We start from the raw sequence: 72,089 nt of genomic DNA, 5'->3' as shown, positions 1-72,089 counted from the left end.
TTATGTACCAAATAAGTTAGTTGGTTAGAAGCCCATAAAACAGCAGCCATCCCCTCCGGCGCCATTATTAATCAAATAGAGTAATGTTTCGGTTTGTTCAAATAGAGTAATGTTTAGATCGTTACAAATGTACTGATACAAGTGGACGCACGTGGCACTCGGCAACTTTAAGAAAAACTACTTAGTTGTGCCTGTTGTTCACCCGCGTATCTGCCCTCTCATTGGCTAGAATGGTTCCACCCGCGTATCTGCCCTCTCATTGGCTAGAATGGTTCCACCCGCGTATCTGCCCTCTCATTGGCTAGAATGGTTCCACCCGCGTATCTGCCCTCTCATTGGCTAGAATGGTTCCACCCGCGTATCTGCCCTCTCATTGACTAGAATGGTTCCACCCGCGTATCTGCCCTCTCATTGGCTAGAATGGTTCCAACTGATCTTGCCTGCCTTCCATCTTTGAGGACATGTACAGAGCCTTCAGAAAGTATTCATACCCCTTGACTTATTCCACATTTTGTTGTGTTACAGCCTGAATGGATTACATACAAACATTTCACCAATCTACACACAATACCCCATAATGACAAAGTGAAAACATGTTTTTGGAAACATTTGCAAAATGTATTGAAAATTAAATACAGAAATATCTCATTTACATAAGTATTCACACCCCTGAATCATTACTTTGTATAAGCAACTTTGGCAGCGATTACAGCTGTGAGTCTTTCTGGGTAAGTCTTTAAGAGCTTTCTACACCTGGATTGAACATTTGCCCATTATTATTGTCACACCTTGATCTGCTTCACCGTGACCCTGAGCCCGTCTGCCGTCCTGTACCTGTCGGACTCTGACCTGGTTACAAAACCCCTGCCTGTCCTCGACCTGCCCTTTGCCTACCCCCGTGTTATAATAAATTATCTGAGAACTGAACAATCTGCCTCCTGTGTCTGCATCTCAAATCAAATCAAATGAAATTGTATTGGTCACATACACGCGTTTAGCAGATGTTATAACGGGTGTAGCGAAATGCTTGTGCTTCTAGCTCCAACAGTGCAGTAATATCTAACAAGTAATATCTAACAATTTCACAACATATACCCAATACACACACATCTAAGTAAAGCAATGGAATTAAGAACATATAAATAAATATATGGACGAGCAATGACAGAGCAGCATGGACTAAGATACAGTAGAATATTATAGAATAGAATGCAGTATATATATATGAGATGAGTAGTGCAAGATATGGAAACATTATTAAAGGGACTAGTGTTCCATTTCTTAAAGTGGCCAGTGATTTCTAATCTATGTATATAGGCAGCAGCCTCTAATGTGCTAGTGATGGCTATTTAACATTCTGATGGCCTTGAGATAGAAGCTGGTTTTCAGTCTCTCGGTCCCAGCTTTGATGCACCTGTACTGACCTTGCCTTCTGGATGATAGCGAGGTGAACAGGCAGTGGTTGTTGTCCTTGATTATCTTTTTGGCCTTCCTGTGACATCGGGTGCTGTAGGTGTCCTGGAGGGCGGGTAGTTTGCCCCCGGTGATGCGTTGGGCAGACCGCACCACCCTCTGGAGAGCCCTGCGGTTGCGGGCGGTGCCGTTGCCGTACCAGGCGGTGATACAGCCCGACAGGATGCTCTTAATTGTGCATCTGTAAAAGTTTGTGAGGGTTTTAGGTGCCAAGCCAAATCCTGAGGTTGAAGAGGTGCTGTTGCGCCTTCTTCACCACACTGTCTGTGTGGGTGGACCATTTCAGTTTGTCAGTGATGTGTACGCCGAGGAACTTGAAGCTTTCCACCTCCATTGTGGTCCTGTCGATGTGGATAGGGGGGTGTTCCCTCTGCTGTTTCCTGAAGTCCACGATCCTCTCCTTTGTTATGTCATATCCTGAGTCGTGATAGTACGAACTGGCCATGACTGACCCAGCAGACTCGGACCAGCTCCGCAACGCTGTCTCCGTCCAAGGAGTCGCCATTGGTAGACACGAGGAAGTATTTCAAGACCTTATGGAAAGACTCCAGACCTTGGCGGAATGCAATGACCACGCTTTCACTGTGTTGCTGGAGCAGTTCTGCGGGTTATCTACTAAGCAGGAAGTCACAACAGTAACCCCCCAGACTGTCAGTTACCCCGCTACCAGCGGCGCTTCTCCCCAATCTACCCCGGCTCCCCGAGAACCCTGCTTACCTCCTCCGGAGCGCTACGCTGGAGATCCAGGATCCTGCCGGGCGTTCCTCTCCCAGTGTTCTCTCATCTTTGAGCTGCAGCCCTCTTAGTTTCCCTCGGATCGCTTGAGGATAGTGTGGTATCTAAATAACGATGCTAATTATGCTGTGAGGACAAGAAATCCGCTGACACTGTCCTTGATTATAATAGTTTATTATACCAAAGATTTCAGCGCCAATTTACAGACTCCTGCAGACATCTGGAGAACAACTGACCCAATCTCTAATATGTTGTTCCTCCCTGTCCTTTGTCCCAACCATAGTATTTATAATCTGTAACATAATATGGGTGTTTTCCCATAAACCAATCCCAGGAGGCCACATAACAGACATCCTCTAACACACCATTTGCAAACATCAGCAAAGTCATAAACTGTTTACACTACATATTTCCCCCCTTCGAGACTAATTAAGTCTCGAAAACAAAAAGAATAGGATTATGACAAATAACAATTTATCTTATTGAGTAACTTTAGCAATAAACCAAAATGTATGGAGAGTAAACACATTTTTCTATGGAGTGTAAATACATTTCTATGAAATATGAACAAATCTTTATGGAGTGTGAGAGCGAAAAACTTGTCTGGCAGCTTTCTTTCCAAATATCCATCAATCAATCAAGACAGTAAAATTCTCTCACGGCCCCTCTGCCCCAGGCGACCACCTATGTACTCCAGATCAATTCATAAATCTTTATCAATGCATTTTAAACTATGATGCAATTGAATACACATGAAAGCCTCAGAAAACAAAATACAATCAAAAATGTCCACATTCAGGCTGGTCGACCCATCGGACCCTCCTGTGGATTCTCTCTGTCCCTGCCTAGACCCAATATCCCTAAGCATCCACGAAATAAACAAAAACATCTGAGATCCCCACATGTACCCAACAACAGAAAACATCATTCTTTAATATGGAAAGAATATGACACAAATTATGTATTACACATGCAAATATGTCTATATATCATTGCAGACACTGGAATGTAGTCCACTACACTGCATCTCCTCAGCAGTGTCGACTTCCAATGACACGTCGATGATGAAATCGGAACATTTCCACACCTTCCTTGTTCCACTTCCTCCAGTCCATTCATATTGTCCATGTTTGAGTATTTGAATCCCCTCTACACATTCCCCCATATGCTTCTGGAAGAAAAGAAAACACCAACCAGTATCTTTTGCAAAACAACACATGCAAATTAAAAAATCAATATCAACAATAATATAAAAATGATATATAAAATGAATCACATTCCATTTCCCCCCTTTGATTCATAAAAAATACTAAATATCACAATAATATGTAAAGACGTGAAAAATTATCGGATATTCAAAATGGATATCTATCCATCAATACTCCATCCAGTCCCACTTGTTTATCTCCATCTAGATCAGTAACAGTTAACAACGGCATCTGAGTGTTTTCTCCAGGCATCACAACTCCAACCCATCTCAATATCATAGCCTTCGCAAAAGTCAATAACAAAGTACAAAAGCAAAACATCACACACAGCGCTATAAGAGCGGCCACTAAAATCTGAACCATCACTGCTCCCACTGGGCCTAACTGATCTTGCAACCAAGCCTTCGCTGACCATCCAGCTCCTTCAGATCTACCAAATGCATCCCTTATATTCTTCAATGCATCTATAACACTAGTGATATTATCGGAACTATCGGGGATCAAAGTATAACAATCATCCCCCGTCAAGTTCATAGCCAAACATAAGCCACCTTGTTTTGCTAAAATATAGTCACGAGCCATGTCATGTTTCAACAGCGTCAGTCTGTGACTTCTTTGAGTATTTGACAGAAGGTTAAACCCTCTTATCGTTTCATTTGCAAAACCCTGCAAAGTATAGGTAATATTATCAATGTGATCTGCCAAAAATGTTACACCATACCATGGAAAAAGTCCAAGTCTCCACTTCTCTCCTAGACTTATCCTCCAATGGTAGGCTTCCAGACTATGAAATTTCGCCATGTCCCTTTTCACCCTATTTCCAAACCTAGAATCAGATGTATCTGTATCCGGTGCTTCCCCTCTTTGAATGGTAAAAACCTCATATGGAAGCTTCAACGTCGACATGTAACAACATCCTGTCCATCCATAGGGTAAGAATATATAGGCTTTATCACCACAAACCCACCAAATATCTCTAAAATTCCCAATAGTCACATTGCCAGGCAAACGCTGATCTTTCACCATCAAAGTCCTGCTCTTCTTACTAAATGGAACATAAAAAGTTACATTATATTTCTCATTACTAACCTTACGTTCATGCTTACCCAAAGTCATCATATAATCATCACAATCTGATATTCCCCTAAACATCCCCTTTCCATCATATGTTTTATTTGAACAAAAACAGCTTTTAGCCCTCACGGGTTTCACCTCCAATACTTCAGGAATTGCTGTTAACTGATTTTCCTTCCGATCTAACAAATTCACATAGGGTAATTCATTTAACCAAGAACAGTTAAACCTAGGCCTAAACAAATGCTTCGACAACGACATTATTATATCTGTTAATGATTGTTGCTGATACAACAGCCATGATAAAGCATAAGATTGACACGTACTTGATAGAGGTTGAGCCACCGTCTCTAAGATTGAACCCCATGTGCCTGGTGCTGGAATTCTCAACAGACATGGACCCTCAAGATTCCTCACTGATCTTACAGAATGAGTTAACTCCTGGAACCAAAGATTCCTACCTGCCCATCCATCTTTAATTTGCAAAACAGAAGAATCAAATCCATATGCCTTCCATTTAGTTTCTCTCTTCCCTAAAGAGCGGTATTGATCAGATATATCTTCTGGTGTTCCATCAAAATTAAAGAACTCATCCTTTACCTCCAGGATAGTATTCTGCACTTTTTCAGATGAATCTACATCATTCTCTACTACCATCTGCTCTCCTATTTCAACACTATCCTTACTACCATTGACAGCACTCTCCATCCGTATCATAAACTCCTGAGTCACTCTTACTACATCCTTTAGTTTCAGAAAAGTTGTTTTTGGTGTCTGTGTCACATTTCCGAAATGTGTTATTGCCATCGTAACATTAATCTCTTTCAAAGTTACTGTTAAAATAGTTGCTTTAGTTTATGTATTAACACTCTTAACTATTTCCAGTGGGAAAGTTACAGATGTCCTCTGTGTAGTATTTACTGTTGGAGTGGCTACTGTAATATACTTCTCCTGAACTCCTTTGGTGACTGTGGAAACTTCAACAGACTTTAAATCTTCCATCATAAGCGTCACCTTACGAGTTACATAGCCTTTTAACCAATAATTCTTAACCTGAACAAATTTTAACGCTGGCTCTAAATAAGTACACATATATTCTCCCTGATCTTCCCATGTACTAAATAAGTACACATATACTCTCCCTGATCTTCCCATGTAACATTACGCAAAATAAATGAGCAATCACTCATAACCCTCTTCCACTTCATATCGTTGTACAAAATATGCTTCCTTTTACTAGATGAAACAGCTTCTACTTCTGGTCCTGATAACAACACTTCTTCTCCATAATTATCTCTCCATGTGGGAGGAATGTCACCACCCCCACTCCGTCTCTCACATCTACAAGGAAGATGAGCTGTACCACCCATCCTAACCCTAATAACAGTCTTTTCTTCTAAAATTGGTGTTGGAGCGATTGTCTGAGGCGCCATTGTAATCAAATGTGATACATTTATAGCTTTAATAACTGTCAATGTTGAAAGAGTTGAATTGCTTCTCACTGTTGTTGTATTAGGCTGAAGTGTTGATGTCATTGTTGTTGATTCATCTATTTTCCCTACAGCTTGGAGCTCTTTACTTGTATTTCCATCTATCACCACTAGTGTCACTACATTAACTCTCAGTCCCAACTCTAATCCCTCACTTTCAAACTGTGGATTATAAAAAATACATTTATAATCACCTTAATCCTCCTGCTGGGAATTGTACACATAGAGACTGCAATCACCCTCAATCTTCAGTCTTCTCTTATCATTCAACACATACTTTCTCAATGCAACTGCTCCTAACAGATCTAAACTCCTACCATATCTATCTTCCCACTGAACTCTAAATTTCCCTTCACCACTGTTCTCTCTCGTGCACTGACATGGAAGCTGAGCTGACTTTCCTAGAGTTACTTCAACCCTAGTTTTCGTAACGTTTTGGTCTGACTTTTCAAAAACCATTTCACTGATTTATCCACAAAACTCCTTCCCACTAATTTGAGGATATTTCAATCGGGAAGTCCCCACCTGCTTATGACTTGGCAACCGATTGAGCATCTTTTCGTGAAAATCTATCTACAACCACCAACATGTATCTTTTCCCATTAACTGGTTTTATCATATCAACAAAGTCGATAACCAACTCACGCATAGGACCTCTCGGTGTAGGAATGTAACCAGGAAGAACAGTCACACCCCTGCGAACATTATTTTTCAGACAGATTGTGCACCTGCCTATGACATAGTCAACCTGTTCAAGCAAATATGGTGCCCAAAAACCATACTCCTTTGTGATCTTTTTCCTGACCTCCCCCCTTGCAACATGAGCTAACCCATGTGCTTCCTGAATCATCAGACCTAATAGGTCTAGAGGCGCTACTATCAACCCCTCATGGTTTCTCCAAAGACAACAAAGGATTGTTACTCTGAGGATTTTTTTTATTGTCTTCAAAACACCTGCTTTCGAAAGTCCTTCAATTTGTGGTTCAATCCCTTGGATTGCTTAATCTTTCAATGGATACTGATTCTTCCAAGGAGGTCTGGCTCCTGGTCGAAGTTCAACTTTCACCGGTTGGGCTGATTTCACAAGTCCAATATCGGTACTGTGTTGAGACCACAAACATTCTTGAACTTGTTGCAACATCTCCTCTTTCATAGGGTCTGAATCCATCTTCACACTGCAAATAGATTAATGTTTCATCCGTACAGCTTGTGGCTCTCCTTGTCCTTGAGCCGAAATTATTGTTTTGAGAAATCGCTGATCTTCACTCCTCCAAATCCCCAATTTCTCTTTCATCGGTACAAAAACAGCTTTCTCTGCTTCTGTCATCATTTCTCCTATTTGCTTCTGCTCATAGCCTTCAGAAACCAACAAGGTCACATGTGGCACACTCTTCTCAATCTCCAATTCTTTATCCAGATAATCGTCTGTGTTTATCTTCATAGCTGCTCCTTGTGGTGCTAAAATTATGCAACATGAGCTGAGTTGAACTTTCTTTGGTTGATGACTCAACCATTCCTCTGAGTCTGATTGGGCAGCATTCTTGAAATACTTGAGCGTACAATGAAATGGATATCCTGGAAGCCTCGCATCTGGCATACAGTGAGGGAAAAAAGTGTTTGATCCCGTGCTGATTTTGTACGTTTGCCCACTGACAAAGACATGATCAGTCTATAATTTTAATGGTAGGTTTATTTGAACAGTGAGAGACAGAATAACAACAAAAAAATCCAGAAAAACGCATGTCATAAATGTTATAAATTGATTTGCATTTTAATGAGGGAAATAAGTATTTGACATATCGGTATTCTGCAAAGGCTTATACTCTAGGTTCTGTCCTCGAATTATCACTGGCATCATCTTCTTACTTGTGCTCTCTTTCCTTGGCCTCAATGTATACTTCTTCTCCAATTCTTGGGATCCTTTTCTCAGCAGTTTTTTCTTCTGTATCTTCAGCTTCTTTAGTTGTTCTTCCAGTTCTCTTACTTCTTCTAAATTATTCGCCTTATCCAGGCATGATACGCATCGGTCTATATCTATTTCTATTTTTCCTGTGCTAATCATTGTAGGATAAAATCCTCTTGAATATGAAGCACCTTTAATCTCCAAATCTTTATCGCTGTCTTCATCTTCACTTTCATCAGAACTCGATTATCTTGTATTCTTCTCCTTCAAACATCCATCACCCCTTCTTTCCGTTCTGGACAACCTCCATCTGATCACAGGGTCATATCCACCCATGATCTCTTCTGATCATCATCATCTTCAAGTTCCATCCTCCTGAACCTCACTCCACCCTTAGTTTCCAGACATCTCGTTTTCTTCTTACTTTTGGAGTTTGGATTCATCTTTATGGTCGTTTCTGCTTGTCCTCTCTCTATTATTCGTTCATCTTCATCTCTGATGCAATAATCACCCTCCTGAATGATAATTGGAAGCTGAGGATAGACGTCCTTAAACTCTACTTCTTTCTCGTAAGGTGGGGGTCTTTTTGCTGAATCCGTATGTGAGAAAGGTGTATTGACTTCTGCCATTAGTTTTTCTGTCACCTTCACCTCTTTTACCATTTTCTCTGTACCTCTGTTTCTTTTATCGTTGGTATCTTTCATCAGTTTTTGTCCTTAATTTTCAAACAGCTTAAGAACACCCAGCTCTCTTTGTCTCTTTTCTTTACGTTGTTCCCTTTTTCCCCCTTCTTTTGATCTGCCTTATAAATCGACAGAAGCACTTTCATTATGTTGATGATGTCAGGGTTAAGAGTCCCTTCCACTGACCATGGTTGTTCAATGTCAGGCCAACGTTTATTCCATTTTCCAGATAACCTTGCAATACCATTAACTAGAGGATTACTATTTTCTACTACATCAACAGGAGTAATTACACTGCCCTACCCTATGCTTTGACTTCTTTCTCCCCTCTCCCTCCAGATAAAATCCTGCGACTTGTGACTGCAGGCCGCCCAACAACCTGCCCGCTTGACCCCATCCCCTCCTCTCTTCTCCAGACCATCTCCGGTGACCTTCTCCCCTACCTCACCTCGCTGATCAACTCATCCTTGACCGCTGGCCATGTCCCTTCCGTCTTCAAGAGAGCGAGAGTTGCACCCCTTCTCAAAAAACCAACACTCGATCCCACTGATGTCAACAACTACAGACCAGTATCCCTTCTTTCTTTTCTTTCCAAAACTATTGAGCGTGCCGTCTTTAGCCAACTCTCTTGCTATCTCTCTCAGAATGACCTTCTTGATCCAAACCAGTCAGGTTTCAGGACTGGTCATTCAACTGAGACTGCTCTTCTCTGTGTCACGGAGGCTCTCCGCACTGCTAAAGCTAACTCTCTCTCCTCTGCTCTTGTCCTTCTAGACCTGTCTGCTGCCTTTGATACTGTGAACCATCAGATCCTCCTCTCCACCCTCTCCGAGCTGGGCATCTCCGGCGCGGCTCACTCCTGGATTGCGTCCTACCTGACCGGTCGCTCCTACCAAGTGGCGTGGCGAGAAGCTGTCTCCGCACCACGTGCTCTCACCACTGGTGTCCCCCAGGGCTCAGTTCTAGGCCCTCTCCTATTCTCCCTATACACCAAGTCACTTGGCTCTGTCATATCCTCACATGGCCTCTCCTATCATTGCTACGCTGACGATACACAACTAATCTTCTCCTTTCCCCCTTCTGATAACCAGGTGGCGAATCGCATCTCTGCATGTCTGGCAGACATATCAGTATGGATGACGGATCACCACCTCAAGCTGAACCCTGGCAAGACGGAGCTGCTCTTCCTCCCGGGGAAGGACTGCCCGTTCCATGATCTCGCCATCACGGTTGACAACTCCGTTGTGTCCTCCTCCCAGAGTGCGAAGAGCCTTGGCGTGACCCTGGACAACACCCTGTCGTTTCTCTGCTAACATCAAGGCGGTGACCCGATCCTGCAGGTTCATGCTCTACAACATTCGGAGAGTACGACCCTGCCTTACACAGGAAGCGGCACAGGTCCTAATCCAGGCACTTGTCATCTCCCCGTCTGGATTACTGCAACTCGCTGTTGGCTGGCCTCCCTGCCTGTGCCATTAAACCCCCTACAACTCATCCAGAATGCCGCAGCCCGTCTGGTGTTCAACCTTCCCAAGTTCTCTCACGTCACCCCCCTCCTCCGCACACTCCACTGGCTTCCAGTTGAAGCTCGCATCCGTTACAAGACCATGGTGCTTGCCTATGGAGCAGTGAGGGGAACGGCACCTCCGTACCTTCGGGCTCTGATCAGTCCCTACACCCAAACGAGGGCATTGCGTTCATCCACCTCTGGCCTGCTGGCTCCCCTTCCTCTGGCACCCCAATGGTGGAACAAGCTCCCTCACGACGCCAGGACAGCGGAGTCACTCACCACCTTCCGGAGACATTTGAAACCCCACCTCTTTAAGGAATACCTGGGATAGGATAAAGTAATCCTTCTACCCCCCACTGGCTATAGGGTGAATGCACCAATTTGAGCTAAGAGCGTCTGCTAAATGACGTAAATGTGCCCTTGAGCAAGGCACTTAACCCTAATTGCTCCTGTAAGTCGCTCTGGATAAGAGCGTCTGCTAAATGACTAAAATGTAAATGTAAAATGTAATTACTTTCATAGTTTTTATGTCCTTTTTCCCCATTGTAACAACTCTTTTATATTCCTTTATTGTGAATTATTTTATTATTTTAGACTATGTAGCTTATGTTTTACTCCCTTTTTTAAAATTAATTAATCAATTAATTAATTAATCAATATATATATTTATTTATTTTTATTTTATTTTATTTTATCAAATTATTGATTAGTGGCAATCTTACCACATCCGATCAGGAAAAGTAAAGGAAAGTAGTCAACTTCAGAGCAATCCAAAAAGAAAGACCTGTAATCCAGCAACACTACAGCACTCACAAACCAATTGCTTAATAAGCACCCAATTACCTTAATTTTACAGAATAATGTCAGTGCTGGATCTCCAACACAACTCTAATCAAACCAACTCATGCACAAAAAACTCCAATGTGCAATTCGTAATTACATCAATTGATCAGTCTGTTGCCAAGTTCCTGTCAAATTGTCACAACATGAAATATGCTAGGCACACAAAATATCCTGTATGGGAAGGTACGTTTTGTGAACAGAACAGTACTGGCCTTAATTGGACTGGATCCGTGGCAGCACACACTGTCGCGTGGCGCACTGGTCAGCACCTCCTCTCTCTCTCTGTCTCCTCCTTCTCGTCTCTCATATGACAGAAGAACAAAGGAACAGACAAGAATTTAGTATTTTATGCACTCACTGGGTTATTTCAACCATGCAATACCCTTTTAGAAATACCTATGTTCACACTCGCGCTAAGAAATAAGCAAACATCTTAACTCAGGAATATTATAAATAGCTCAATAACATTTTATTTTATTTATTTTTAATCCGTCAACATATCTCTCATTTATAAATTCAATAGATCTCAATCAAATAGTTTCATCGTTAAGCAACAGCCGATTTAACAAACAGAATACTTTATTCGTGTGTAAGTCTCCCCCTCCTTCTCTGTCTGCATGTCACAGCAGCTCAGTGCAGGCAGGGGAGTGGCATATTTGCTCTACGTAACTCTAAACTCATAAAATCCCACGCATGCGTAGTTCATTCACCAGTGCGATTTCAGAGTGAGAAGAGCTCCCAAGCAGCTCTCTCCAAGACCAGCTGTCCCTCCGTTATTTCCCCAACACAGACGAACAGTAACACTTAACAGAACTCACAAACCAACACCAAACATAGAACACAAATCCTACTTTGAAGTTTCTTAACTTCACTTATCCTAATCTGCAGATTTATAGTTATTTTCTTATCCATTACAAATAATCGTCCTCCCTGTAGGCTTATAATCTTTTAACAGTCATTAAACGTTCTCTTTTTATAGAGACTCATAAGATTTTAACCTTAACGTCCTCCCAGGGGGCTCATATATAGTTAACAATTATTAACGTTCTCACTAACGGAGACTCATAAGATTTTAACCTTATCTTCCTTCCAGGGGGCTCATATATAGTTAACAATTATTAACGTTCTCACTAACGGAGACTCATAAGATTTTAACCTTAACTTACATATTTCCTTACAAAAAACTAAAACCCCTGTTCTCAACCAAAACATATATATATGTATATATCTCTAACATAAATCTTATCCTAACATGAGTCGACACACAGTTTAAACCCAACAGAGACGTCTTTATTTTATTATTATTATTATATATTTTTTTCTCCCCCACACACACACAATTCAAGAGGAATGCATCCGTTCCTGCGGTCCTCTAAAGCATGCTACCGTCGTTCCTTATTTCTCATAGTTCCTTCCTAAATTTCTGCTACCTCGAGTTTGCAGATATTCAATGAGAGGTTACATCGAACATATACCTCGTCAACTATAAGTCGAGCGGTAACTTGCAACCGAATGTATCTACCACAAACACCAGTTCCCGGAACTGACCTTAAAAATCAACCTAGTGAGTTTTCAGGATTTTCGGCCCATCCTAATGATCGCCTCGTTTGAGGGCTTCCATAGATCAACGACGTCCTAATTAGTATAAATTTTTCCTTAGTTCCTGGCCTTATTCCTTCATTGTATTCTTTTTCAATTTTTATTCAAGCCAAATATCCGATGTTGTCAATTCCTATAGACACTCCCCCCTGTTTTAGAAATTTAGAACGGACTCTTATCCCACAGCAAATAACAGCAAAGTGCACACATAAGTCTTTCAAACGGTACATCTCCCCAGTGCACACACCCACATAAGCAAACGAACCGACCAGCGCACAAGATTGTGAGAAATCTCACCTTATGTGCCGGCGTCTTGAGCGGGAGTCACTTCGTAGCTCATGAATGGAACGCTGGAGAGACGCATCACGTCCCAAAGGTCCTCGTCGCCATTCTGTGGTCCTCTGTAGCTCAGCTGGTAGAGCACGGCGCTTGTAATGCCAAGGTAGTGGGTTCGATCCCCGGGACCACCCATACACAAAAAAAAAATGTATGCACGCATGACTGTAAGTCGCTTTGGATAAAAGCGTCTGCTAAATGGCATAAAATAAAAAAAAAAATAAAAAAAAAAAAATAACGATGCTAATTATGCTGTGAGGACAAGAAATCCGCTGACACTGTCCTTGATTATAATAGTTTATTACATCAAAGATTTCAGCGTCAATTTACAGACTCCTGCAGACATCTGGAGAACAACTGACCCAATCTCTAATATGTTGTTCCTCCCTGTCCTTTGTCCCAACCATAGTATTTATAATCTGTAACATAATATGGGTGTTTTCCCATCCCAGGAGGCCACATAACAGACCATTTGCAAACATCAGCAAAGTCATAAACTGTTTACACTACATATTTCCCCCAATAGCGTACTTGATAACGCTGATGTCCCGGCGGTGTGGGAGCAACAATCCACCATTTCATAGGAGTTTGTGGCGGAGGTTAGAAAGGTGTTCGATTCTCCGTTGTCCAGGAGAGAGGTAAGCTACTGCAACTGCGTCAAGACTCCCATAGTGTGGCAGACTATGCAGTAGATTTTCGCACTTTGGCCGCCGAGAGCCGGAAGCTCTGTCCGACATGTTCCTGCATGGATTATTGGAGGTGGTTAAAGACGAGCTCGCAGCCCGGGAGCTTCCCATGGATCTGGACTCTCTCATAGCCTTGACCACACGGATCGATGGGCGGCTACGGGAACGAGAGGTCTGCTCCCGGTCACACTCGCTCATCCGCGGCACCCACCTCGCCTCAGAGGAATCCCGGAAGTCCCCGAGATAACCGGATGTTTGTCCCGGACACGTTCCCCGGTCCTGGAACTGACTGCCATCCTGGCTCCTGTCGGACCCTTTACCCATTCGCCTCCTGTGTCTGCAAAATCAAATCTGGGTCATATCCTGAGTCGTGATAATTATTCATTTAAAGATTTTTCAAGCTCTGTCACATTGGTTGTTGATCATCGCTAGACAACCATTTTCAGGTCTTGCCTGAAGTAGATTTAAGTCAAAACTGGATTTGGATTTGCCCCAAACATAACACTTTGTATTCAGGACAAAAAGTGAATTGCTCATTAGTATTATCCCAGTTTACCTATTTGCTTATGGTCTTGGCTACGCCTAGCGAACATTTTTTGTAAATTACATGAGAAAAACATTTTTCCATTTTATTTGGAACGGCAAGCCGGACAAAATTAAACGGGCCTATTTATATAATGAATATGAATTCGGAGGACAGAAATTATTAAATATTAAAGCATTAGACATATCACTAAAAGCTTCAGTCATACAAAAGTTATACTTAAATCCGAACTGGTTCTCTAGCAAATTAGTAAGATTGTCTCACCCAATGTTCAAGAATGGGCTTTTTCCCTTTATTCAGATTACAACCTCTCACTTTCAGTTATTTGAAAAGGAAATAATCTCCCAAATATCACTATTTCTAAAAACAAGCCATAGAAAGTTGGTTGCATTTTCAATGTAATCCTCCAGAAACGACAGAACAAATAATGCAACAAATATTGTGGTTAAATTCAAATATACTAATTGATAAAAAATAAAATAAAATTTGACAAAAATGTTTAAAAAAGGTATAATCTTCGTAAATGATATTACCGGTAGGACTGGTGGAGTTATGTCACACATGCAGCTAACAAAAACATATGGAAATGTCTGCTCTACCCAAAATTACAACCAAATAATTGCAGCCTTACCGCAAAAATGGAAAAGGAAAGTGGAAGGGGGAAAAATTAAGGAACTTGTCTGTCGGCCCTGCATTAAACATACTTGGTTAAAGAAAATTGTGATAAATAAAAAAGTATACCAGTTTCATTTAAGGACCAAAGGATTGACAGCCGTCCCATATAGATTGCAAAATAGTTGGGAAGAGATTTTTGACGTACCGATTCCATGGCATAGTGTTTATGAATTGACACGCAAAACGACGCCGGATTCAAAACTTAGAATTTTTCAATTTAAATTATTATATAAAATTCTTGCTACCAATAGAATGTTATTTATATGGGGGATACAATCTTCCCAGCTCTGCAGATTTTGCTGTGAAGAGACAGAATCATTAGATCATTTGTTTTGGTACTGTCCATTTGTAGCTTGTTTTTGGTCACAGGTCCTGGAATGGCTGAAGGATTGCAATATTTACCTGGAGCTAACCTTGCAGATAGCACTACTGGGTGATCTGAAAAGTCATAGTCAATCGATCAATAATATAATAATACTTTTAGCAAAAAATTTTATATTCAATTTACGATCTGTAGAAACAATGAGAATAGAAAGGTTCAGAACTTTTGTAAAACATCACAGTACAGTTGAAAAATATATGGCAAATAGAAATCCAATATGGATGGTGTTAAGAGATAGATGGGAGGTGTTGAATGGAGCTGAAGGATGGGACTAATAACAACAACTAATAACAACAATATAACTAATGTAAAGAATACTGTGTCCACAATAAGTATATAGGTTATAGGTTGAGAGCTTTTGTGAAAGAGCACAGTTAGAAAAATATGGCATATAGAAGCAAACCAGATGGACATCATGAAAATGATCAGAGGAAGTTCAGGAGTAAAAACAAACAAAATATAATTATTGTAGAATTTGACTGTGTCCATAAAATGTATATAGTATCTATGGGCTGGAAGTAGAGGCCTAAGCGTTGTTGTTCACTAGTTTACTCCAATTGGGGAAGGGGTGGTGGGGTTGGAAAGTAATAAAGGGAAATATAATTTTTAAAAAAATATGTGTGTGTGGATGTATACAGTGTATACAGTGAGGGAAAAAAGTATTTGATCCCCTGCTGATTTTGTACGTTTGCCCACTGACAAAGAAATGATCAGTCTATAATTTTAATGGTAGGTTTATTTGAACAGTGAGAGACAGAATAACAACAAAAAAAAATTATAAATTGATTTGCATTTTAATGAGGGAAATAAGTATTTGACCCCTCTGCAAAACATGACTTAGTACTTGGTGGCAAAACCCTTGTAGGCAATCACAGAGGACAGACGTTTCTTGTAGTTGGCCACCAGGTTTGCACACATCTCAGGAGGGATTTTATGTATGTATGACTTGGACAGCGACGGGTGAGGTTGTCTCTCTCTCTGGCGGGAGGTAAGCTTGGCTCATATGGTGTCGAGTAAAGATTAAACCATGCATTTAGATTGTAGGTAGGTATTGTAGTTAGGTATTGTAGGTAGTTTAGCTATGTAGTTATTGTAGGTTATTGTAGGTAATTATTGTAGGTAAGTATTGTATTCGACTGAGCCCGGTGAAGCACGAGGCTAGCTAACTCACTACCTGGACCAATAATGCTAGCTAGCTAGCGGGTAGCTACTGGTAACTATTAGCAACTGTGGATAGTTGTTTCCAATGTTATTCCACGCTTAAGAGTACCTGTAATTATGCCAGCTAGCTACCTACCATTCAGCTGTTTTTCTAAGCTCATTATCTGAAGCGATAAAGTTAGGTAGTTAGTAGCTACTTTATTTCTATTTTATATTTATAAGCCCTTCGTACATCAGCTAATATCTCGAAGTGCTGTACAGAAACCCAGCCTAAAACCCCAAACAGCTAGTAATGCAGGTGTAGAAGCACGGTGGCTAGGAAAAACTCCCTAGAAAGGCCAAAACCTAGGAAGAAACCTAGAGAGGAACCAGGCTATGAGGGGTGGCCAGTCCTCTTCTGGCTGTGCCGGGTGGAGATTATAACAGAACCATACCAAGATGTTCAAAAATGTTCATAAGTGACAAGCATGGTCAAATAATAATCAGGAATAAATCTCAGTTGGCTTTTCATAGCCGATCATTAAGAGTTGAAAACAGCAGGTCTGGGACAGGTAGGGGTTCCATAACCGCAGGCAGAACAGTTGAAACTGGAATAGCAGCAAGGCCAGGCGGACTGGGGACAGCAAGGAGTCACCACGGCCGGTAGTCCCGACGTATGGTCCTAGGGCTCAGGTCTCTCAGTTGGCTTTTCATAGCCGATCATTAAGAGTTGAAAACAGCAGGTCTGGGACAGGTAGGGGTTTCGTAATCGCAGGCAGAACAGTTGAAACTGGAATAGCAGCAAGGCCAGGCGGACTGGGGACAGCAAGGTGTCAGCATGCCCGGTAGTCCTGACGTATGGTCCTAGGGCTCAGGTTCTGTACTCGAAATGTAGCTACCTGGATAGCTAACTAAACAATAGCTGGAACGACCTAGCGTTAATATTTGGAGACGCTTTCTCTCCGTTGGGACAGACGCGAACTGGCTGAATCGATTCAGTGGCTAGCTTTGCACTTAACTGGCTAACAGTAGCTACTAAGGGTAAGTTATAACCTACATTTATTTTTGTTTTGTTTTTACATACTGGTAACCAGAGTCGTTCAAGGGAATTCGGGACATGGGTGACTAGCTAACGTTAGCTTGGCTCTCTGTGTGTTCGTGCCGTGGGAGGAGGGGTTAGTTCGTTGGCAGAGAGCAATGGCTAGCTAGCATGCTAACTATTCTAGCTAACTAACTGGCTGAATAAGTTGACGACATACTCACTCAAACTGTCAAAACTACCCCAAAACTTTACACAACGTTAGACACGGACACGAATGATCTGCTTGGCGTGTTAACACACTGGTGGTTTGTTGTAATCGAGTATTGGTGCTAAACCGTGTTATTGGAGGCTGGCATGTTAGTTGGCTTTGGCGTCATATGATTCGGTGTACCAAGTAAGCTAGCTGAATAAACTAAGTTAGAGTCTATTCCTAGAAACATTGAACCGCTGTAGTTTACAATAATTATAATGTCTAAAGTGGAAGTTGGGAGAGTTATATTTGAGTGTTTCAGTGAAACGTAAGTGAGGGAGGCCCCGCTCTCTCGCTTTCCCAGATGTTTAGTTCATTTCATTCCGATCTCCTTTGCATTATTGTAGCCTTTTCTGTAGCCTGTCAACTATGTGTCTGTCTATCCCTGTTCTCTCCTCTCTGCACAGGCCATACAAATGCTTCACACCACGTGGCTGTTGCCACTCTAATCTGGTGGTCCCTGCGCGCATGACCCACGTGGAGTTCCAGGTCTCAGGCAGCCTCTGGAACTGCTGTTCTGCGGCCAACAAGGCAGAGTTCATCTCAGCCTATGGTACCCTCCAGTCCCTCGACTTCTTGGCGCTGACGGAAACATGGATTACCACAGAAAACACTGCTACTCCTACTGCTCTCTCCTCATCAAACCATGTGTTCTCGCATACCCCGAGAGCATCTGGTCAGCGCAGCGGTGGCACAGGAATCCTCATCTCTCCCAAGTGGACATTCTCTCTTTTTCCCCTGACCCATCTGTCTATCTCCTCATTTGAATTCCATGCTGTCACAGTCACTAGCCCATTCAAGCTTAACATCCTTGCCATTTATCGCCCTCCAGGTTCCCTTGGAGAGTTCATCAATGAGCTTGACACCTTGATAAGTTATTTTCCTGAGGATGGCTCACCCCTCACAGTTCTGGGTGACTTTAACCTCCCTACGTCTGCCTTTGACTAATTTCTCTCTGCCTCCTTCTTTCCACTCCTTTCCTCTTTTGACCTCACCCTCTCACCATCCCCCCCTACTCACAAGGCAGGCAATACGCTTGACCTCATCTTTACTTCCTCTGTTTCCGCTGCTAAAGCCACTTTCTACCACTCTAAATGTCAAGCCTCTGCCTCTAACCCTAGGAAGCTCTTTGCCACCTTCTCCTCCCTGCTGAATCCTCCTCCTCCTCCCCCTCCCTCCTCCCTCTCTGTGGATGACTTCGTCAACCATTTTGAAAAGAAGGTTGATGACATCGAATCCTCATTTATTAAGTCAAATGACACTGCTAGTCCTGCTCACACTGCCCTACCCTATGCTTTGACTTCTTTCTCCCCTCTCTCTCCAGATGAAATCTTGCAACTTGTGACGGCCGGCCGCCCAACAACCTACCCGCTTGACCCAACCCCTCTTCTCTTCTCCAGACCATTTCCGGAGACCTTCTCCCCTACCTCACCTCGCTCATCAACTCATCCTTGACCGGTGGCCATGTCCCTTCCATCTTCAAGAGAGCGAGAGTTGCACCCCTCCTCAAAAAACCTACACTCGATCCCTCCGATGTCAACAACTACAGACCAGTATCCCTTCTTTCTTTTCTCTCCAAAACTCTTGAGCGTGCCGTCTCTAGTCAACTCTCCTGCTATCTCTCTCAGAATGACCTTCTTGATCCAAACCAGTCAGGTTTCAAGACTGGTCATTCAACTGAGACTGCTCTTCTCTGTGTCACGGAGGCTCTCCGCACTGCTAAAGCTAACTCTCTCTCCTCTGCTCTTATCCTTCTAGACCTATCCGCTGCCTTTGATACTCTGAACCATCAGATCCTCCTCTCCACCCTCTCCGAGTTGGGCATCTCCGGCGCTGCTCACTCTTGAGCAGGTGGCGTGGCGAGAATCTGTCTCCGCACCACGTGCTCTCACCACTGGTGTTCCCCAGGGCTCAGTTCTAGGCCCTCTCCTATTCTCTCTATACACCAAGTCACTTGGCTCTGTCATATCCTCACATTGTCTCTCCTATCATTGCTACGCAGACGACACACAATTCATTTTCTCCTTTCCCCCTTCTGATAACCAGGTGGCGAATCACATCTCTGCATGTCTGGCAGACATTTCAGTGTGGATGTCAGATCACCACCTCAAGCTGAACCTCGGCAAGACGGAGCTGCTCTTCCTCCCTGGGAAGGACTGCCCGCTCCATGATCTCGCCATCACGGTTGACAACTCCATTGTGTCCTCCTCCCAGAGTGCAAAGAGCCTTGGCATGACCCTGGACAACACCCTGTCATTCTCTGCTAACATCAAAGCGGTGACCCGATCCTGCAGGTTCATGCTCTACAACATTCGCAGAGTACGACCCTACCTTACACAGAAAGTGGCACAGGTCCTAATCCAGGCACTTGTCATCTCCCGTCTGGATTACTGCAACTCGCTGTTGGCTGGGCTCCCTGCCTGTGCCATTAAACCCCTACAACTTATCCAGAACGCCGCAGCCCGTCTGGTGTTCGACCTTCCCAAGTTCTCTCACGTCACCCCGCTCCTCCGCACACTCCACTGGCTTCCAGTTGAAGCTCGCATCTACTACAAGACCATGGTGCTTGCCTACGGAGCTGTGAGGGGAACGGCACCTCCTTACCTTCAGGCTCTGATCAGACCCTACACCCAAACGAGGGCACTACCGTCATCCACCTCTGGCCTGCTAGCCCCCCTACCTCTGCGGAAGCATAGTTCCCGCTCAGCCCAGTCAAAGCTTTTTGCTGCTCTGGCACCCCAATGGTGGAACAAGCTCCCCCACGACGCCAGGACAGCGGCCACCTTCCGGAGACACTTGAAACCCTACCTCTTTAAGGAATACCTGGAATAGTATAAAGCAATCCTTCTACCCCCCCACCCCCCCATAAAAAATAAGAAGAAAAAAAGTGGTTGTCCCACTTGCTATCATAAATTGAATGCACCAATTTGTAATTCGCTCTGGATAAGACTGTCTGCTAAATGAAATGTAAATGTATGTATATATATGTGTGTGTGTGTGGGTGTATGTATGTGTATATGTGTATGTGTGTGTATATATATATGTATGTATATTTATATTTGCGAGAAAAAAACATATGGGGGATTGGTAGTGATGCAGACAATTACGTTGATGGAAGTTACAATCTGAAATATTAACGCATATCTACCCCCTAAATTTTTTTTGCAAAAATACAAATGAATTGCTTTGCCACATTTCTTTGCAGTATTACTTTAGATCATTGTTGCAAACAGGATGAATGTTTTAGAATATTTGTATTCTGTGCAGGCTTCCTTTTTTTCACTCTGTCATTTAGGTTAGTATTGTTGAGTAACTGCAATGGTGTTGATCCATCCTCAATGTTCTCCTATCACAGCCATTTCTCCTATCACGGCAAACTCTGTAACTGTTTTAAAATCACCATTGGCCTCATGGTGAAATCCCTGAGCGGTTTCCTTCCTCTCTGGCAACTGAGTTAGGAAGGACGCCTGTATCTTTGTAGTGACTGGGTGTATTGATACACCATCCAAACTGTAATTAATAACTTCACCATGCTCAAAGGGATAGTCAATGTCTGTCTACCAATAGGTGCCCTTCTTTACGAGGCTTTGGAAAACCTCTGTGGTCTTTGTGGTTGAATCTGTGTTTGAAATTCACTGCTCGACTGAGGGACCTTACAGATAATTTTGTGTGGGGTACAGAGATGCAGTAGTCATTCAAAAATAATGTTAAACTCTATTATTGTACATAGAGTTTGTCCATGCAACTTATTATGTGACTTGTTAAGCAAATGTTTTAGTCCTGAACTTACACTGAAAAAAATATAAACAATTTCAAAGCTTTTACTGAATAACATTTAATATAAGGAAATCAGTCAATTTAACTAAATTCCTTTGGCCCTAATCTATGGATTTCACATGACTGGGAATACAGATATGCATCCGTTGGTCACAGATACCTTTTAAAAAAAAGTAGGGGTGTGGATCAGAAAACCATTCAGTGTCCTGGTGTGACCATTTGCCTCATGCAACGTGACACATCTCCTTCACATAGAGTTGATCAGGCTGTTGATTGTGGCCTGTGGAATGTTGTCCCACTCCTCTTCAATGGCTGTGCGAAGTTATTGGATATTGGTGGGAACTGGAACACGCTGTCGTACAGGTCGATCCAGAAAGGGAAAGGGGGATACCTAGTCAGTTGTACAACTGAACGCATTCAACTGAAATGTGTCTTCCACATTTAACCCAACCCCTCTGAATCAGAGAGGTGCAGGGGGCTGCATTAATCAACATCCACGTCTTGCTCAGAGGCAGAACGACATCATTTAGCCTTGTCAGCTCAGGGATTCGATCCAGCAACCTTTCCAGCATCCCAAACATGCTCAATGGGTGGCATGTCTGGTGAGTATGCAGGTCATGGATGAACTGGGACATTTTCAGCTTCCAGGAATTGTGTACAGATCCTTGCGACATGGAGCCGTGCATTATCATGCTGAAACATGAGGTGATGGCGGCAGATGGGCCTCAGGATCTCGTCACGGTATTTTATCAAATTGCCATCGATAAAATGCAATTGTGTTCGTTGTCCGTAGCTTATGTCTGCCCATAGCATAACCCCGGTGCCACCATGAGGCACTCTGTTCACAACGTTGACATCAGCAAACCACTCGCCCACACGACACCATACTGCCATCTGCCCGGTACGGTTGAAACCGGGATTCATCTGTGAAGAGCACACTTCTCCAGTGTGCCAGTTGCCATCGAAGATGCGCATTTGCCCACTGAAGTCGGTTACGACGCCGAACTGCAGTCAGGTCAAGACCCTGGTGAGGTTACACATGGTCTGCGGTTGTGAGGCCGGTTGGACATACTGCTAAATTCCTTAAAACGCCTCGGTTTATGGTAGAGAAATTAACATTAAATTCTCTGGCAACAGCTCTGGTGGATATTCCTGATGTCAGCATGCCAATTGCACGCTCCCTCAAAACTTGAGACATCTGTGGTGTTGTGTTGTGTGACAAAACTGCACATTTTAGAGTGGCCTTTTATTGTCCCCAGCACAAGGTGTATCTGTGTAATGATCATGCTGTTTAATCAGCTTCTTGATATGCCACACCTGTCAGGTGGATGGATTATCTTGGCAAAGGAGAAATGCTCACTAACAGGGATGTAAACACATTTCTGCACAAAATTTGAGAGAAATAAGCTTTTTGTGCATATGGAAAATATCGGGCATCTTTTATTTCAGCTCATGAAAACATTGGACCAATGCTTATATATTTAGGTTTGCCATAACGAAGGGGTTGAATACTTATTGACACGCCCTCCTTTAGGCTTTGGTTACCTTCCACGCCTGGGGACACGCCCTCCTTTAGGCTTTGGTTACCTTCCACGCCTGGGGACACGCCCTCCTTTAGGCTTTGGTTAAAGACATAGCAAATAGGGGTGGCAATACAGTCTGCTGCCGTTCTAGATAGTTTCCCATCAAGGTTGTCTGTCCCTGGTGGCTCATCATTATGGATAACAATAGTTTTTCCACCTCTCCCACACTAACATGACCAAATTCAAAACAGCAATCCTTCTCTTTCATTATTAGATCCTTTATACAAAAATATGATGATTCACTGTTCAAAGTTGTCATTTCACTTCTGAGCTTTTCCATTTAACCCTCCCGTTGTCCTAGGGTCATACTTTCTTTAAAGTCTCACAGCCTCCTTCTCACAAATGATCTCCCCAAAATATAAAAATTAAATAAAGTTGGTTCAACACAGTGGTGGGTCATTTTGACCCTAGGACAACGGGAGGGTTAAAAGTGAAATAATCATTGAAATGATTGGTATCAAAAGGTTTAGTTATAAAGTTATCAACTTCAATGAACGATGGAGACGCATTGGGTTTTCTGCCCATGATATCATTTAAGGTACTCCAAAGTCTTTTTCCAATGTGTTTTATTTCATTTATCTTGGTTTGGTAATATAATTTCTTCTTCTTTTGTTAAGTTCAGTCACAAAATGTCTAAATGTACAGTATGTCAACCAATCAGCTGAGCAGCCTGACTTGTTGGCCACCTCTTTTTGCATCATGTCTTTGAACCATACAATTTATCAATTCACCATCGATCCAGAGGGCTCTAACAGTTTTCAGTTAATTTATTAACAGGCGCATTCTTGTCAACAATTGCTTCCAGTGCTGCATCTGGATTCACTTCCTCAAACACATCAGACCAATATAAATGTTTTACACCTTCAACAAAAAGAGTCCTGAGAAAACATTTTGTGTGATCTCTTACGAATTACAGTGAGGGAAAAAAGTATTTGATCCCCTGCTGATTTTGTACGTTTGCCCACTGACAAAGACATGATCAGTCTATAATTTTAATGGTAGGTTTATTTGAACAGTAAGAGACACAATAACAACAAATAAATCCAGAAAAACGCATGTCAAAAATGTTATAAATTGATTTGCATTTTAATGAGCAAAATAAGTATTTGACCCCTCTGCAAAACATGACTTAGTACTTGGTGGCAAAACCCTTGTTGGCAATCACAGAGGTCAGACGTTTCTTGTAGTTGGCCACCAGGTTTGCACACATCTCAGGAGGGATTTTGTCACACTCCTCTTTGCAGATCTTCTCCAAGTCATTAAGGTTTCGAGGCTGACGTTTGGCAACTCGAACCTTCAGCTCCCTCCACAGATTTTCTATGGGATTAAGGTCTGGAGACTGGCTAGGCCACTCCAGGACCTTAATGTTCTTCTTCTTGAGCAACTCCTTCGTTGCCTTGGCCGTGTGTTTTGGGTCATTGTCATGCTGGAATACCCATCCACAACCCATTTTCAATGCCCTGGCTGAGGGAAGGAGGTTCTCACCCAAGATTTGACCGTACATGGCCCCGTCCATCGTCCCTTTGATGCGGTGAAGTTGTCCTGTCCCCTTAGCAGAAAAACACCCCCAAAGCATAATGTTTGACGGTGGGGATGATGTGGTGTTCTTGGGGTCATGACTTAGTACTTGGTGCCAAAACCCTTGTTGGCTCTTAGATTTCCCTCTTATTCTTCTTATTGTCCCGTGTAGCTCAGTTGGTAGAACATGGCGCTTGCAACGCCAGGGTTGTGGGTTCGATTCCCACGGGGGGCCAGTATGAAAAATGTATGCACTCACTAAAAAAACGGTAAGTCGCTCTGGATAAGAGCGTCAGCTAAATGTTAAAAATGTAAAATGTTATTGCCACAATGTTATGGTCACTATGGGAACTGGTATTGAAGATATGATCAATACAAGTGAATGTCACAGATTCAACACTATTGATATACAGTGGGGGAAAAAAGTATTTAGTCAGCCACCAATTGTGCAAGTTCTCCCACTTAAAAAAGATGAGAGTCCCATAATTTGCAAATACATTCATAAAAAATCCTACAATGTGATTTTCTGGATTTTTTTTCTCAATTTGTCTGTCATAGTTGACGTGTACCTATGATGAAAATTATAGGCCTCTCATCTTTTTAAGTGGGAGAACTTGCACAATTGGTGGCTGACTAAATACTTTTTTCCCCCACTGTACACTCTAGTTTGTTGAGTGATAACCTGGGTCATGTTACAGCCATTAGTCACAGTTAGAAGCTTCCTCTTCAGAGGACAGCTAGTTGATAACAAGTCAATGTTCAGGTCACCCAGAAAGTAGACCTCTCTGTTAACATCACACACATATTATCCAGATGCTGACTGTTAGCACTGGGTGGCCCTATAGCAACACCCCAAAAGAAAAGGCTTTACCCTGCAACCACCACACTTCAATAACACTTGGCATGAGATCCTCTCTAAGCTTTATAGGAATATGGCTCTGAATATATACCCCAACACCTCCCCCAATAGTCATTCCTTTCTCTTCTGTAGATGTTATGTTCTTATATTGCTACTGCTGTATCATCAAAGGAATAATCTAAGTGAGTTTCAGAGATGGCCAGTATATGAATGTTATCTGATGTTAGCAAGTTATTGATTTCATGAACCTTATTTCTAAGGTTACCTACACTGGGTGTTCAAAACATTAGGAACACCTGCTCTTTCCATGACATGGACTGACCAGGTGAATTCAAGGGAAAGCTATGATCCCTTATTGATGTAAATTGTTAAATCCACTTCAATCAGTGTAGATGAATCGGAGGAGGCAGGTTAAAGAATGATTTTTAAGCCTTGAGACAATTGAGACATGGATTGTGTATGTGTGTCATTCAGAGGGTGAATGGGCAAGACAAGTGCCTTTGAACGGGGTATGGTAGTAGGTGCCAGACGCACCGGTTTGAGTCAAGAACTGCAACGCTACTGGGTTTTTCACGCAACAGTTTCCTGTGTGTATCAAGAATGGTCCACCACCCAAAGGACATCCAGCCAACTTGACACAACTGTGGGAAGCATTGGAGTCAAAAGGGAACCATTGCAGGGGCGTAAAACCATCCCAGAAGCTTGGCGTAACTAAATTCAGACAAACAAAAAGGTGTTTGTTCGCACTCAAAAATATGTCGCATAAAGCTTACTTCATTATTCAAATTGTTTAATTATTTTCACTGCATCAGGGATAATGTACACAGACGTTTCACTGCATCAGGGATAATGTACACAGACGTTTCACTGCATCAGGGATAATGTATACAGACGTTTCACTGCATCAGGGATAATGTATACAGACGTTTTGGCTTTACAGCCTTCTTCAGTGTGTAGGTAACATTTTATTTTAATTCAAAACAGCATTTGTAAAGAACAACCTATGAGCAGCAGGTGCTTCTAATCAGGGTCATCAGCCAATCGGGGATGTGGCTTCTCTGGTCTGCCTGGATACAAGTTAGTCACAGAGAGAGACAGAATGATAGGGTACGGGAGGGTACGGGAGGGTACGGGAGGGTACCGGAGGGTACGGGAGGGTACGGGAGGGTACCGGAGGGTACGGGAGGGTATCGGAGGTATGGAGGGTACGGGAGGGTACGGGAGGGTACGGGAGGGTATGGGAGGGTAGGGGAGGGTACGGGAGGGTACGGGAGGGTACGGGAGGGTACGGGAGGGTATCGGAGGGTACGGGAGGGTATCGGAGGGTACGGGAGGGTATCGGAGGGTACGGGAGGGTACGGGAGGGTACGGGAGGGTACGGGAGGGTATCGGAGGGTACGGGAGGGTACGGGAGGGTACGGGAGGGTATCGGAGGGTACGGGAGGGTACGGGAGGGTACGGGAGGGTACGGGAGGGTACCGGAGGGTACGGAGGGTACGGGAGGGTACGGGAGGGTATCGGAGGGTACCGGAGGGTGCGGGAGGGTACGGGAGGGTACGGGAGGGTATCGGAGGGTACGGGAGGGTATCGGAGGGTACGGGAGGGTACGGGAGGGTACCGGAGGGTACGGGAGGGTATCGGAGGGTACGGGAGGGTATGGGAGGGTACGGGAGGGTACGGGAGGGTACGGGAGGGTATCGGAGGGTACGGGAGGGTACCGGAGGGTACGGGAGGGTATGGGAGTGGGCACGATGAAATGTCATTTTTTTATGTCATCAAAGATTATACTTTTTCCCCCACCCAATTTCTCCTCTTGTAAGGCAGCTCCAGCTCCATCTCCATCTCCATCTCCATCTCCATCTCCAGCTCCAGCACCAGCTCCAGCACCAGCTCCAGCACCATCTCCATCTCCATCACCTACTCCAGCTCTACACTGTATGTATCTAGCAGCTGATCTCGAGCAACAGTGCACTGACGCCCAGGGAGAGCATGAGGAAGCACCTGCTCCCTGACAGACAGACAGACAGACAGACAGAAGAGAGAGAGAGAGAGAGAGAGAGAGAGAGAGAGAGAGAGAGAGAGAGAGAGAGAGAGAGAGAGAGAGAGAGAGAGAGAGAGAGAGAGAGAGAGAGACAGAGAGAGAGAGACAGACAGACAGAGAGAGAGAGAGAGAGAGAGAGACAGATAGAGAGAGAGAGAGAGAGAGAGAGAGAGAGAGAGAGAGAGAGAGAGAGAGAGAGAGAGAGAGAGAGAGAGAGAGAGAGGGAGAGAGAGAGAGCGAGAGAGAGAGACAGAGAGAGAGAGAAAGAGAGAGAGAGAGAGAGAGAGAGACAGAGAGAGAGAGAGAGACAGAGAGACAGAGAGAGAGAAAGAGACAGACAGAGAGAGAGAGAGAGACAGAGAGAGAGAGAGAGAGAGAGAGAGAGAGAGAGGGGGAGGGGAGGGGAGGGGAAAAGGAGGTGGATAGAAACGCTTTCATCCAAACTTCCCGTTCTAAACCCCAGCGGCTCGAATAACAAACACTCTGACCTGAAGACAGACTGAATGACTGACTGGCTGCACCGTTATTAAACGGATCCGAGTTGAACGGATATTTTCTGTTTGAAATCCGCACAAGACATAAGGACGGGGCTTCTTGACTTTCTTCCGAGGGAAGATAAGAGAAGAACACATGCCGTTTTAGAAGGAAGTGATACAGTGATAAGACTCCAAACTTTGAAGAGTTATTTTAAGAGTTCTATATGGATGGATTGTGAACGCGGCGGGACTCATTGGTAGCCTGATGCAGTGAAACATGTAGATTATCAGCTCTGTGTCAACTTCCATCAGTGTTTTAATGATGATTGCGGCTTTCATTCTGGAATCTGTTCCATATTTCAATGCACCACAAACTATCACCAGAGTTTCCTGCTGTTGGTTCCGTGGTGGTTTTATCAGCAGAAAGCCCCAGAGCGCCGAGTGATGAATAGCTGGCTGGGGTTGTTAGTTCAGAAGACTATTGATCCTACAGCTGCAGCAGGACGAGACAGTGGCAGAGGCTGGATTACGCTTTACACCGGGTAGCATACCTTCGCCGCTTTTTGCGCATGGGATTTTACTTTCTATGTTGCACTGTACACTTCCCTGATTCAACTGGTATTTTAATTGCATTAACAGATCGCGTCAGTTCTGCGCCATGGCGGAGGTTGGGGGCTTTCTAGGGACACTCGACTTGGATTTACAGAGTTTTCCCGCACTAGGAAATATGCCCTTGGCAGAGGCGCCAGCGGGGTTACTGAATGAGAGGCTGGGACAGATCGAGGGGAGGTTACAGCGGGGCTCGCTGACAGATTTCGGGCACCTTAAAGGGATTCTGCGGCGGAGGCAGCTGTACTGTCGAACCGGCTTCCAGCTGGAGATATTCCCCAACGGGACCGTGTACGGGACAAGACAGGACCACAGCAGATTCGGTGAGCGTCCAGCAGTTGCATGTGAACTTGGTGCGCTTTTTTGTACAGAGACCAAGAGCAACATCTTTTGCAATAACTTTTACATTTGAAACCTGGTTATTTATTTGAAGGTTTTCCTTTCCCAAAGCGTTGGGTGAGATGACTGTGATGATAGAGCAGCATTTTTGTTCTGTCTTTCCCAGTAATAGAAGATATGTCATATTTAACCAGTAACAGAAGATGTGTCATATTTAACCAGTAACAGTAACAGAAGGATTTTACTGCAGGGCATTTGACACCTATTATGGCTGGATTCTCAGAATATGATTAGTCATATTGCTGAAGGGTTTCAGGTGTGTGTGTGTGTGTGTGTGTGCATGCCATCCAGTCAGCAGGACAGTCACATGCCTTCCTTCCCCAGGATAACCCACCAAGCCCCTCAGCGGGGTGGGAGCAGCAGGTAGGTGGCTCCCCTCAGAGAGAGGGAGAGCTGGACAGGCAGGGGTCTGTGTCTGGTTCTCTGTTTAACTGGTTCAAAGGGACCCGCCGCCAGCCCACACAGGCTCGCTCTCTCCTAATTCTACTATTAATACAAATCATTGGAGGTGTGGTTCCAATCACAATCATAGACACATGAGGTCACAGAGAAAAAATGCACATTCTCTGCACCTCATGTCCATGCAGTCATTCTGCAGGTGCAGACTCTCTGTTAGGCTCACTGCCTGCCTGAGAGAGAAAGAGAGAGTCGGGGATAGAATGATAGAGAGAGAAAGAGAGAGATGGGGGGAGAGAGCGAGAGTGATGGGGAGAGAGTGATGGGGAAAGAGAGAGACAGAGAGAGAGATAGTGATGGGGAGAGAGAGACAGCAAGGGGGAGAGAGAGTGTAATGTTAACTGTTCATTTTTGATTGTTTATTTCACTTTTGTTTATTATCTATTTCACTTGCTTTGGCAATGTTAACATACGTTTCCCATGACAATAATGCCCTTTGAATTGAATTGAATTGAGAGAGAGAGAGCGAGAGAGATAGAGAGAGAGAGCGAGGGGTAGAGAAAGAGAGAGAGAGAGCGAGAGAGGGAGAGGAGAGAGAGAGGAGAGAAAGGAGAGAGAGAGGAGAGAGAGAGAGAGAGAGAGAGAGAGAGAGGAGAGAGATGGGGAGAGAGAGAGGGAGAGAGGGAGAGAGAGAGCGAGAGAGAGGGAGAGAGAGAGAGAGAGCAAGGGGTAGAGAAAGAGAGAGAGAGAGAGAGAGAGAGAATAGCTGTAAATTAAACCATGACCAGGGAGAATCTAGAGATGGTTTAAAGCTGGCAGACTGCAGCCAAGACAAGACGATGGTGTACAGGGCTGAGGAGGGCTGAGGAGGGCTGAACAGGTCTGAACAGGGCTGAGGATGGCTGAACAGGGCTGAGGATGGCTGAACAGGTCTGAACAGGGCTGAGGATGACTGAACAGGGCTGAGGAGGGCTGAACAGGTCTAAACAGGGCTGAGGATGACTGATCAGGTCTGAGGAGGGCTGAACAGGGCTGAGGAGGGCTGAACAGGTCTAAACAGGGCTGAGGATGGCTGATCAGGGCTGAGGAGGGCTGAACAGGGCTGATGAGGGCTGAACAGGGCTGAGGAAGGCTGAACAGGGCTGAGGATGGCTGAACAGGTCTAAACAGGGCTGAGGATGGCTGAACAGGGGTGAGGAGGGCTGAACAGGGCTGAGGATGGCTGAACAGGTTTAAACAGGGCTGACCAGGGCTGAGAAGGGCTGATGAGGGCTGAACAGGTCTGAGGAGGGCTGACCAGGGCTGAGGAGGGCTGAACAGGGCTGAGAAAGGCTGAACAGGACTGAGGAGGGCTGAGGAGGGCTGAACAGGGGTGAGGAGGGCTGAACAGGGCTGAGGAAGGCTGAACAGGGCTGAGGATGGCTGAACAGGTTTAAACAGGGCTGACCAGGGCTGAGAAGGGCTGATGAGGGCTGAACAGGTCTGAGGAGGGCTGACCAGGGCTGAGGAGGGCTGAACAGGGCTGAGAAAGGCTGAACAGGACTGAGGAGGGCTGAGGAGGGCTGAACAGGGGTGAGGAAGGCTGAACAGGGCTGAGGAAGGCTGAGGAGGGCTGGAGAGGGTTGGGTGGTCGGCCCCAGCCCGGATGGTGTTTGTTTCTGGCTTCACTTTGGGTTAGAATGCAGAGCAGGTGTCAGGGCTGGGAGGCTGGGAGAGAGAAGAGAGAGGGAGGAGATGGATTAAAAGGTCACCAGGATCAGAGAGAGCTGATGTTTCATTCCCTGGCAGCATCATAGTAGAGGATCAGAGAGCAGGAAGAGGCTGAGTCTCAAATGGCACCCTATTCCCTATATAGAGCTATATGTGCCCTGGTCTAAAGTAGTGCACTACATAGGGAATAGGGTGCCATTTGGGACACAAGCCTCCTGAGTGGCGCAGCGGTCTAAGGCACTGCATATCAGGGCTTGAAGTGTCACTACAGCCCCGGGTTCGATCCCAGGCTGTGTCGTAGCAGGCTGCGACTGGGAGACCCATGAGGTGGCGCACAATTGTCCCAGTGTCGTCCGGGTTAGGGGAGGGTTTGGCCGGCCGGGATGTCCTTGTCCCATCGCGCTCTAGCGACTCCTTGTGGCGGGCAGGGTGCATGCACACTGACTTCGGTCACCAGTTGAACGGTGTTTCCTTCGACACATTGATGTGGCTGGCTTTCGGGTTAAGAGAGCAGTGTGTCAAGAAGTGGTGTGGCTTGGCAGGGTCGTGTTTCGGAGGACGCATGGCTCTCGACCTTCGCCTCTCCCGAGTCCATAGGGGAGTTGCAGCAAAAGACTGTAACTACCAAATGGGGAGAAAAAGGGGTAAAAGTAAATCAAATATATACAGTACCAGTCAAACAAATCAAAATATATTTGAGATTCTTCAAATAGCCACCCTTTGCCTTGATGACAGCTTTGCACACTCTTGGCATTCTCTCAACCAGCTTCACCTGGAATGCTTTTCCAACAGTCTTGAAGGAGTTCCCACATACGCTGAGCTCTTGTTGGCTGCTTTTCCTTCACTCTGCCATCCGACTCATCCCAAACCATCTCAATTGGGTTGAGGTCGGGTGATTGTGGAGGCCAGGTCATCTGATGCAGCACTCCATCACTCTCCTTCTTGGTAAAATAGCCCTTACACAGCCTGGAGGTGTGTTGGGTCATTGTCCTGTTGAAAAACAAATGATAGTCCCACTAAACCCAAACCAGATGGGATCATGAAGGCCTGATTCACACAGTCCCCTCTGAACAGTTGATGTTGAGATGTGTCTGTGACTTGAACTTTGTGAAGCATTTATTTGGGCTGCAATTTCTGAGGCTGGTAACTCTAATGAACTTATCCTCTGCAGCAGAGGTAACTCTGGGTCTTCCATTACTGTGGCGGTCCTCATGAGAGCCAGTTTCATCATAGCGCTTGATGGTTTTTGCGACTGCACTTGAAGAAATGTTCAAAGTTCTTGAAATGTTCCGTATTGACTGACCCTCATGTCTTAAAGTAATGATGGACTGTCGTTTCTCTTTTCTTATTTTAGCTGTTTTTGCCATAATATGGACTTGGTCTTTTACCAAATAGTGCTATATTCTTGTAAGGCAAAGGGAGGCTATTTGAAGAACCTCAAACATAAATATATTTTGATTTGTTTAACACTTTTTCGGTTACTACATGATTCCATATGTGTTATTTCATAGTTTTGATGTCGTCACTATTATTCTACAATGTAATAAATAGAAAAACCCTTGAATGAGTAGGTGACATAGTTATACTTCTATAATTTATAAATATACCTACAGTGAAGGAAATAAGTATTTGATCCCCTGCTGATTTTGTACGTTTGCCCACTGACAAAGACATGATCAGTCTATAATTTTAATGGTAGGTTTATTTGAACAGTCAGAGACAGAATAACAACAAAATAATCCAGAAAAACGCATGTCAAAAATGTTATAAATTGATTTGCATTTTAATGAGGGAAATAAGTATTTGACCCCCTCTCAATCAGAAAGATTTCTGGCTCCCAGGTGTCTTTTATACAGGTAACGAGCTGAGATTAGGAGCACACTCTTAAAGGGAGTGCTCCTAATCTCAGCTTGTTACCTGTATAAAAGACACCTGTCCACAGAAGCAATCAATCAATCAGATTCCAAACTCTCCACCATGGCCAAGACCAAAGAGCTCTCCAAGGATGTCAGGGACAAGATTGTAGACCTACACAAGGCTGGAATGGTCTACAAGACCATCGCCAAGCAGCTTGGTGAGAAGGTGACAACAGTTGGTGCGATTATTCGCAAATGGAAGAAACACAAAAGACCTGTCAATCTCCCTCGGCCTGGGGCTCCTTGCAAGATCTCACCTCGTGGAGTTGCAATGATCATGAGAATGGTGAGGAATCAGCCCAGAACTACACGGGAGGATCTTGTTAATGATCTCAAGGCAGCTGGGACCATAGTCACCAAGAAAACAATTGGTAACACACTACGCTGTGAAGGACTGAAATCCTGCAGCGCCCGCAAGGTCCCCCTGCTCAAGAAAGCACATAAACAGGGCAGTCTGAAGTTTGCCAATGAACATCTGAATGTTTCAGAGGAGAACTGGGTGAAAGTGTGGTGGTCAGATGAGACCAAAATGGAGCTCTTTGGCATCAACTCAACTCGCTGTGTTTGGAGGTGGAGGAATGCTGCCTATGACCCCAAGAACACCATCCCCACCGTCAAACATGGAGGTTAAAACATTATGCTTTGGGTGTGTTTTTCTGCTAAGGGGACAGGACAACTTCACCGCATCAAATGGACGATGGACGGGGCCATGTACCTTCAAATCTTGGGTGAGAACCTCCTTCCCTCAGCCAGGGCATTGAAAATGGGTCGTGGATGGGTATTCCAGCATGACAATGACCCAAAACACACGGCCAAGGCAACAAAGAAGTGGCTCAAGAAGAAGAACATTAAGGTCCTGGAGTGGCCTAGCCAGTCTCCAGACCTTAATCCCATAGAAAATCTGTGGAGGGAGCTGAAGGTTCGAGTTGCCAAACGTCAGCCTCAAAACCTTAATGACTTGGAGAAGATCTGCAAAGAGGAGTGGGACAAAATCTCTCCTGAGATGTGTGCAAACCTGGTGGCCAACTACAAGAAACGTCTGACCTTATATTTTTAACTTTAGTTTTTTATTTATTTATTTTTAATTATTTAGTTGTTGTTTTTTTTGGGGGGGGGGATGGATCAGCTTAATATTGCAGATAGATTGTATCTTCTATCAATGTAATTGTCTGCATCACTTCCAATCCCCCATGTTTTTATTTTTTTTATTTTTATATATATACTCCCCTTTATTACTTTTCAACCCCACCATACTTTCCCTACTTGGAGTAAATTAGTGAACAACAATGCCCAGGCCTCTACTTCTGGTCTATACTTACTATCTACACCTTATGGACAGAGTTAATTTTACAATAATTCTATTATATATATATATATATATATATATTTTTTTTTATATATATTTTTTGCTCCTGAACTTCTTCTACGCTCAACCTCTCCGATCATTTTCATGATGTCCATCCGGTTTGCTTCTATATGCCATATCTTTCTAACTGTGCTCTTTCCCAAAAGCTCCCAACATACAACCTATATACTTATTATGGACACAGTATGCTTACATTATTAGTTATCGTGTTATTATTTGTTGTTATTTGTTATTAGTCCCATCCTTCAACTCTATTCAATACCTCCCATCTATATCTTAACACCATCCATATAGGATTTATATTTGCCATATATATTTCAACCGTACTGTGATGTTTTACAAAAGTTCTGAACCTTTTTATTCTCATTGCTTCTACAGATTGTGAATTAAAAAATAAACATTTTTGCTAAAAGTATTATTATATTATTGATTGATTGACTATGACTTTTCAGATCACCCAGTAATGCTATCTGCAAGGTTAGCTCCAGGTAAATATTGCAATCCTTTAGCCATTCCTGGACCTGTGTCCAAAAACAAGCTACAAATGGACAGAACCAAAACAAATGATCTAATGATTCTGTCTCTTCACAGCAAAATCTGCAGAGCTGGGAAGATTGTATCCCCCATATAAATAACATTCTATTGGTAGCAAGAATTTTATATAATAATTTAAATTGAAAGATTCTAATTTTTGAATCCGGTGTCGTTTTGCGTGTCAGTTCATAAACACTATGCCATGGGATCGGTACGTCAAAGATCTCTTCCCAACTATTTTGCAATCTATATGGGACGGCTGTCAATCCTTTGGTCCTTAAGTGAAACTGATATACTTTTTTATTCATCACAGTTTTCCTTAACCAATTATGTTCTTTAATGCAAGGCCGACAGACAAGTTCCTTACTTTCTCCCCCTTCCACTTTCCTCTTCCACTTTTGCGGTAAGGCTGCAATTATTTGGTTGTAATTTTGGGTAGAGCAGACATTTCCATATGTTTTTGTTAGCTGCATGTGCGACATAACTCCACCAGTCCTACCGATGATATCATTTATGAAGATTATACCTTTTTTAAACATTCTGTCAAAAAATAAAGGTTTTTGTCAATTAGTATATTTGAATTTAACCACAATATTTGTTGCATTATTTATTCTGTCATTTCTGGAGGATTAAATTGAAATTGCAACCAACTTTCTATGGCTTGTTTTAGAAATAGTGACATTTGGGAGATTATTTCTTTTTCAAATAACTGAAAGTGAGAGGTTGTAATCTGAATAAAGGGAAAAGGCCTTTCTTGAACATTGGGTGAGACAATCTTACTAATTTGCTTGAGAACCAGTTCGGATTTAAGTATAACTTTTGTATGACTGAAGCTTTTAGTGATAGGTCTAATGTTTTAATATTTAATAATTTCTGTCCTCCGAATTCATATTCATTATATAAATATGCTCTTTTAATTTTGTCTGGCTTGCCGTTCAAAATAAAATTGAATATTTTTTTCTCATATAATTTAAAAACTGTTCGCTAGGCATAGGCAAGACCATAAGCAAATAGGTAAACTGGGATAATACTAAAGAGTTAATCAGGTGATTTTTCCACAAATTGACAGGTATTTTCCTTTCCATGGTAGTAAGATCTTATCTATTTTTGCTAACTTTCTATAAAAATTTATTGAAGTGAGATCATTTATTTCCTTTGGGATATGTATTCCGAGTATATCCACATCACCATCAGACCATTTTATTGGTAAACTACATGGTAATGTAAAAATTGTATTTTTTGTGATCCAATATGTAATATAGTACATTTGTCATAATTTGGTTGTAATCCAGAGAGGTTAGAAAATGTATGTAGATCCTCTATGAGGCTGTGGAGGGATTCTAGTTGTGGATTTAAAAGAAAACATGAATCAAATCAAATCAAATCAAATCAAATCAAATCAAATTTTATTGGTCACATGCGCCGAATACAACAGGTGCAGACATTACAGTGAAATGCTTACTTACAGCCCTTAACCAACAGTGCATTTATTTTAAACAAAAAAGTAAGAATAAAACAACAACAAAAAAGTGTTGAGAAAAAAAGAGCAGAAGTAAAAATAAAGTGACAGTAGGGAGGCTATATATACAATAGAATAAAGTGACAGTAGGGAGGCTATATATACAGGGGGTACCGTTGCATAGTCAATGTACGGGGGCACCCGACTAGTTGAGGTAGTTGAGGTAATATGTACATGTGGGTAGAGTTAAAGTGACTATGCATAAATACTTAACAGAGTAGCAGCAGCGTAAAAAAGTATGGGGTGGGGGGCAGTGCAAATAGTCCGGGTAGCCATGATTAGCTGTTCAGGAGTCTTATGGCTTGGGGGTAGAAGCTGTTGAGAAGTCTTTTGGACCTAGACTTGGCACTCCGGTACCGCTTGCCGTGCGGTAGCAGAGAGAACAGTCTATGACTAGGGTGACTGGAGTCTTTGACAATTTTGAGGGCCTTCCTCTGACACCGCCTGGTATAGAGGTCCTGGATGGCAGGGAGCTTTGCCCCTGTGATGTACTGGGCCGTACGCACTACCCTCTGTAGTGCCTTGCGGTCAGAGGCCAAGCAGTTGCCATACCAGGCGGTGATGCAACCAGTCAGGATGCTCTCGATGGTGCAGCTGTAGAATTTTTTGAGGATCTGAGGACCCATGCCAAATCTTTTTAGTCTCCTGAGGGGGAATAGGCTTTGTCGTGCCCTCTTCACGACTGTCTTGGTGTGTTTGGACCATGATAGTTCGTTGGTGATGTGGACACCAAGGAACTTGAAGCTCTCAACCTGTTCCACTACAGCCCGTCGATGAGAATGGGGCGTGCTCAGTCCTCTTTTTTTTCCTGTAGTCCACAATCATCTCCTTTGTCTTGGTCACGTTGAGGGAGAGGTTGTTGTCCTGGCACCACACGGCCAGATCTCTGACCTCCTCCCTATAGGCTGTCTCATCGTTGTCGGTGATCAGGCCTACCACTGTTGTGTCGTCGGCAAACTTAATGATGGTGTTGAGTCGTGCCTGGCCATGCAGTCATGGGTGAACAGAGAGTACAGGAGGGGACTGAGCACGCACCCTGAGGGGCCCCCGTGTTGAGGATCAGTGTGGCAGATGTGTTGTTACCTACCCTTACCACCTGGGGGCGGCCCGTCAGGAAGTCCAGGATCCAGTTGCAGAGGGAGGTGTTTAGTCCCAGGATCCTTAGCTTAGTGATGAGCTTTGAGGGCACTATGGTGTTGAATGCTGAGCTGTAGTCAATGAATAGCATTCTCACGTAGGTGTTCCTCTTGTCCAGGTGGGAAAGGGCAGTGTGGAGTGCGATAGAGATTGCATCATCTGTGGATCTGTTGGGGCGGTATGCAAATTGGAGTGGGTCTAGGGTTTCTGGGATTATGCTGTTGATGTGAGCCATGACCAGTCTTTCAAAGCACTTCATGGCTACAGACGTCAGTGCCACGGGTCGGTAGTCATTTAGGCAGGTTATCTTAGAGTTCTTGGGCACGGGGACTATGGTGGTCTGCTTGAAACATGTTGGTATTACAGACTCAGTCAGGGACATGTTGAAAATGTCAGTGAAGACACTTGCCAGTTGGTCAGCACATGCTCGGAGTACACGTCCTGGTAATCCGTCTGGCCCTGCGGCCTTGTGAATGTTGACCTGCTTAAAAGTCTTACTCACATCGGCTACGGAGAGCGTGATCACATAGTCGTCCGGAACAGCTGGTGCTCTCATGCCATGCTTCAGTGTTGCTTGCCTCGAGCGAGCATAGAAGTGGTTTAGCTTGCCTGGTAGGCTTGTGTCACTGGGCAGCTCGCGGCTGTGCTTCCCTTTGTAGTCTGTAATAGTTTTCAAGCCCTGCCACATCCGGCGAGCGCCAGAGCCAGTGTAGTATGATTCAATCTTAGACCTGTATTGACTCTTTGCCTGTTTGATGGTTCGTCGGAGGTCATAGCGGGATTTCTTATAAGCGTCCGGGTTAGAGTCCCGTTCCTTGAAAGCGGCAGCTCTACCCTTTAGCTCAGTGCGGATGTTTCCTGTAATCCATGGCTTCTGGTTGGGGTATGTACGTACGGTCACTGTGGGGACGACATCATCGATGCACTTATTGATGAAGCCAGTGACTGATGTGGTGTACTCCTCAATGCTGTCTGAAGAATCCCGAACATGTTCCAGTCTGTGCTAGCAAAACAGTCCTGTAGCTTAGCATCTGCGCCATCTGACCACTTTTTTATTAGCCGAATCACTGGTGCTTCCTGCTTCAGTTTTTGCTTATAAGCAGGAATCAGGAGGATAGAGTTATGGTCAGATTTGCCAAATGGAGGCGAGGGAGAGCTTTGTATGCGTCTCTGTGTGTGGAGTAAAGGTGGTCTAGAGTTTTTTCCCCTCTGGTTGCACATTTAACATGCTGGTAGAAATTAGGTAGAACGGATTTAAGTTTCCCCTGCATTAAAGTCCCCTGCTACTAGGAGCGCTGCATCTGGATGAGCGTTTTCCTGTTGATTAATGGCCTTGTACAACTCATTCAGTGCAATCTTAATGCCAGCATTGGTTTGTGGTGGTAAATAGACAGCTATGAAAAATATAGATGAAAACTCTCTTGGTAAATAGTGTGGTCTGCAGCTTATCATAAGATACTCTACCTCAGGCGAGCAAAACCTTGAGACTTCCTTAGTATTTGATTTGGTGCACCAGCTGTTGTTTACAAATATACAGAGACCGCCACCCCTCGTCTTACCCGAGTCTGCCGTTCTGTCCTGCCGATGTAGCGTATAGCCTGCTAGCTGAATGTTATCATTGTCGCGCTCAGCCACGACTCCGTGAAACATAAGATATTACAGTTTTTAATGTCCCGTTGGTAGGATAACCGTAATCTTAAATCGTCCATTTTATTCTCCAAAGCTTGAACGTTGGCTAATAGGATTGATGGGAGAGGCAGTTTACTCGTTCGCCGTCGGATCCTTACAAGGCACCCCGACCTACGCCCACGATATCTCCGTCTCTTCCTCACGCCAATGACGGGGATCTGGGCCTTGTCGGGAGTCTGTAGAATATCCTTCGCGAACGCCTCGTTGAAGAAAAAAGTGTTCGTCAACGCGAGGTGAGTAATCGCTGTCCTGATATCCAGAAGCTCTCTTTGGTTATAAGAGACGATGGCAGAAACATTATGTACAAAATAAATTACAAATAACGCGGAAAAACACACATAATAGTACAATTGGTTAGAGGGCTGTAAAACGGCAGCCATCTTCTTCCGGCGCTGTTCTATGAAAACCGTACAATGACACCTTTGTTTTTAAGCCCTGTATTTCTAATCCTCTGATATTATTATTGGATCTGATTTTAATAGCTAACATCTCGATGGCCACAATAAATAGATATGCCGATAGTGGACAACCTTGTTTCACTCCTCTTGACAGTTTAAAACTTTCTGAGAAATAGCCATTATTTACTATTTTAACCTAGGGTTACTATACATGATTTTGACCCATTTTATAAGAGATTCTCCAAAATTGAAATGCTCCAGGCATTTATATATAAACCCCAGTCGAACTTTATCAAATGCCTTTTCGAAGTCTGCTATGAATAGCAGGCCTGGTTTCCCATATTTTCCATAGTGTTCTATTGTTTCCAATACTTGCCTTATATTATCTCCAATGTATCTTCCATGTAAAAAACCTGTCTGATTAGAATGAATAATATCCGACAATACCTTTTTAATTCTATGTGCTATACATTTTGCTAGGATTTTTGCATCACAACACTGAAGTGTAAGGGGCCTCCAATTTTGTAAATGGACTGGATCTTTATATTTTCCACTTGTATCCTGTTTCAGTAATAATGAGATCAGACCTTCTTCTTGAGTGTCAGATAATCTACCATTTACATAGGAGTGGTTAAAACATGCTAATAACGGTCCTCTTAGTATATCAAAAAAGGTTTGGTGTACCTCGACTGGTATGCCATCCACCCCTGGAGTTTTCCCAGACTTAAAGTCTTTAATTGCATCCAGAAGTTCCTCCTCTGTAATTTCACCTTCACATGAGTCTCTCTGTGTGGCTGTTAATTTGACATTATCAATAAAAAAAAAATCTCTACAATTATCTTCAGTTAGAGGAGATGGAGGCGACTGAAAAGAAAACATATGCTTAAAGTACTTTGTTTCTTTCTTCAAAATATCATTTGGTGAATTATGGGTGACTCCGTCAATTGTAACCAGTTTCATTAAGTTCTTTTTGGTAGCATTCCTATGTTGAAGATTAAAAAAGAATTTTGTGCATTTTTCCCCATATTCCATCCAGTTTGCTTTATTTTTATAATATATTACACTTGATCTTTCTTGAATAAGTTTCTCCATTTCTTTTTGTTTTTCCTCTAATTTATTCTGAGCCTCTATGTTACAGTTTTTATTGCCATCTATCTGTTCTGTTAGACTTTCTATTTCCTTTCTTAGTATAAACTCTTTTGACCTAAATTGCTTTTGTTTTCGAGATGAGTACTGAATTGCATGGCCTCTAAAGACACATTTAAAGGTGTCCCATACAATAAGGGGATTCGCTGTACCTATGTTATGTTGGAAAAAGTCAGTTATAAATTCCTTTGTTCTAATTATGAATAAATTATCATCCAATAGGCTTTGATTAAATTTCCAATATCCTCGCCCACGTGGAAATTCAGTAAGAGTAATGTATATGGCAATTATATGATGGTCCGACCGCATTCTGTCCCCTATCAACACTTTTTAAGCTTTTGGTGCCAACGAGAATGAGATAAGAAAGAAGTCAAGACGACTAGCTTGATTCAGTCTCCGCCATGTATATCTCACTAGATCAGGAGTGGCTCAAGAAGAAGCACATTAAGGTCCTGGAGTGGCCTAGCCAGTCTCCAGACCTTAATCCCATAGGAAATCTGTGGAGGGAGCTGAAGGTTCGAGTTGCCAAACGTCAGCCTCAAAACCTTAATGACTTGGAGAAGATCTGCAAAGAGGAGTGGGACAAAATCCCTCCTGAAATGTGTGCAAACCTGGTGGCCAACTACAAGAAACGTCTGACCTCTGTGATTGCCAACAAGGGTTTTGCCACCAAGTACTAAGTCACGTTTTGCAGAGGGGTAAAATACTTATTTCCCTCATTAAAATGCAAATCAATTTATAACATTTTTGACATGCATTTTTCTGGATTTTGTTGTTGTTATTCTGTCTCTCACTGTTCAAATAAACCTACCATTAAAATTATAGACTGAACATTTCTTTGTCAGTGGGCAAACGTACAAAATCAGCAGGGGATCAAATACTTTTTTCCCCTCACTGTATATATAGCTGAAGTCAGAAGTTTACATACTTAGGTTGGAGTCATTAAAACTCATTTTTCAACCACTCCACAAATTTCTTTTTAACAAACTATAGTTTTGCCAAGTCGGTTAGGACATCTACTTTGTGCATGACACAAGTCATTTTTCCAACAATTGTTTACAGACAGATTATTTCACTAATAATTTGACTGTGTCTTTAGACAGCTTGGAAAACTCCAGAAAATTATGTCATGGCTTTAGAAGCTTCTGATAGGCTAATTGACATAATTTGAGTCAATTGGAGGTGTACCTGTGGATGTATTTCAAGGCCTACCTTCAAACTCAGTGCCTCTTTGCTTGATATCATGGGAAAATGAAGCCAAGACCTCAGAAAATTTTTTGACTGGTTCATCCTTGGGAGCAATTTCCAAACGCCTGAAGGTACCACGTTCATCTGTACAAACAATAGTACGCAAGTATAAACACCATGGGACCACGCAGCCGTCATACTGCTCAGGAAGGAGACGCGTTCTGTCTCCTAGAGATGAACGTACTTTGGTGCGAAATGTGCAAATCAATCAATCCCAGAACAACAGCCATAATGACCATCGTTATGTTTGGAGGAAAAATGGGTATGCTTGCAAGCCGAAGAACACCATCCCAACCGTGAAGCATGGGGGTGGCAGCATCATGCTGTGGGGGTGCTTTGCTGCAGGAGGGACTGGTGCACAAAATAGATGGCATCATGAGGAAGGAAAATTATGTGGATATATTGAAGCAACATCTCAAGACATCAGTCAGGAAGTTAAAGCTTGGTCGCAAATGGGTCTTCCAAATGGACAATGACCCCAAGCATACTTCCAAAGTTGTGGCAAAATGGCTTAAGGACAACAAAGTCAAGGTATTGGTGTGGCCATTACAAAGCCCTGACCTCAATCCTATAGAAAATGTGTTGGCAGAACTGAAAAAGCGTGTGCGTGCAAGGAGGCATACAAACCTGACTCAGTTACACCAGCTCTGTCAGGAGGAATGGGCCAAACTTCACCCAACTTATTGTGGGAAGCTTGTGGAAGGCTACCCGAAACGTTTGACCCAAGTTAAACAATTTAAAGGCAATGCTACATTGAGTGTATGTAAACTTCTGACCCACTGGGAATGTGATGAAATAAATAAAAGCTGAAATACTCTCTACTATTATTCTGACATTTCACATTCTTAAAATAATGGATTAAATGTCAGGAATTGTGAAAAACTGAGTTGAAATGTATTTGGCTAAGGTGTATGTAAACTTCCGACTTCAACTGTAATTATATATATAACTTGTAGTTATACTTATATAACTTAATAAGTAGTGCCGTGTATTTATTTATATTTATTAACAATATTGAAAATGATACCATCTGTATTTCGAAATACCCTGGTGTACGGTATAAACGGTATATCGCACAAACCTAGAATGTAACGTTTTGTCTGTGTCCTCCCCAGGTATCCTGGAGTTAATCAGTCTGGCCAGTGCTATCTCTGACAGGTGTTGTCTGTCCTCTCCAGGTATCCTAGAGTTCATCAGTCTGGCCAGTGCTATAAGTTAAGCCATATCTCTGACAGGTGTTGTCTGTCCTCTCCAGGTATCCTAGAGTTCATCAGTCTGGCCAGTGCTATAAGTTAAGCCATATCTCTGACAGGTGTTGTCTGTCCTCTCCAGGTATCCTAGAGTTCATCAGTCTGGCCAGTGCTATCTCTGACAGGTGTTGTCTGTCCTCTCCAGGTATCCTAGAGTTCATCAGTCTGGCCAGTGCTATAAGTTAAGCCATATCTCTGACAGGTGTTGTCTGTGTGCTCTCCAGGTATCCTAGAGTTCATCAGTCTGGCCAGTGCTATCTCTGACAGGTGTTGTCTGTCCTCTCCAGGTATCCTAGAGTTCATCAGTCTGGCCAGTGCTATCTCTGACAGGTGTTGTCTGTCCTCTCCAGGTATCCTAGAGTTCATCAGTCTGGCCAGTGCTATCTCTGACAGGTGTTGTCTGTCCTCTCCAGGTATCCTAGAGTTCATCAGTCTGGCTGTAGGGCTGGTCAGCATTAGAGGAGTGGACGCAGGACTCTACCTGGGCATGAACGAGAGAGGAGAGCTCTATGGGTCGGTAAGTTAAACACTCCTCCTCTCCTCTCCCCCCTCTACACATCCTCTCCTCTCCTCTCCTCTCCTCTCCTCTCCTCTCTCCTCTCCTCTCCTCCCTCTCCCTCTCCTCTCCTCTCCTCTCTCTCTCCTCTCCTCTCCCCCACTCTACACATCCTCCTCTCCTCTCCCTCTCCTCTCCTCTCCTCTCCTCTCCCTCTCCTCTCCCTCTCCTCTCCTCTCCTCTCCTCTCCTCTCCCCCACTCTACACATCCTCTCCTCTCCTCTCCTCGCCTCGCCTCGCCTCGCCTCGCCTCGCCTCCTCCTCTCCTCTCCTCTCCTCTCCTCTCCTCTCCCCCACTCTACACATCCTCGCCTCGCCTCGCCTCGCCTCTCCTCTCCTCTCCCTCTCCTCTCCTCTCCTCTCCTCTCCCTCTCCTCTCCCTCTCCTCTCCTCTCCTCTCCTCTCCTCTCTCCCTCTCCTCTCCCCCCACTCTACACATCCTCTCCTCTCCTCTCCTCGCCTCTCCTCTCCTCTCCTCTCCTCTCCTCTCCTCTCCTCTCCTCTCCTCTCCTCTCCTCTCCTCCTCTCCCTCCCTCCCTCCCTCCCTCTGGGACAAGGTAGCACGTCCGGTGAACAGGTCAGGGTTCCCTAGCTGCAGGCAGAACAGTTGAAACTGGAGCAGCAGCACGACCAGGTGGACTGGGGACAGCCAGGAGTCATCAGGCCAGGTGGTCCTTATCCTAGGGCTCAGGTCCTCCGGGATGAAAAGGAGAGAGAATTAGAGGGATCATACTTAAATTCACACAGGACACCGGATAAGACAGGAAAATAACACCAGATATAACAGACTGACCCTAGCCCCCCGGCACATGGACTATTGCAGCATAGATACTGGAGGCTGAGACAGGGGGGGTCGGGGGACACTGTGGCCCCGTCTGACGATACCCCTGGACAGGGCCAACCAGGCAGGATATAACCCCACCCACTTTGCCAAAGCACAGCCCCCACACCACTAGAGGGATATCAACAGACCACCAACCTACTACCCTGAGACAAGGCTGAGTATAGCCCACGAAGATCTCCTCCACCGCACGAGCCTGAGAGGGTTCAAAACCGGACAGGAAGATCACGTCTGATCTCAACCCACTCAAGTGACTCACCCCTCCTAGGGACGGCATGGAAGAGCACCAGTAAGCCAGTGACTCAGCCCCCATAATAGGGTCAGAGGCAGAGAATCCCAGTGGAGAGAGGGGAGCCGGCCAGGCAGAGACAGCAAGGGCGGTTCGTCGCTCCGGTGCCTCTCCTCTCCTCTCTCCTCTCCTCTCCTCTCTCCTCTCCTCTACTCCCTCCTCTCCTTCGATGTGAATATGGCATGTTAACAAACATCATATCCTAAACACAGGACAGGTCAAAGTAAAATGGACAATATGGAATGGACAATCAGGCTACTCAAAACTGCTGTCCAGGAGTTTCCCCCCATGGGCTAAATTGTCATAATAATGAGTGGTTTCAAGTTTGTATCCGTAAATGAGATGATCATAGTGAAAAATAAAATACTTATGCATTTCCCGCTGTGTAAACATATTGATTGTCATTGCAAATCGTCTCTAGCTAACTCTTGATAAAGTTGGGTAGCTGATATTCAGAGCTTAAATAGCCAAAATGATTAGTCACAGGAATCAGAACTAATAACGCCAATGCTAATAACAGATGAGATTCATATTCTGACAATCTCTGAAACTCACTTAGATAATACCTTTGATGATACAGTGGTAGCAATACAAGGTTATAACATTTACAGAAAAGACAGAAATGCCAAAGGTGGAGGTGTTGCTGTTTATATTCAGAACCACATTCCTGTGAAGATTAGAGAGGATCTCATGTTAAATACTGTTGAAGTAATATGGCTACAGGTTCATCTGCCTCACCTAAAGCCCATTCTGGTGGGAAGCTGCTATAGACCACCAAGTGCTAACACTCAGTATCTGGATAATATGTGTGAAATGCTTGATAATATACAGTGGGGAGAACAAGTATTTGATACACTGCCGATTTTGCAGGTTTTCCTACTTACAAAGCATGTAGAGGTCTGTAATTTTTATCATAGGTACACTTCAACTGTGAGAGACGGAATCTAAAACAAAAATCCAGAAAATCACATTGTATGATTTTTAAGTAATGAATTTGCATTTTATTGCATGACATAAGTATTTGATCACCTACCAACCAGTAAGAATTCCGGCTCTAACAGACCTGTTAGTTTTTCTTTAAGAAGCCCTCCTGTTCTCCACTCATTACCTGTATTAACTGCACCTGTTTGAACTCGTTACCTGTATAAAAGACACCTGTCCACACACTCAATCAAACAGACTCCAACCTCTCCACAATGGCCAAGACCAGAGAGCTATGTAAGGACATCAGGGATAAAATTGTAGACCTGCACAAGGCTGGGATGGGCTACAGGACAATAGGCAAGCAGCTTGGTGAGAAGGCAAAAACTGTTGCCGCAATTATTAGAAAATGGAAGAAGTTCAAGATGACGGTCAATCACCCTCGGTCTGGGGCTCCATGCAAGATCTCACCTCGTGGGGCATCAATGATCATGAGGAAGGTGAGGGATCAGCCCAGAACTACACGGCAGGACCTGGTCAATGACCTGAAGAGAGCTGGGACCACAGTCTCAAATAAAACCATTAGTAACACACTACGCTGTCATGGATTAAAATCCTGCAGCGCACGCAAGGTCCCCCTGCTCAAGCCAGCGCATGTCCAGGCCCATCTGAAGTTTGCCAATGACCATCTGGATGATCCAGAGGAGGAATGGGAGAAGGTAATGTGGTCTGATGAGACAAAAATAGAGCTTTTTGGTCTAAACTCCACTCGCCGTGTTTGGAGGAAGAAGAAGGATGAGTACAACCCCAAGAACACCATCCCAACCGTGAAACATGGAGGTGGAAACATCATTCTTTGGGGATGCTTTTCTGCAAAGGGGGACAGGACAACTGCACCGTATTGAGGGGAGGATGGATTGGGCCATGTATCGCGAGATCTTGGCCAACAACCTCCTTCCCTCAGTAAGAGCATTGAAGATGGGTCGTGGCTGGGTCTTCCAGCATGACAACGACCCGAAACACACAGCCAGGGCAATTAAGGAGTGGCTCCGTAAGAAGCATCTCAAGGTCCTGGAGTGCCCTAGCCAGTCTCCAGACCTGAACCCAATAGAAAATCTTTGCAGGGAGCTGAAAGTCTGTATTGCCCAGCGACAGCCCCGAAACCTGAAGGATCTGGAGAAGGTCTGTATGGAGGAGTGGGCCAAAATCCCTGCTGCAGTGTGTGCAAACCTGGTCAGGAAACGTATGATCTCTGTAATTGCAAACAAAGGTTTCTGTACCAAATATTAAGTTCTGCTTTTCTGATGTATCAAATACTTATGGCATGCAATAAAATGCAAATTAATTACTTAAAAATCATACAATGTGATTTTCGGGATTTTTGTTTTAGATTCCGTCTCTCACAGTTGAAGTGTACCTATGATAAAAATTACAGACCTCTACATGCTTTGTAAGTAGGAAAACCTGCAAAATCGGCAGTGTATCAAATATTTGTTCTCCCCACTGTATGTGATATCAACAGAGAGGTATACTTTCTGGGTGATTTAAATATTGACTGGTTTTCATCAGGCTGCCCACTCAAGAGAAAGCTTCAAACTGTAACCAGTGCCTGCAACCTGGTTCAGGTTATCAGTCAACCTACCAGGGTAGTTACAAATAGCACAGGAATGAAATCATCAACATACAGTGGGGAGAACAAGTATTTGATACACTTCCGATTTTTCAGGTTTTCCTACTTACAAAGCATGTAGAGGTCTGTAATTTTTATCATAGGTACACTTCAACTGTGAAATCCAGAAATTCACATTGTATGATTTTTAAGTAATTAATGTGCATTTTATTGCATGACATAAATATTTGATACATCAGAAAAGCAGAACTTAATATTTGGTACAGAAACCTTTATATATGCAGTGCATTCGCAAAGTATTCAGACCCCTTGACTTTTTCCACATTTTATTATGTTACAGCCTTATTCTAAAATTGATTAAATAGTTTTTACCATCATCAATCACAATACCCCATAATGACAAAGCAAAAACAGGTTTTTAGAAATATTTGTTAATTTATTACAAATAAAAAAACATATCACATTTACATAAATATTAAAACCCTTTACTCAATACTTTGTTGAAGCACCTTTGGCAGCGATTACAGCCTCGAGTCTTCTTGGGTATGATGCTACAAGCTTGGCACACCTGTATTTGGGGAGTTTCTCCCATTCTTCTCTGCAGATCCTCTCAAGCTCTGTCAGGTTGGATGGGGAGCGTTGCTGCACAGCTATTTTCAGGTCTCTCCAGAGATGTTCGATCGGGTTCAAGTACTGGCTCTGGCTGGGCCACTCAAGGACATTCAGAGACTTGTCCCGAAGCCACTCTTGCGTTGTCTTGGCCGTATGCTTAGGGTTGTTGTCCTGTTGGAAGGTGAACCTTTGCCCCAGTCTGAGGTCCTGAGCGCTCTGGAGCAGGTTTTCATCAAGGATCTCTCTGTACTTTGCTCCGTTCATCTTTCCCTTGATCCTGACTAGTCTCTCAGTCCCTGCCGCTGAAAAACATCCCCACAGCATGATGCTGCCACCACAATGCTTCACCGTAGGGATGGTGCCAGGTTTCCTCCAGACGTGACGCTTGGCATTCAGGCAAAATAGTTCAATCTTGGTTTCATCAGACCAGAGAATCTTGTTTCTCATGGTCTGAGAGTCCTTTAGGTGCCTTTTGGCAACCTCCAACCGGGCTGTCATGTGCCTTTTACTGAGAAGTGGCTTCCGTCTGGCCACTCTACCATAAAGGCCTGATTGGTGGAGTGCTGCAGAGATGGTTGTCCTTCTGGAAGGTTCTCCCATCTCCACAGAGGAACTCTGGAGCTCTGGCAGAGTGACCATCGGGTTCTTGGTCACCTCCTGACCAAGGCCCTTCTCCCCCCGATTGCTCAGTTTGGCCGGGCAGCCAGCTCTAGGAAGAGTCTTGGTGGTTCCAAACTTCATCCATTTAAGAATGATGGAGGGCACAGAGTTCTTGGGGACCTTCAACGCTTCAGAAATGTTTTGTTACCCTTCCCCAGATCTGTACCTCGACACAATCCTGTCTCAAAGCTCTACGGACAATTCCTTCGACCTCATGGCTTGGTTTTTGCTCTGACATGCACTGTCAACTGTGGGACCTTATATAGATAGGTGTGTGCCTTTCCAAATCATGTCCAATCAATTGAATTTACCGCAGGTGGACTCCAATCAAGTTGTAGAAACATCTCAAGGTTTCTAAAAACCTGTTTTCGCTTTGTCATTATGGGGTAGATTGATGAGCAAAAAATAAATACATTCAATTTTAGAATAAGGCTGTAACATAACAAAATATGGAAAAGTCAAGGGGTCTGAATACTTTCCGAATGCACTGTACACATGATAAGACACGCCCTCTACACACACGTACACATGGATGTTGTATTGTAGATATGTGAAAATACAGTAGTGGCCTGAGGGAACACACTTAATGTGTTGTGAAAAGTGTTATGAAATGTAATGTCGTGTAATATTTTAAATTATATATAACTGCCTTAATGTTGCAGGACCCCAGGAAGAGTACCTGCTGCCTTGTCAGCAGCTAACGGGGATCCTTAATAAATACAAATACAAATACAGGTGTCTCCTCTGGTCCTGAGTTGGTGTCCTTATGCTTGTTTCTCTGTCGGCTCCTGCTTTCCATGAAGAAGGTTAGCTGTGCCGTTAGCGTACCTTTCAGGCTACACTAGCTTTTTTAAAGTGGATCTGACAGCGTTTTAACTACTTTGCAGATATGAAACAGACAGACAATCATAATATCAGTCAAAAATATCAAATTCCCAGTTTATGATACAAAACCAACTTTATAAGAGGTTTTAAAAATAGGTTATATTTGACTCAACGTTCCATGACGTACACTAAGGCATTGTTGGCAGAATAGATGGATGTAGTTCAATGCGTGATTAATATACAGTGGGGGAAAAAAGTATTTAGTCAGCCACCAATTGTGCAAGTTCTCCCACTTAAAAAGATGAGAGAGGCCTGTAATTTTCATCATAGGTACACGTCAACTATGACAGACAAAATGAGAATTTTTTTCCAGAAAATCACATTGTAGGATTTTAATGAATTTATTTGCAAATTATGGTGGAAAATAAGTATTTGGTCAATAACAAAAGTTTCTCAATACTTTGTTATATACCCTTTGTTGGCAATGACACAGGTCAAACATTTTCTGTAAGTCTTCACAAGGTTTTCACACACTGTTGCTGGTATTTTGGCCCATTCCTCCATGCAGATCTCCTCTAGAGCAGTGATGTTTTGGGGCTGTCGCTGGGCAACACGGACTTTCAACTCCCCTCCAAAGATTTTCTATGGGGGTTGAGATCTGGAGACTGGCTAGGCCACTCCAGGACCTTGAAATGCTTCTTACGAAGCCACTCCTTCGTTGCCCGGGCGGTGTGTTTGGGATCATTGTCATGCTGAAAGACCCAGCCACGTTTCATCTTCAATGCCCTTGCTGATGGAAGGAGGTTTTCACTCAAAATCTCACGATACATAGCCCCATTCATTCTTTCCTTTACACAGATCAATCGTCCTGGTCCCTTTGCAGAAAAACAGCCCCAAAGCATGATGTTTCCACCCCCATGCTTCACAGTAGGTATGGTGTTCTTTGGATGCAACTCAGCATTCTTTGTCCTCCAAACACGACGAGTTGAGTTTTTACCAAAAAGTTATATTTTGGTTTCATCTGACCATATGACATTCTCCCAATCCTCTTCTGGATCATCCAAATGCACTCTAGCAAACTTCAGACGGGCCTGGACATGTACTGGCTTAAGCAGGGGGACACGTCTGGCACTGCAGGATTTCAGTCCCTGGCGGCGTAGTGTGTTACTGATGGTAGGCTTTGTTACTTTGGTCCCAGCTCTCTGCAGGTCATTCACTAGGTCCCCCGTGTGGTTCTGGGATTTTTGCTCACTGTTCTTGTGATCATTTTGACCCCACGGGGTGATATCTTGCGTGGAGCCCCAGATCGAGGGAGATTATCAGTGGTCTTGTATGTCTTCCATTTCCTAATAATTGCTCCCACAGTTGATTTCTTCAAACCAAGCTGCTTACCTATTGCAGATTCAGTCTTCCCAGCCTGGTGCAGGTCTACAATTTTGTTTCTGGTGTCCTTTGACAGCTCTTTGGTCTTGGCCATAGTGGAGTTTGGAGTGTGACTGTTTGAGGTTGTGGACAGGTGTCTTTTATACTGATAACAAGTTCAAACAGGTGCCATTAATACAGGTAACGAGTGGAGGACAGAGGAGCCTCTTAAAGAAGAAGTTACAGGTCTGTGAGAGCCAGAAATCTTGCTTGTTTGTAGGTGACCAAATACTTATTTTCCACCATAATTTGCAAATAAATTCATTAAAAATCCTACAATGTGATTTTCTGGATTTTTTTCTTCTCATTTTGTCTGTCATAGTTGACGTGTACCTATGATGAAAATTACAGGCCTCTCTCATCTTTTTTTAAGTGGGAGAACTTGCACAATTGGTGGCTGACTAAATACTTTTTTCCCCCACTGTATATAATTACATATTCACTTTGAGACATTATGACTATATATATATATTTATATAATTACATATTCACTTTGAGACATTATGACTATATATATAGACTGGTAGACTGGTAGACAGTTAGACTGGTAGACTGGTAGACTGGTAGACTGGTAGACAGTTAGACTGGTAGACTGGTAGACTGGTAGACTGGTAGACAGTTATAGTGGTAGACTGGTAGACTGGTAGACTGGTAGACTGGTAGACAGTTAGACTGGTAGACAGGTAGACTGGTAGACTGGTAGACTGGTAGACAGTTAGACTGGTAGACAGGTAGACTGGTAGACTGGTAGACTGGTAGACAGTTATAGTGGTAGACTGGTAGACTGGTAGACAGGTAGACTGGTAGACTGGTAGACTGGTAGACTGGTAGACAGTTAGACTGGTAGACAGTTAGACTGGTAGACTGGGTAGACTGGTAGACTGGTAGACAGTTAGACTGGTAGACTGGTAGACTGGTAGACTGGTAGACAGTTAGACTGGTAGACAGGTAGACTGGTAGACTGGTAGACTGGTAGACTGGTAGACAGGTAGACTGGTAGACAGGTAGACTGGTAGACAGTTATACTGGTAGACTGGTAGACTGGTAGACAGGTAGACTGGTAGACAGTTAGACTGGTAGACTGGTAGACAGTTATACTGGTAGACTGGTAGACTGGTAGACAGTTAGACTGGTAGACTGGTAGACTGGTAGACTGGTAGACTATATTGACCTGTGATATAGTAAAAGTTAGGACATGGAAAAGCCCAGTTCATAAGGGAAGTAGCAAAACACCTTGACATAGGGGGAGGAGCATGCAAGCAGATGAGGACTGAATGGAAGAAATGAAGATCTAGTAAAACCTGAAGAGTCAATGTAAACCAGGGAAAAACACACTACCCTCCCCTGTGACCAATAAAAACACACTACCCTCCCCTGTGACCAATAATAACACACTACCCTCCCCTGTGACCAATAGAAACACACTACCCTCCCCTGTGACCAATAAAAACACACTACCCTCCCCTGTGACCAATTAAAACACACTACCCTCCCCTGTGACCAATAAAAACACACTACCTTCCCCTGTGACCAATTAAAACACACTACCCTCCCCTGTGACCAATAGAAACACACTACCCTCCCGTGACCAATAAAAACAGACTACCCTCCCCTTTGCCCAATAAAAACACACTACCCTCCCCTTTGACCAATAAAAACACACTACCCTCCCCTTTGACCAATAAAAACACACTACCCTCCTCTTTGACCAATAAAAACACACTACCCTCCCCTTTGCCCAATAAAAACACACTACCCTCCCCTTTGCCCAATAAAAACACACTACCCTCCCCTGTGACCAATTAAAACACACTACCCTCCCCTGTGACCAATAGAAACACACTACCCTCCCGTGACCAATAAAAACACACTACCCTCCCCTTTGCCCAATAAAAACACACTACCCTCCCCTTTGACCAATAAAAACACACTACCCTCCCCTTTGACCAATAAAAACACACTACCCTCCCCCTTTGACCAATAAAAACACACTACCCTCCCGTGACCAATTAAAACACACTACCTTCCGCTGTGACCAATAAAAACACACTACTCTCCCCTGTGACCAATAGAAACACACTACCCTCCCGTGACCAATTAAAACACACTACCCTCCCCTGTGACCAATAGAAACACACTACTCTCCCCTGTGCCCAATTAATATAATATGCCATTTAGCAGACGCTTTTATCCAAAGCGACTTACAGTCATGCGTGCATACATTTTTTGTGTATGGGTGGTCCCGGGGATCGAACCCACTACCTTGGCGTTACAAGCGCCGTGCTCTACCAGCTGAGCTACAGAGGATCACAATTAAAACACACTACTCTCCCCTTTGCCCAATAAAAACACACTACCCTCCCCTTTGACCAATAAAAACACACTACTCTCCCCTTTGACCAATAAAAACACACTACTCTCCCCTTTGCCCAATTAAAACACAATACCCTCCCCTTTGCCCAATTAAAACACAATACCCTCCCCTTTGACCAATAAAAACACACTACTCTCCCCTTTGCCCAATTAAAACACGATACCCTCCCCTTTGACCAATTAAAACACAATACCCTCCCCTTTGACCAATTAAAACACAATACCCTCCCCTTTGACCAATTAAAACACACTACCCTCCCCCTTTGACCAATTAAAACACACTACCTTCCCCTGTGACCAATTAAAACACAATACCCTCCCCTTGACCAATTAAAACACAATACCCTCCCTTTTGACCAATTAAAACACAATACCCTCCCCCTTTGACCAATTAAAACACACTACCCTCCCCTTTGACCAATTAAAACACACTACCCTCTCCAAAGCAAAGAAAAAGTTTTATAACCCTCCCCTATTTTGGCCCACCCCAGTAAATGTCTAACTGTCCACTAGCTGAGGGATTTCTGGGTGTAAACTCTAAACTAGGGGTGTCAAACCTCATTCCACGTAGGGCCTAGTGTCTGCAGGTTTCAATGAAAGACCTAGACAACCAGGTGAGGGAGTTCCTTACTAAGACCTAGACAACCAGGTGAGGGGAGTTCCTTACTAAGACCTAGACAACCAGGTGAGGGGAGTTCCACTAAGACCTAGACAACCAGGTGAGGGGAGTTCCTTACTAAGACCTAGACAACCAGGTGAGGGGAGTTTCTTACTAAGACCTAGACAACCAGGTGAGGGGAGTTCCTTACTAAGACCTAGACAACCAGGTGAGGGAGTTCCTTACTAAGACCTAGACAACCAGGTGAGGGGAGTTCCTTACTAAGACCTAGACAACCAGGTGAGGGGAGTTCCTTACTAAGACCTAGACAACCAGGTGAGGGGAGTTCCTTACTAAGACCTAGACAACCAGGTGAGGGGAGTTCCTTACTAAGACCTGGACAACCAGGTGAGGGGAGTTCCTTACTAAGACCTAGACAACCAGGTGAGGGGAGTTCCTTACTAAGACCTGGACAACCAGGTGAGGGAGTTCCTTACTAAGACCTAGACAACCAGGTGAGGGGAGTTCCTTACTAAGACCTAGACAACCAGGTGAGGGGAGTTCCTTACTAAGACCTAGACAACCAGGTGAGGGGAGTTCCTTACTAAGACCTAGACAACCAGGTGAGGGGAGTTCCTTACTAAGACCTGGACAACCAGGTGAGGGGAGTTCCATACTAAGACCTAGACAACCAGGTGAGGGGAGTTCCTTACTAAGACCTAGACAACCAGGTGAGGGGAGTTCCTTACTAAGACCTAGACAACCAGGTGAGGGGAGTTCCCTTACTAAGACCTAGACAACCAGGTGAGGGGAGTTCCTTACTAAGACCTAGACAACCAGGTGAGGGGAGTTCCTTACTAAGACCTAGACAACCAGGTGAGGGAGTTCCTTACTAAGACCTGACAACCAGGTGAGGGGAGTACTTTACTAAGACCTAGACAACCAGGTGAGGGGAGTTCCTTACTAAGACCTGGACAACCAGGTGAGGGGAGTTCCTTACTAAGACCTAGACAACCAGGTGAGGGGAGTTCCTTACTAAGACCTAGACAACCAGGTGAGGGGAGTTCCTTTACTAAGACCTAGACAACCAGGTGAGGGAGTTCCTTACAAGACCTAGACAACCAGGTGAGGAGAGTTCCTTACCTATCAGTAACCTATTTCATCAATCAAGTACAAAGGAGGAGTGAAAACCTGCAGCAACCCGGCCCTCCGTGGAATGAGTTTGACACCTGTAACAGTCTGGATGAAATGACTCTCAGGCCGCTCCCCAAATGACACCGTATTCCCTATATGGTGCATTTACTGTTGACCAGAGACCTCTGGGCCGTGGTCAAACGGGGTTTGGTGGCCGGTCCAAAGTATTATAAAGGTGGCCGTGGTCTAAAGTAGTGCACTATAAAGGTGGCCGTGGTCTAAGTAGTGCACTATAAAGGTGGCCGTGGTCTAAAGTAGTGCACTATAAAGGTGGCCGTGGTCTAAAGTAGTGCACTATAAAGGTGGCTGTGGTCTAAAGTAGTGCACTATAAAGGTGACCGTGGTCTAAAGTAGTGCACTATAAAGGTCACCGTGGTCTAAAGTAGTGCACTATAAAGGTGACCGTGGTCTAAAGTAGTGCACTATAAAGGTGGCCGTGGTCTAAAGTAGTGCACTATAAAGGTGGCGTGGTCTAAAGTAGTGCACTATAAAGGTGACCGTGGTCTAAAGTAGTGCACTATAAAGGTGACCGTGGTCTAAAAGTAGTGCACTATAAAGGTGACCGTGGTCTAAAGTAGTGCACTATAAAGGTGACCGTGGTCTAAAGTAGTGCACTATAAAGGCGGCCGTGGTCCAAAGTAGTGCACTATAAAGGTGGCCGTGGTCTAAAGTAGTGCACTATAAAGGTGGCCGTGGTCTAAAAGTAGTGCACTATAAAGGTGGCCGTGGTCTAAAGTAGTGCACTATAAAGGTGACCGTGGTCTAAAGTAGTGCACTATAAAGGTGACAGGGTACCGTTTGGGGACTGCAGCCTCCTGGTCTGTCATAACCAGCACCTGCCTCCCAGACCTGGAACACTTTCCATTGGTTCAGTTCAGCTGATGGTGGACCTAGGCTCCCCACCACAGGGCAGAGGCGTCCTGTCCTTTAGTCCCCCCTTTGATGGTGGACCCTAGGCTCCCCACCGCAGGGCAGCAGGCGGTCCTGTCCTTTAGTCCCCCTTCTGATGGTGGACTAGGCTCCCACCACAGGGCAGCAGGCGTCCTGTCCTTTAGTCCCCCTTCTGATGGTGGACCTAGGCACCCCACCGCAGGGCAGCAGGCGCTCCTGTCCTTCAGTCCCCCTTCTGATGGTGGACCTAGGCTCCCCACCGCAGGGCAGCAGGCGTCCTGTCCTTTAGTCCCCCTTCTGATGGTGGACCTAGGCTCCCCACCACAGGGCAGCAGGCGTCCTGTCCTTTAGTCCCCCCTTCTGATGGTGGACCTAGGCTCCCCACCACAGGGCAGCAGGCGTCCTGTCCTTTAGTCCCCCTTCTGATGGTGGACCTAGGCACCCCACCACAGGGCAGCAGGCGTCCTGTCCTTAGTCCCCCTTCTGATGGTGGACCTAGGCTCCCCACCGCAGGGCAGCAGCGTCCTGTCCTTCATTCCCCCTTCTGATGGTGGACCTAGGCTCCCCACCGCAGGGCAGCAGGCGTCTCTCCTTTAGTCCCCTTCTGATGGTGGACCCTAGGCTCCCCCACCGCAGGGCAGCAGGCGTCCTCTCCTTTAGTCCCCCTTCTGATGGTGGACCTAGGCTCCCCACCGCAGGGCAGCAGGCGTCCTCTCCTTCAGTCCCACGCCTGATGGTGGACCTAGGCTCCCCACCGCAGGGCAGCAGGCGTCCTGTCCTTTAGTCCCCTTCTGATGGTGGACCTAGGGCTCCCCACCGCAGGGCAGCAGGCGTCCTGTCCTTTAGTCCCCCCTTCTGATGGTGGACCTAGGCTCCCCACCCGCAGGGCAGCAGGCGTCCTGTCCTTCAGTCCCCCTTCTGATGGTGGACCCAGGCTCCCCACCGCAGGGCAGCAGGCGTCCTCTCCTTCAGTCCCCCTTCTGATGGTGGACCTAGGCTCCCCACCGCAGGGCAGCAGGCGTCCTCTCCTTCAGTCCCCCCTTCTGATGGTGGACCTAGGCTCCCCACCGCAGGGCAGCAGGCGCTCCTCTCCTTTTAGTCCCCCTTCTGATGGTGGACCTAGGCACCCCACCGCAGGGCAGCAGGGGCGTCCTCTCCTTCAGTCCCCCTCTGATGGTGGACCTAGGCTCCCCACCGCAGGGCAGCAGGCGTCCTCTCCCTTCAGTCCCCCTTCTGATGGTGGACCCAGGCTCCCCACCGCAGGGCAGCAGGCGTCCCTGTCCTTTAGTCCCCCTTCTGATGGTGGATCTAGGCTCCCCACCGCAGGGCAGCAGGCGTCCTGTCCTTCAGTCCCTTCTGATGGTGGACCTAGGCACCCCCACCACAGGGCAGCAGGCGTCCTGTCCTTCAGTCCCCCTTCTGATGGTGGACCTAGGCACTCCACCGCAGGGCAGCAGGCGTCCTGTCCTTCAGTCCCCCTTCTGATGGTGGACCCAGGCACCCCACCGCAGGGCAGCAGGCGTCCTGTCCTTCAGTCCCCCTTCTGATGGTGGACCCCTAGGCTCCCACCGCAGGGCAGCAGGCGTCCTGTCCTTCAGTCCCCCTCTGATGGTGGACCTAGGCACCCCACCGCAGGGCAGCAGGCGACCCTGTCCTTCAGTCCCCCTTCTGATGGTGGACCTAGGCACCCCACCGCAGGGCAGCAGGCGTCCTGTCCTTCAGTCCCCCTTCTGATGGTGGACCTAGGCACCCCACCGCAGGGCAGCAGGCGTCCTGTCCTTTAGTCCCCCTTCTGATGGTGGACCTAGGCACTTCACCGCAGGGCAGCAGGCGTCCTGTCCTTCAGTCCCCCTTCTGATGGTGGACCTAGGCACCCCACCGCAGGGCAGCAGGCGCCCTGTCCTTCAGTCCCCCCTTCTGATGGTGGGACCCTAGGCTCCCCACCGCAGGGCAGCAGGCGTCCCTCTCCTTTAGTCCCCTTCTGATGGTGGACCTAGGCTCCCCACCGCAGGGCAGCAGGCGTCCTGTCCTTTAGTCCCCCTTCTGATGGTGGACCTAGGCTCCCCACCGCAGGGCAGCAGGCGTCCTGTCCTTTAGTCCCCCTTCTGATGGTGGACCTAGGCTCCCACCGAGGGCAGCAGGCGTCCTGTCCTTTAGTCCCCCTTCTGATGGTGGACCTAGGCTCCCACCGCAGGGCAGCAGGCGTCCTGTCCTTTAGTCCCCCTTCTGATGGTGGACCTAGGCTCCCCACCGCAGGGCAGCAGGCGTCCTGTCCTTTAGTCCCCCTTCTGATGGTGGACCTAGGCTCCCCACCGCAGGGCAGCAGGCGTCCTGTCCTTTAGTCCCCTTCTGATGGTGGACCTAGGCTCCCCCACCGCAGGGCAGCAGGCGTCCCTGTCCTTCAGTCCCCCTTCTGATGGTGGACCTAGGCTCCCACCGCAGGGCAGCAGGCGTCCTGTCCTTTAGTCCCCTTCTGATGGTGGACCTAGGCTCCCCACCGCAGGGCAGCAGGCGGTCCTGTCCTTTAGTCCCCCTCTGATGGTGGACCTAGGCTCCCACCGCAGGGCAGCAGGCGTCCTGTCCTTTTAGTCCCCCTTCTGATGGTGGACCTAGGCACCCTACCGCAGGGCAGCAGGCGTCCCTCCTTTAGTCCCCCTTCTGATGGTGGACCTAGGCTCCCCACCGCAGGGCAGCAGGCGTCCTGTCCTTCAGTCCCCCTTCTGATGGTGGACCTAGGCACCCGCAGGGCAGCAGGCGTCCTGTCCTTCAGTCCCCCTTCTGATGGTGGACCAGGCACCCCACCGCAGGGCAGCAGGCGTCCTGTCCTTCAGTCCCCCTTCTGATGGTGGACCCAGGCAACTTCCCACCGCAGGGCAGCAGGCGTCCTGTCCTTCAGTCCCCCTTCTGATGGTGGACCACTCCCCACCGCAGGGCAGCAGGCGTCCTCTCCTTTAGTCCCCCTTCTGATGGTGGACCTAGGCTCCCCACCGCAGGGCAGCAGGCGTCCTGTCCTTTAGTCCCCCTTCTGATGGTGGACCTAGGCTCCCCCACCGCAGGGCAGCAGGCGTCCTGTCCTTTAGTCCCCCTTCTGATGGTGGACCTAGGCCCACCGCAGGGCAGCAGGCGTCCTGTCCTTTAGTCCCCTTCTGATGGTGGACCCTAGGCTCCCCACCGCAGGGCAGCAGGCGTCCTGTCCTTTAGTCCCCCTTCTGATGGTGGACCTAGGCTCCCCACCGCAGGGCAGCAGGCGTCCTGTCCTTCAGTCCCCCTTCTGATGGTGGACCTAGGCTCCCCACCACAGGGCAGCAGGCGTCCTGTCCTTTAGTCCCCCTTCTGATGGTGGACCTAGGCTCCCCACCGCAGGGCAGCAGGCGTCCTGTCCTTCAGTCCCCCTTCTGATGGTGGACCTAGGCTCCCCACCGCAGGGCAGCAGGCGTCCTGTCCTTTAGTCCCCCTTCTGATGGTGGACCTAGGCACCCTACCACAGGGCAGCAGGCGTCCTCTCCTTTAGTCCCCCTTCTGATGGTGGACCTAGGCTCCCCCACCGCAGGGCAGCAGGCGTCCTCTCCTTTAGTCCCCCTTCTGATGGTGGACCTAGGCTCCCCACCGCAGGGCAGCAGGCGTCCTCTCCTTCAGTCCCCTTCTGATGGTGGACCTAGGCTCCCCACCGCAGGGCAGCAGGCGTCCTGTCCTTTAGTCCCCACCTTCTGATGGTGGACCTAGGCTCCCCCACCGCAGGGCAGCAGGCGTCCTGTCCTTCAGTCCCCCTTCTGATGGTGGACCTAGGCTCCCCCACCGCAGGGCAGCAGGCGTCCTGTCCTTCAGTCCCCCTTCTGATGGTGGACCTAGGCTCCCCACCGCAGGGCAGCAGGCGTCCTCTCCTTCCAGTCCCCCTTCTGATGGTGGACCTAGGCTCCCCACCGCAGGGGCAGCAGGCGTCCTGTCCTTCAGTCCCCCTTCTGATGGTGGACCCAGGCTCCCCACCGCAGGGCAGCAGGCGTCCTGTCCTTCAGTCCCCCTTCTGATGGTGGACCTAGGCTCCCCACCGCAGGGCAGCAGGCGTCCTGTCCTTTAGTCTCCCCTTCTGATGGTGGACCTAGGCTCCCCACCGCAGGGCAGCAGGCGTCCTGTCCTTAGTCCCCCTTCTGATGGTGGACCTAGGCTCCCCACCGCAGGGCAGCAGGCGTCCTGTCCTTTAGTCTCCTTCTGATGGTGGACCTAGGCTCCCCCCACCGCAGGGCAGCAGGCGTCCTGTCCTTTAGTCCCCCTTCTGATGGTGGACTTAGGCTCCCCACCGCAGGGCAGCAGGCGTCCTCTCCTTCAGTCCCCCTTCTGATGGTGGACCTAGGCTCCCCACCACAGGGGCAGCAGGCGTCCTGTCCTTTAGTCCCCCTTCTGATGGTGGACCTAGGCTCCCCCACCGCAGGGCAGTAGGCGTCCTGTTCTTTAGTCCCCCTTCTGATGGTGGACCTAGGCACCCTACCACAGGGCAGCAGGCGTCCCTCTCCTTTAGTCCCCCCTTCTGATGGTGGACCTAGGCTCCCCACCGCAGGGCAGCAGGCGTCCTCTCTCCTTTAGTCCCCCCTTCTGATGGTGGACCTAGGCCCCCACCGCAGGGCAGCAGGCGTCCTCTCCTTCAGTCCCCTTCTGATGGTGGACCTAGGCTCCCCACCGCAGGGCAGCAGGCGTCCTCTCCTCTCAGTCCCCCTTCTGATGGTGGACCTAGGCTCCCACCGCAGGGCAGCAGGCGTCCCTCTCCTTCAGTCCCCCTTCTGATGGTGGACCTAGGCTCACCGCAGGGCAGCAGGCGTCCTGTCCTTAGTCCCCCTTCTGATGGTGGACCTAGGCTCCCCACCGCAGGGGCAGCAGGCGTCTCTCCTTCAGTCCCCCTTCTGATGGTGGACCTAGGCTCCCCACCGCAGGGCAGCAGGCGTCCTGTCCTTCAGTCCCCCTTCTTACCTTCCCCTCACCCCTCAGCAGCTCTTTGTTGTTGATTATTGTGTAGTGAATCTGTTGCTGTAAGTTTCCTCCTCAAACTGTTGGTAAAATATTAATGACGTATAAATAAACTAATCCATGAATTAAGTGCTAATTAAGCTACTGTATGGACACCACACTCAACCATCTCTCTCCTCTCTTCCGCAGCAGAAGTTAACAGCTGAGTGTGTGTTCAGAGAACAGTTTGAGGAGAACTGGTACAACACATACGCCCCACGCTCTACAAACACAACGACACCGGACGCTTCTACTACGTAGCGCTTAACAAGGACGGCTCGCCGCGGAGGGGGCCGGACTAAGAAACACCAGAAACTGACCCACTTCCTGCCTCGGCCTGTGGAGCTGGAGAAGATCCCCCAGGCTTACAGAGGTCTGTTCAATACAGGTGACCTGGGCTGAGCCTGGGAGAGAGGGATGAGGACAGGGAGAGAGAGGTGGACAGGACTCAGAACTCCCACTGACCTCGCTCCCCAGCCTCCAGCCCCAACCCCCTAAGAAGGTGTTTATGTATTGCCCCCCTCCCGTTCCTCCGAGGACCACCGACCAGAGAGATAACCGTAGCTAGTGTTCCTGGACGTTAACTCTCTGAGATCGCTGTTTGACCTCAGAGGGTCAGAGCGGAGCGGAGGAGACGCTCTTCTCTCCAGCCACTGAGGAGAGAGAGGGGGTCCTACTAGATAGAGGGGGCTGGCATCAGGCCCATAAGACCTCCCTCTTGAGGAGAGCACGGAGTTGAGCGGAGGAGACAATCTCTTCACTGAACGGATACGGAGGAGAGATGGAGGGAGAGATGGAGGGAGAGATGGAGGGAGAGAGAGACTGGACTGGCGTCAGGCCTGTATGACTGCCTAACCAACCCTGGGATAACCGCAGGTTAAAACCACCTGCACCACTAACCATCAGAAGAAGACAAATACTTTTCCTGATGTGAACCTATTTTATACATAATAAGATACTTAACCAGCATTCACTGCAAATATAAAAAGGGTTTTGAGTTAGTCTTCAGTTTGAGTAGCACCAAGGGATGGAAAGTTGATCAGACTAGCTGAGATGGCCAGTGGACACTCTACTCTAGCCAGCCATTCACCACAGCAACCAGAGAACTCCAGGAAGGGGAGGGATTGACCAATGAGAGTTGAGAGAATGTCAGAGTGTTCTAAAGCAACGTGTAGAGAAGTCATCTTCTGACTTGTCATTGTGATGTCAGGGCTGAGCTGGAGAGAGAGTACGCTACTAACAGTTATGTATATGTGATGGAGACAGATGGGCCATGAGGGAGCATCCAGGTGTAGCAGGGTTGGCAGAACTTGGCACATAAGCTATATGATACATGTAAAGCTATATGATACATGTAAAGCTATATGATACATGTAAAGCTATAAGATACATGTAAAGCTATATGATACATGTAAAGCTATATGATACATGTAAAGCTATATGATACATGTAAAAAGCTATATGATACATGTAAAGCTATATGATACATGTAAAAGCTATGATACATGTAAAAAGCTATGTGATAAGCTGTGATACATGCAATACTTATTGACTATGTGATAAATGTAAAAAATTAATACAGTAGGACAGTCAAGGAGAGGATGGTCGCTCCTAGATTGCAGTTCAGTGAAATGTCGATGACAACGAATAAGAAATCATGAAAATAATAGGCTTTTATTGAGACAAACTGAATCAAATCAAATCAAATCAAATTGTATTGGTCACATGCTCTAATACAACAGGTGCAGACATTACAGTGAATGCTTACTTACAGCCCTTAACCAACAGTGCATTTATTTTAAACAAAAAAGTAAGAATAAAAACAACAACAAAAAAAGTGTTGAGAAAAAAAGAGCAGAAGTAAAATAAAGTGACAGTAGGGAGGCTATATATACAGGGGGTACCTGCAGAGAGTCAATGTGCGGGGGCACCGGCTAGTTGAGGTAGTTGAAGTAATATGTACATGTGGGTAGAGTTAAAGTGACTATGCATAAATACTTAACAGAGTAGCAGCAGGTAAAAAAGGATGGGGTGGGGGGCAGTGCAAATAGTCCGGGTAGCCATGATTAGCTGTTCAGGAGTCTTATGGCTTGGGGGTAGAAGCTGTTGAGAAGTATTTTGGACCTAGACTTGACACCCGGTACCGCTTTGCCGTGCGGTAGCAGAGAAACAGTCTATGACTAGGGTGGCTGGAGTCTTTGACAATTTTGAGGGCCTTCCTCTGACACCGCCTGGTATAGAGGTCCTGGATGGCGGGAAGCTTGGCCCCAGTGATATACTGGGCCGTATCGCACTACCCTCTGTAGTGCCTTACGGTCAGAGGCCAAGCAGTTGCCATACTGCTGAAGATATCATTCCTAACTTTTAGGATCAGGCTAGGGGAAAAATCTGACAATCTCCAATGTAAGACATAGGAAGATGAAAGAGCACACTTTACTAATTGCCATTAATAAATTAATTGTTTATTACAGGGTCAAACTGACTGCCCCTTAGAAGGCCAACCAAACAGACTTCTCCTTTCTGATACAGCCCAGATCATCCTCACACTCATAGTAGCAGATGATGTGGAATCTAGAAAGACTAGAAGATGCTGTATGTAGGCTGTGAGGTTACACCACTAGACTACAGTGAGGTTACACTACTAGACTACAGTGAGGTTACACTACTAGGCTACAGTGAGGTTACACTACTAGACTACAGTGAGGTTACACTACTAGACTACAGTGAGGTTACACTACTAGACTACAGTGAGGTTACTACTACTAGGCTACAGTGAGGTTACACTACTAGACTACAGTGAGGTCGTACACTACTAGACTACAGTGAGGTTACACTACTAGACTACAGTGAGGTTACACTACTAGACTACAGTGAGGTTACACTACTAGACTACAGTGAGGGTTACACTCACTAGACTACAGTGAGGTTACACTACTAGACTACACAGTGAGGTTACACTACTAGGCTACAGTGAGGTTACACTACAGACTACAGTGAGGTTACACTACTAGACTACAGTGAGGTTAACACTACTAGGCTACAGTGAGGTTACACTACTAGACTACAGTGAGGTTACACTACTAGACTACAGTGAGGTTACACTACTAGACTACAGTGAGGTTACACTACTAGACTACAGTGAGCTACACTACTAGACTACAGTGAGGTTACACTACTAGACTACAGTGAGGTTACACTACTAGACTACAGTGAGGTTATACTATTAGACTACAGTGAGGTTACACCACTAGACTTACAGTGAGGTTACACTACTAGACTACAGTGAGGTACACTACAGACTACAGTGAGGTTACACTACTAGACTACAGTGAGGTTACACTACTAGACTACTGGTAGGTTACACTACTAGACTACAGTGAGGTTACACCACTAGACTACAGTGAGGTTACACTACTAGACTACAGTGAGTTACACTACTAGACACAGTGAGGTTAACACTACTAGACTACAGTGAGGCTACACTACTAGACTACAGTGAGGTTACACTACTAGACTACAGTGAGGTTGCACTACTAGACTACAGTGAGGTTACACTACTAGACTACAGTGAGGTTACACTACTAGACTACAGTGAGGTTACACTACTAGACTACAGTGAGGTTACACTACTAGACTACAGTGAGGTTACACTACTAGACTACAGTGAGGTTACACTACTAGACTACAGTGAGGTTACACTACTAGACTACAGTGAGGTACACTACTAGACTACAGGTGAGGTTACACCTACTAGGCTATAGTGAGGTTACACTACTAGACTACAGTGAGGTTACACTACTAGACTACAGTGAGGTTACACGACTAGACTACAGTGAGGTTGCACTACTAGACTACAGTGAGGTTACACTACTAGGCTACAGTGAGGTTACACTACTAGACTACAGTGAGGTTACACTACTAGACTACAGTGAGTTACACTACTAGACTACAGTGAGGTTACACTACTAGACTACAGTGAGGTTACACTACTAGACTACAGTGAGGTTACACGACTAGACTACAGTGAGGTTACACGACTAGACTACAGTGAGGTTACACTACTAGACTACAGTGAGGTTACACTACTAGACTACAGTGAGTTACACTACTAGGCTACAGTGAGGTTACACTACTAGACTACAGTGAGAGGTTACACTACTAGACTACAGTGAGGCTACACTACTAGACTACAGTGAGGTTACACTACTAGACTACAGTGAGGTTACACTACTAGACTACAGTGAGGTTACACTACTAGGCTACAGTGAGGTTACACTACTAGACTACAGTGAGGCTACACTGCTAGACTACATGAGGCTACACTACTAGGCTACAGTGAGGTTACACTACTAGACTACAGTGAGGTTACACTACTAGACTACAGTGAGGCTACACTACTAGACTACAGTGAGGTTACACTACTAGACTACAGTGAGGTTACACTACTAGACTACAGTGAGGCTACACTACTAGACTACAGTGAGGTTACACTACTAGACTACAGTGAGGTTTTACTACAGTGAGGTTACACTACTAGACTACAGTGAGGTTACACTACTAGACTACAGTGAGGTTACACTACTAGACTACAGTGAGGTTACACTACTAGGCCACAGTGAGGTTACACTACTAGACTACAGTGAGGTTACACTACTAGACTACAGTGAGGTTACACTACTAGACTACAGTGAGGTTACACTACTAGACTACAGTGAGGTTACACTACTAGACTACAGTGAGGTTACACTACTAGAGTACAGTGAGGCTACACTACTAGACTACAGTGAGGTTACACTACTAGACTACAGTGAGGTTACACACACTAGGCTACAGTGAGGTTACACTACTAGACTACAGTGAGTTACACTACTAGACACAGTGAGGTTACACTACTAGACTACAGTGAGGTTACACTACTAGACTACAGTGAGGTTACACTACTAGACTACAGTGAGGTTACACTACTAGACTACAGTGAGTTAACACTACTAGACTACAGTGAGGTTACACTACTAGACTACAGTGAGGTTACACTACTAGACTACAGTGAGGTTACACTACTAGACTACAGTGAGGTTACACTACTAGAGTACAGTGAGGCTACACTACTAGACTACAGTGAGGTTACACTACTAGACTACAGTGAGGTTACACTACTAGGGGCTACAGTGAGGTTACACTACTAGACTACAGTGAGGTTACACTACTAGACTACAGTGAGGTTACACTACTAGGACTACAGTGAGGTTACACTACTAGGCTACAGTGAGGTTACACTATAGACTACAGTGAGGTTACACTACTAGACTACAGTGAGGTTAAGCACTACTAGACTACAGTGAGGTTACACACTAGACTAGTGAGGTTACACTACTAGACTACAGTGAGGTTACACTACTAGGGCTACAGTGAGGTTACACTACTAGGGCTACAGTGAGGTTACACTACTAGACTACAGTGAGGTTACACTACTAGACTACAGTGAGGTTACACTACTAGACTACAGTGAGGTTACACTACTAGGCTACAGTGAGGCTACACTACTAGACTACAGTGAGGTTACACTACTAGACTACAGTGAGGGTTACACTACTAGACTACAGTGAGGTTACACTACTAGGCTACAGTGAGGTTACACTACTAGACTACAGTGAGGTTACACTACTAGACTACAGTGAGGTTACACTACTAGACTACAGTGAGGTTACACTACTAGGCTACAGTGAGGTTACACCACTAGACTACAGTGAGGTTACAGTACTAGACTACAGTGAGGTTACACTACTAGACTACAGTGAGGTTACACTACTAGACTACAGTGAGGTTACACTACTAGACTACAGTGAGGTTACACTACTAGGCTACAGTGAGGTTACACTACTAGACTACAGTGAGGTTACACTACTAGGCTACAGTGAGGTTACAGTCAAAGCAGCAGCTACTATTCCTGAGGTCCAGCAAAATTAAGGCAGTTATACATTTTAAAAACATTACAATACATTCATAACAGATTTCTACAACATATTAAGTGTGTGCCCTCAGGCCTCTACTCTACTACCACTCATCTATAACACAACATCCATGTGTACGTGTGTGTATAGTCCGTATGTTATCATGTGTTTGTATGCATGTGTCTATGTCTATGTTTGTGTTGCTTCACAGTCCCCACTGTTCCATAAGGTGTATTTTTATCTGTTTTTTAAATCTAATTTTACTGCTGGCATGAGTTACCTGATGTGGAATAGAGTTCCATGTAGTCAGTGCTCTATGTAGTACTGTGCGCCTCCCATAGTCTGTTCTTGATTTGGGGACTGTGAAGAGACCTCTGGTGGCATGTCTTGTGGGGTAGGCATGGGTGTCCGAGCTGTGTGCCAGTAGTTCAAACAGACAGCTCTGTTCATTCAACATGTCAATACCTCTCACAAACACAAGTAGTGATGAATTCAATCTCTCCTCCACTTTGAGCCAGGAGAGATTGACAAATCAAATCAAATGTTATTTGTCACATGCGCCGAATACAACAGGTGTAGACCTTACAGTGAAATGCTTACTTACAAGCCCTTAACCAACAATGCAGTTTTAAGAAAAATAAGTGTTATGTAAAACATAGATAAGTAAAAAATGAAAATAACAAATAATTAAAATAAAATAACAGTAGGGAGGCTACAGTTGAAGTCTGAAGTTTACATACACCTTAGCCAAATACATTTAAACTCAGTTTTTCACAATTCCTGACATTTTATCCTAGTAAAAATGCCCTGTCTTAGGTCAGTTAGGATCACCACTTTATTTTAAGAATGTGAAATGTAGGAATAATAGTAGAGAGAATGATTTATTTCAGCTTTTATTTCTTTCATCACATTCCCAGTGGGTCAGAAGTTTACATACACTCAATTAGTATTTGGTAGCATTGCCTTTAAATTGTTTAACTTGGGTCAAACGTTTCGGGTAGCCTTCCACAAGCTTCCCACAATAAGTTGGGTGAATTTTGGCCCATTCCTCCTGACAGAGCTGGTATAACTGAGTCAGGTTTGTAGGCCCTCCTTGCTCGCACACGCTTTTTCAGTTCTGCTCACATATTTTCTATAGGATTGAGGTCAAGGCTTTGTGATGGCCACTCCAATACCTTGACTTTGTTGTCCTTAAGCCATTTTGGAACAAATTTGGAAGTATCCTTGGGGTCATTGTCCATTTGGAAGACCCATTTTACGAACAAGCTTTAACTTTCTGACTGATGTCTTGAGATGTTGCTTCAACATATCCACATTATTTTCCTTCCTCATGATGCCATCTATTTTGTGAAGTGCACCAGTCCCTCCTGCAGCAAAGCACCCCCACAGCATGATGCGCCACCCCCGTGCTTCACGGTTGGGATGGTGTTCTTCGGCTTGCAAGCCACCCCCTTTTTCCTCCAAACATAACGATTCATTATGGCCAAACAGTTCTATTTTTGTTTCATCAGACCAGAGGACATTTTTCCAAAAAAGTACGATCTTTGTCCACATGTACAGTTGCAAACCATAGTCTGGCTTTTTTATGGCGGTTTTGGAGCAGTGGCTTCTTCCTTGGTGAGAGGCCTTTCAGGTTATGTCGAAATAGGACTCGATTTACTGTGGATATAGATACTTTTCTACCTGTCTCCTCCAGCATCTTCACAAGGTCCTATGCTGTTGTTCTGGGATTGATTTGCACTTTTCGCACCAAAGCACGTTCATCTCTAGGAGACAGAACGCGTCTCCTTCCTGAGCGGTATGACGGCTGCGTGGTCCCATGGTGTTTATACTTGCGTACTATTGTTTGCACAGATGAACATGATACCTTCAGGCGTTTGGAAATTGCTCCCAAGGATGAACCAGACTTGTGGAGGTCTACCATTTTTTTTTCTGAGGTCTTGGCTGATTTCTTTTGATTTTCCCATGATGTCAAGCAAGGAGGCACTGAGTTTGAAGGTAGGCCTTGAAATACATCCACAGGTACACCTCCAATTGACTCAAATTGATGTCAATTAGCCTATCAGAAGCTTCTAAAGCCATGACATCATTTTATGGAATTTTCCAAGCTGTTTAAAGGCACAGTCAACTTAGTGTATGCAAACTTCTGACCCACTGGAATTGTGATACAGTGAATTATAAGTGAAATAATCTGTCTGTAAACAATTGTTGGAAAAATTACTTGTGTCATGGACAAAGTAGATGTCCTAACTGACTTGCCAAAACTATAGTTTGTTAACAAGAAATTTGTGGAGTGGTTGAAAAATGAGTTTTAATGACTCCAACCTAAGTGTATGTAAACTTCCGACTTCAACTGTATATACAGGGGGTACTGGTACAGAGTCAAAGCTCTTGTCACGCGTCTGGCTCCGGGACTTTGTATGTTGAGCCAGGTGTGTTCGTTTTGTTGTGTTTTGGTTGGTTGTCTTTGGTTGTGTTTTCTTGGTTTGGTCAATGACTCCCAATCGGAGGTAACGAGTGTCAGCTGTCGGCTCGTTATCTCTGATTGGGAGCCATATTTAAACTGTGTGTTTTCACCTTGTGGTTGTGGGTTTTTGTTCCATGTTCAGTCATTGTCACTGTGGACTTCACTATCGTCATTTGTTTTGTTGTTTTCGTGGTTGCTTTAATTTAATAAAGTCAACATGTTCGCTCAACACGCTGCGCCTTGGTCCGCTTCCTTAGACGATCGTGACAGAAAAACCCACCACAAAAGACCAAGCAGCGTACACAGGAACACCCGCAGGAGAGAACGCTGGTGGATGTCCTCCTCGGCTGGGGACATATTACGCAGGAGGAGGCCGTCCGGTACCGGAGGCGATGAAGGGGGAGAAACCTGGGAGGAGAGGAGCAACGGCGTCAGCAGGGCCATCGTCGGATGGACGAGGCAACCCCAAAAAGTTTTTGGGGGGGCACATGGCTTGGCGGCTGGGCAGCAGGAGGCTGCCACAGGGAGACGTGGAGAGAAGGCTACCGGATTACGGAGCCATTGGCAGTAGAGGAGGGAAGTTGTTGTGGCACGGCGTGGAGAGACTGATGTGTGTTACCAGTCCGGTCCGCCCGTTCCTGATCCCCGTTTAAAGCCAGTGGTGTGTGTTCCCGAGTACGGTCCGGCCTGTTCTGCTCTACGCACCAAGTCTCACGGTGTCGTCGAGCAGCCCTGCCCGGCCTGTTCCTGCTCTACGCACCAAGTCTACGGTGTAGCGTCGACAGCCCTGCCCGGCCTGTTCCTGCTCCGACCAGTCTACGGTGTGCGTCGACAACCCTGCCCGCCTGTTCTGCTCTACGCACCAAGTCTACGGTGTCGTCGACAGCCCTGCCCGGCCTGTTCCTGCTCTACGCATCAAGTCTACGGTGTGCGTCGGACAGCCCTGCCCGGCCTGTTCCTGCTCTCACGCACCAAGTCTACGGTGTGCGCCGACAGCCTGCCCGGCCTGTTCCTGCTCTACGCATCAAGTCTACGGTGTGCGTCGACAGCCCCTGCCCGGCCTGTTCCTGCTCTACGCACCAAGTCTACGGTGTGCGTCGACAGCCCTGCCCGGCCTGTTCCTGCTCTGCATCAAGTCTCACGGTGACGTCGACAGCCCCCTGCCCGGCCTGTTCCTGCTCACGCACCAGTCTACGGTGTGCGTCGACAGCCCTGCCCGGCCTGTTCCTGCTCCTCGCACCAAACCTACGGTGCGCGTCGCCAGCCCGGTCCGGCCTGTTCGCCACCCGCACCAAGTCTACGGTGCGTACGCCAGCCCGACCCGGCCTGTTCCTGCTACTCGCACCAAGCCAGGGTACGAGTGCGTCGGCCTGGTCCAGCCCGTTCCTGCTACTCGCACCAAGCCAAGGGTGCGAGTCGCCAGCCTGGTTCAGCTCGTCCCTGCTACTCCGCACCAAGCCAAGGGTGCGAGCCGTCAGCCTGATCCAGCCCATTCCTGCTACTCGCACCAAGCCAGGGATGCGAGTGCGTCAGCCCAGGTGAGGCCCGTTCGTCCCACGCATCAAGCCTAGGTGCGATCGTCAGCCAGGTCGGTCTGTTTCTGCCTCACGCGCCAAGCCAGGGGTGCCGCGTCGTCAGTCCAGATCCTACCAGCTGGGTCGGATCGGACCGGGAAGCCTCTGGGGGATTGAGGAAGGGTGGTGGTCAAGCCCGAGCGAGCCGCCTCCGAGGAGCAACACCCACCCAGCCCTCCCCTGTTTGGGGTTTGAGGCGCGGTTGCAGTCCGCGCTTTCAGGGGGTACTGTCACGCTCTGGCTCGGGGACTTTGTATGTTGAGCCAGGGTGTGTTCGTTTTGTTGTGTTTTGGTTTGGTGTCTTTGGTTGTGTTTTCTTGGTTTGGTCAATGACTCCCCAATCGGAGGTAACGAGTGTCAGCTGTCGGCTCGTTATCTCTGATTGGGAGCCATATTTAAACTGTGTGTTTTCACCTTGTGGTTGTGGGTTTTTGTTCCATGTTCAGTCATTGTCACTGTGGACTTCACTATCGTCATTTGTTTTGTTGTTTTCGTGGTTGCTTTAATTTAATAAAGTCAACATGTTCGCTCAACACGATGCGCCTTGGTCCGCTTCCTTAGACGATCGTGACAGCTCTGCTGCCCCGTGTGAGGAGGAGCTCTTGTGTACATCCAAGGGCCAGCCGTGCTGCCCTGTGTCTGAGCCAACTGCAATTTTCCCTAAGTCGTTAGTAAAGATTGAAAAAAGTAAGGGGCCTAGACAGCTGCCCTGTGGAATTCCTGATTCTACCTGGATTTTGTTGGAGAGGCTTCCATTAAAGAACACTACTCTGTTTTCTCTTGAGACGGGTAACTCTTTATCCACAATATAGCAGGGGGTGTAAAGCCACAACACATCTGTTTTTCCAGCAGCAGACTATGATTGATAATGTCAAAAGCCGCACTGAAGTCTAACAAAACAGCCCGAACAATCTTTTTATCATCAATTTCTCTCAGCCAATCATCAGTCATTTGTGTAAGTGCTGTGCTTGTTGAATGTCCTTCTCTATAAGCTTGCTGAAAGTCTGTTGTCAATTTGTTTACTGTAAAATAGCATTTTATCTGGTCAAACACAATTTTTTTCCAAAAAGTTTACTAAGGGTTGGTAACAGGCTGATTGGTCGGCTATTTGAGCCACTAAAGGAGGCTTTACTATTCTTAGGTAGC

The 72,089-nt window shown here is 45.7% G+C and overlaps 1 pseudogene; it reads left to right on the top strand.

Annotated features, from left to right (window-relative positions):
• The first annotated feature begins 28,485 nt into the window (after positions 1-28,485).
• Positions 28,486-61,353, top strand: LOC121562865 (annotated as a pseudogene).
• Positions 61,354-72,089: the final 10,736 nt, after the last annotated feature.

Source organism: Coregonus clupeaformis, unplaced genomic scaffold, assembly GCF_020615455.1.
Source record: "Coregonus clupeaformis isolate EN_2021a unplaced genomic scaffold, ASM2061545v1 scaf1351, whole genome shotgun sequence".
In the NCBI taxonomy this organism is placed as follows: domain Eukaryota; kingdom Metazoa; phylum Chordata; class Actinopteri; order Salmoniformes; family Salmonidae; genus Coregonus; species Coregonus clupeaformis.
The sequence above is the reverse complement of the archived record's forward strand: the minus strand, read 5'-3'. Positions and strand labels throughout refer to the sequence as shown.